Source organism: Photinus pyralis, unplaced genomic scaffold (assembly GCF_008802855.1).
Source record: "Photinus pyralis isolate 1611_PpyrPB1 unplaced genomic scaffold, Ppyr1.3 Ppyr1.4_LG6, whole genome shotgun sequence".
In the NCBI taxonomy this organism is placed as follows: Eukaryota; Metazoa; Arthropoda; class Insecta; order Coleoptera; family Lampyridae; genus Photinus; species Photinus pyralis.
The window spans coordinates 17,214,472-17,286,560 of NW_022170663.1; the positions used below are offsets into that span (position 1 = coordinate 17,214,472).

At 36.6% G+C, this 72,089-nt stretch overlaps 4 protein-coding genes across 5 annotated transcripts; all 4 read left to right on the top strand.

Annotated features, from left to right (window-relative positions):
- The first annotated feature begins 22,809 nt into the window (after window positions 1-22,809).
- Window positions 22,810-45,124, top strand: LOC116172934 (SUN domain-containing protein 2). Of its 2 annotated transcripts, XM_031490211.1 has the most exons (7): window positions 22,810-23,032; window positions 23,201-23,339; window positions 28,085-28,360; window positions 32,438-32,964; window positions 33,064-33,087; window positions 39,507-40,005; window positions 43,994-45,124. In XM_031490211.1, exons 2-7 carry the CDS (start codon window positions 23,215-23,217, stop codon window positions 44,886-44,888), a joined length of 2,346 nt encoding a protein of 781 aa, XP_031346071.1. In that variant the 5' UTR covers window positions 22,810-23,032; window positions 23,201-23,214; the 3' UTR covers window positions 44,889-45,124. The 2 variants fall into 2 exon arrangements, with proteins under 2 accessions (XP_031346071.1, XP_031346072.1); XM_031490212.1 differs by lacking the exon at window positions 33,064-33,087 and having other exon boundaries at window positions 22,811-23,032.
- Window positions 45,125-47,403: 2,279 nt separating this feature from the next.
- Window positions 47,404-48,919, top strand: LOC116172974. The gene is made up of 3 exons (XM_031490256.1): window positions 47,404-48,235; window positions 48,284-48,653; window positions 48,710-48,919. Exons 1-2 carry the CDS (start codon window positions 47,602-47,604, stop codon window positions 48,631-48,633), a joined length of 984 nt encoding a protein of 327 aa, XP_031346116.1. The 5' UTR covers window positions 47,404-47,601; the 3' UTR covers window positions 48,634-48,653; window positions 48,710-48,919.
- Window positions 48,920-49,648: 729 nt separating this feature from the next.
- On the top strand, window positions 49,649-51,761 carry LOC116174083 (signal recognition particle subunit SRP68). The gene is made up of 3 exons (XM_031491878.1): window positions 49,649-49,851; window positions 49,932-50,281; window positions 50,332-51,761. Exons 1-3 carry the CDS (start codon window positions 49,764-49,766, stop codon window positions 51,592-51,594), a joined length of 1,701 nt encoding a protein of 566 aa, XP_031347738.1. The 5' UTR covers window positions 49,649-49,763; the 3' UTR covers window positions 51,595-51,761.
- An 11,575-nt stretch (window positions 51,762-63,336) lies between these two features.
- On the top strand, window positions 63,337-71,065 carry LOC116173728 (glutaminyl-peptide cyclotransferase-like). Its single transcript, XM_031491398.1, has 6 exons — window positions 63,337-63,597; window positions 63,651-63,981; window positions 69,378-69,702; window positions 69,748-69,881; window positions 69,932-70,073; window positions 70,563-71,065. Exons 1-6 carry the CDS (start codon window positions 63,529-63,531, stop codon window positions 70,615-70,617), a joined length of 1,056 nt encoding a protein of 351 aa, XP_031347258.1. The 5' UTR covers window positions 63,337-63,528; the 3' UTR covers window positions 70,618-71,065.
- The last annotated feature ends 1,024 nt before the right edge of the window (window positions 71,066-72,089 follow it).

Sequence of the window (72,089 nt, forward strand, 5' to 3'; positions counted from 1 at the left end):
GGAAATATGCCCTTGAAGTGAAAACTCGAATGCCAGCCCGTGTGCCGCAGTTGAGTTGAAGCTCGACTGCGGTACTAAGGGCCGGTATTATAAAGCCCGCTTGAACGGAGATTGGCGTTCAATCGTAGTTTGAGTGCGACTGCGCGTATTATAAACGCCGTTTAAGTCGTAACCAGAGCTCAATCCCCGATTGTAGTCAACCCGCCAATTTTCTCGGGTTTTGGCGCCCAAACGGAGATTAAGCGCGCGCACGTGTAAAGAACTGTAACCAGTTTATTTTGTTTTGTCATTGTTTCTATTTATAACGAAATGGAAATAATTGAAATTGGACGTGCAAGAGATCGGTTACTGTGGGCAGTAAGCGACGATGACTCTTCATCAGAGGATGAGTTCATTAGAAGAAGAGCAGAAACTTTAGAGAACGTGTTGATCATTTCGGCAAGTGATATGAAGAGGAATTTCGGCAAGCGAGATGAAGAGGAATTTCGGCAGAGATTTCGGTTATCCAAGGATACTGTTAGATCCCCATAAAACAGGATTCGAGCACTAAATTGTCCCCCAAACAAACAAGTAGGTTTGTGCTTTTCTATGGAAATTCTATTATTTTTGCGAATTTACGCAACTGGGTATGTTCATTAATTAATAATTGCCCATCAATGGTGAGGCTGTCGTCACCAGCTCTAGCTTCATTACCAGTAAGGTTTTTCACTGTGCTAGATCATATTTTGTCTTCAGTTACTCAAATGTGGCTCAGTCAATGCAGCGTTATACAGCGTGTTTCAAAATGAATAGAGGGGTTTCAACATGTTATAATATTTGATAGATGAAACTTACAGCCACAAGTGATATATCAAATGAAAGAGAAACTCAAACAGTTTTTGTTTGTTGGCATCAGTGCGTATGTTTCCGCCGCAATCCGCTAGAAAGCGCTAATGACAGGGCTTGTTTCGCATGGCCTCCACGGTCACCCGACCTAACCCCGTGTGATTTTTATCTTTGGGGGTTTATTAAAGACCGTGTGTATGTGCCTCCACTGCCAGCCGACCTTCCCGATTTAAGAAACAGGATTGAAACAGCTGTTGCAGCAATTACTAATGAGACACTCATCAAAGTTTGGGAAGAACTAGCATACCGTCTTGACGTATGCCAAGTGACGAATGGTGCTCACATTGAACACTTGTAGGCTATAATGTAAAACTGTTTGAGTTTCTCTTTCATTTGATATAACAATTGTGGCTGTAAGTTTGATGTATTAAATATTATAACATGTTAAAACCCCTCTATTCATTTTGAAACATGCTGTACTTCTCTGCAATTTTCTTCCATGCGTGTGTGCAGTATAAACACAGAATGATATAGATGCAAACAAAAAACTCACAACTGATGACATCCTGATGCTTTACCTTGTTCTTGGTAGTAGAGGCGTCCGCCCGTTTATTTTCAATTATATGTAAATATGACTGAACGCAGTCCGCTTGCTGATGGGCGTACGCGTCCGTAAATTTCCCTTGTCTATCATTGGCACAGTGGCAGGCAAAACAGCGCTATGTAAAACGATTTAGCACGGGGATGAACAGATCAGCACAGTTACAGTGGCAGAGGCAAATGGCACAGAAGCGAAAAGAACGAACGGCGCGGGCGCGATGGGTGCTAAGAACGTAAACGTCATCAGCTGTCACTGTCAGCTGACGCATCGGCCACTGAAAATTCTGCGCCCTGATTGGTCCTCGGTTCGCTCGCAGTGTTACCATCCTAGGGATCGTAAGCTCAAACGGAGATTAACCAAACGCTCTTCCCAAGGTGTTTATAATACGCAACCGCTCTCAATCTTGGTTTGACGTTCAATCGCCGTTTGATTAATCTCCGCTTGAACTGTACTTTTATAATACCGGCCCTAAGGGTCTCTGGTTCGAATCCGGGTTTGAGCATGAATGTGTAGTGGGTTAGGTTGGTAGAGCTTTGACTTAAACCCCGGCCACTCAAAAATAAAGGTCGTTGGTGTTTTTTTTTTAGATTCGGGAGCAAAAAAATGGTCACATTGTGCTAAATCTAGACTATAAGGGGGATGTTCAATTTCTTCTTTCGTAGTCGTCCCCGGCGATTTCGTACCGCCTATTAGTCAATGTCGTGTGTAGTTATTTTTTCCCCTTTCCTCCCCCGGCTGTTATCATGCTAATTTCGGGAAGTGCTTCCGGAGTAGACCTTTACGCCTTAAAGGAAACCTACGTAGGTACGTTCTAAAACGTAAAATCCTGTTTTTTCGCATTCCCGTGGGAATTTCAGGAAGTGTGTAACTAAATCAGAAACCTTCCCGGCATATGTACTTACGTCCAAAATTTATTCGTGCTCCAATTTCGTTTTATTATTAGTTATTAATTAAAATAAAGAGAATCCCTCATTTCTTTCTCATTTTTTTGCAAGCTCGTGTCTTGAAAATCAGTTTTGTCCCAAAATTAAGCCCCCATTTTCCTTGTTCTTAACACGTCATGTTTCAGGTTCAAAAGTAATTATTGTAGCGTTTCTGGTTTCTTTAATTTTGTACCTTGTTTTTTTAAGTTAATTATAAAATTCCTATTACTTTCCCATGCAAAATATTCAATCCGGTCTATAATTTTGCATTCAGCTCTCGACCTATCGAAGCAGTAATAAAAATTAGAACATCAAAATCCAATCAGACAGTATATTAAACCGTTACATTCATTATTAAAGTTCCGAGAATCGGAACGTAATTAGAAATAAACAACGCAAGGGCAATTTGCGTACAACTTTATTGCGCCATAAATAGGAAGCTATATTTCAATTTTACAACACATTATAATTTTTTTATTCCTACTTCCCCGAAAGGAATAATGTGATTATCACTTATCTTTATTTGTAGAAGCATCTTTCGTTACGAAATATAAACACAAAAAACGTATGTTACGAGATTCCTAGTAAATTGGTTTATGCAATACCATAATATTATAGGTACTATGGCAATACCAATGGGCTAGTGAACAGCGCTAAAGTTTTAAAAACAAACGCTTTTAGACCAAAAAGTCCTACTCAAGTCTGCCAAGCCACTTGCGCACCGAAAACTGAACACTTGAAATTACAAACTGGACACGAGAAAATGGACTGGAAACCGAACACTTGTGTACAGAAAACTTGAAACTGTAAACTAAAAGCTTGGAATTCGATATTTGGCACTGAAAACTGGACATTGTAAAATGAAAACTGGGCACCTACTGGAAACTGCTCACTAATAATTGGAACTGAGAATTGAACATTGCACGATAGAAACTGGACAGTGGACACTGCATATCGAAATTTTGAAACCGTGTCTAAACCGGAAGCTTAAAACTGGAGACCAAACAGTGATCACTGGCAACTGTACGCATGGCACTAAAAACTTGACACTGTACAATGGAAAGTGGATGGATACTCGAAAACCAAAAAAGACATTGGAAAATTGAAAATGGATACTAGTAATTGATTTGCATTATGAAAAACTAGGTGGGGGGGGGGGTCGCTTTTCTGCATTTGCTTCCCCGTAGATACCACTAATTTGTGTTTTGCTGCTTTCGTTCCCGCTTAGGAAAATGTCTGTGCGCTTTAATTTTGTTTTAGCATTCACCAGTAGCCGCCTACCGCTTGCCCTTTCCAATTCCTGGAGTTGCCGTTGATTCCGATTGAGTTTGCCCGAGGCTTCCGGAACCGATCTGGCAAACCACTGCTGTCGCAGACCTTGAGCCGTTTATTAAAGTGGCACTCGCGTCCGCCTGTCCGTTCCTCCAGAACACCGAGGTTGTTTATATTTTTATGCGAGCAAAAATCAATTAATTAAGTTCAACAAAAACAAAAACGACTTATAAACGAGATCCAAAGATTTAAATTGTAACCAGTGTGATTATGCAGCAATACAACCAATGATAAATCCCGTTTGAGAAGATATCGGATTACACACAATGCTGCAAAGGATTTTAAATGTAGCCAGTGTGATTATGTAGCTAATTTCAAATCCAGTATAGATGCGCACCTGTTAAAACAAAATAAGTTCAAAAATTTTAATTGTGCTCAGTTTGATTGCAAAATTTACAAAAGATTCGCTTTAGAAAACCATCTGCAAGTACACAAACCTTCTAGGGACTTAAAATGTTAAAGTTACTACATAAATACTTCAGATGTGTGGTGGGAATGTGGACGAGTTGAAAATGTTACTTTGTTTAATTTTCAGTTTTTGAAGATTCTCCCATTTAGGTTTATAAGAAGATACTAAAAGTAGGTTGTGACAGGATTCTAAGAGAAGACGATTCCAAGGAGAAGATTCTGAAGGTCCACGCATTCTAAGAAGGTTCTGCAGACATTCTAAAAATATGGCAAATGGTTTAGTGATTCTGGGAGGATTATAAGAAGATTGCAAGACGGAGATTCTTAAAAGATTTGGTCAAAACGAATATCTCCAAAAAGAGGTGTCAGAAAAGGGTATTCATAAAAGGTTGCGATGAACTTCGGTAAACCGCGCAAATCGGTTGCCTTATATTAAAATTTGAGCGAAGTATCTCAAAAACTGCAAGAGATTAAAGAAAAACAACAAAATCTTGAAATTTTAACCCCTGTAGACCGGTAACGAAGCGTTTGCGGACCTATGCTAGCCTATGCTTATATGAACTTTTAGCCATAAAATAAGCCAACAAATTAGATCCTTCCTTATTTATATCATATTTAGGAACACTCTGTATAATTAGTGAACTTTATATTTGAGAAACAGTTAATATATTTATTTGTACAGTTCGCGTAGAAAAACTTCCAAATTTTTTGCATAATCCGCCACCATATTGGATCCGCCATTTATATTTGCAATTTTGACAGCAGATTCGTAATCAGCAGACCCTAAAACCTACTAGTACAAAATTACAAATGATTTCTATAAAAAGTCAAATATTTCACAAAGGACGACGCCATATTGAGTCCGCTATTTTGAATTTCGTAATTCTGACATCGAATTCGTAATCAGCGACCCCAAAAACCCCATGGTACAATATTACAAATCATTTCTTTAAAGTTTCGAAAGTTTGACCGCACTGTGGGGCGGTGTGGTAGTCTCGATGGAACGGTACGGTTTATCTCGAGCGCCACCAAGAGATTACTTCCTTCCTCCTAGAGAAGGTCCACTGGAGAGTCGCGGATTTCCGGAAGCCACAGGCAGTCAAATGGAGAAGCGGAAAACTCTAGGTGTCGTGTGGTCACTGGCGAAAAATCTAAAACAAAATCACGGCACGCCGAAATGGTACCGGTTCTCAAGTGAAAACGGAATCACAAGTTAACTTACGATATCTAGAGGGAATGAAAAATAATACACCTACCTTAAATTAGATTAAAAATTACTAAAGTTTAAATGCACAGTGTGCAAGACGACGAAATATCAAAAGATCCCCTCTAAACTACCTCTTATAAAGAAATTAAAATTGAAAATTGAGACTCAAACATTTTTTATTTCTAAAGGCTATCAATGTAAATCTCAGTTGGTGGAGATTTCCGGAGAGATCCGTATTTATAACTTTGTTGATGAAGTACTCCATTTTATGTTTGAGAGATATAGAGAAATTAAAATTTTGAGTCTCAATTTTCAATTTTAATTTCTCTATATCTAACTCAAACATAAAATGGAGTACTTCATCAACAAAATACCTTTTATACATTTTCCAAAATACGGAAAGGGAAGGCTGAAAAATCCGTATAGCCCAACTAACTAGTATCAAAGTGCTCGAAAATTAAAACTTCTTTAATTAATTGCTCGTCTTCTGGTCATCATACGAGTAATAATATGGGACTAGGCTTAAAATTCATGATTAATTAGCGCGCTTCCAATGATATGAAACACATCCAAATCAGACGAGGTTTGCTGCATCATATCTTATTAGCCACCGGTATTTATACTCATGCAAATGACCAGGCCGAAATTTCGAAATTAGGTAGTCCAGTGAACACCCATTTCTACTTGCAAGGACAGACATTGTGGAAATTACGCATTGTGCTTTATTATGATTAATTAAAATTTAACCCTTGTGAAATTAGACATGACAATTATTTGTAATTGAATTTAAGTTTGACAAACATGCAAGGAGCTAGTAAATTAGATCTGGACTGTATATAGGATTATATACTATGAACATAAATTGGAGGATTCTAAAGACAATTTCTACTGGTTTAGGCTAACAGTAAGGCCAGAATGCAGCCTCAAGCTTTAGTTCTGTAAGCCGCAGGCCACTAGATCCTCTAATACCAGCTCGCGTTTCCGCGGTCAATCGGTCCCGAGTATTGTCATTTATCCGTTCAATCGTGGTCAATAATAATCCCCTGGCCCCTGACTCACTACAGTACCTACAAAGGGAAAATGGAATATTGCGAAGAATACCTCTAGTAAGGGCTTGATTCTTCTTGCATAATATAGCATAGATTTGGGATGTGTGCCAGGCGGCCAAATGTTTATGTGTAAAGAGCCCCCTCCCCATTAATGAACGATCGATAAATAATATACCGTGCAGCTACTACCTCGAGGTTTTATAAGTTATAACCCAATTATTTACAAAGGTATTTTGGTTTATTTGCACAAGTTATGCACAATCTATATTTGTTCATTTTAAACCAAACCGTTGTTCTAACTATCTTTTTAATGTAACGATTTTTTTCAATTCTTATGTATGGGGGATCTCGGAAACCAAAAGAGATACGAAGATAGCCAAATTAGGCAAACATTGCTCAATTAAATAGTAAATATCATGCTGTAAAGAAAACCAGAAAATTCCGATTACTTCCGAAGATATACAAGAGAAACTTAAACTGGCCGATTTGGTTTTTATTTTTTTCTGGTGTTATTTGAACAGATACAAAAAAAATAAAAACACTTTCTGATTGCCACTATTTGAGATCTACAAAACAGTGTTGAGAGGTTTTCAGTACAACGTATCTTTTCCGAGAAACCATCATCAAACTTATCTTTTTATATGTCCTGTAAACAAAAGTACATACTGCATTGAGTAGCATTTTCTATTACGAATACAACAACGTACGGTTAAAAAAAACAACAAAAGATGGAAACTATTAGCACAGAGTTTCAACAGGATGGCGCATCCGCGCACAAAGCGATCCATTTTCCAGGAAATTTCCGTTTTGGACAATATTGCGGGTACGATAAATTAGAAAATAATTATAGTAGAATGATCGTTTGGAACCGAAACGGCAGAGCTACAAATGGAGACGAGTTCTGGTACACTGAATTCTGAAGAAGAAGGTCCGTTAATGGTATGAAGATTTATTCAAAACGTGAAGTTGGGCATGATTTTTCGAAACCGGATTTTTCGGAAAAAGTTCAAAGGAAACAAATTTTGGTACAATGTGAATGTGACATATTAAATTAACTTCCAAACTACTCTCTATCGGCAATTTTCTATTGTATAGATCCATAGCCATTGAGTTGAAGAGGCTTTCTTAGCGCCCTGGAAATCTGAATGGAACTGTACGAAATGTGAAGTATTTGTACCTACTGTTTGTTCACAGATGAACTTTAAGTTGTGCAAATAATACCAGAGCCAAAAATAGCATACCTAATTGTATGAAATGAATGAAAAAATGTCGACGATGCGTAGGTGTTACGTGAGTAAATTCAGTCATTCACATTTAAAAGGAACGAATATCATTCAAATTACGGATCATTTAAGTAAGCGATTCCAACGAAAATTAGCAATTCAAATAGAATTTAATTCTGGCATTAACCGCTACCGGTGTGTTACCATTCATTATTAAAAAAACACATGCTCTTGCGGCTTTTCCGGCAAACAATGCGAATAAAAACATGTTCAGCTCAGTCCGCTTGACGTCTAACTTCGGTTCCTGAAAATTCGCGTTTTCAACAGCTGTTGCAATACCGCTTCTTGGAATTGTCTTAAATTAAGTAATGTTACCGCCTTACCGGTCATGTGCATTCGCGTCGTCGCGCTCTTTCGCAATTAGACGCGATCATAATTGCGCGATTATTCAACGTTTGATTTCCTCTCTATTTTTCCACGAAATTCGTTTCTCCGAGATGTAATTAAAAATTGTCGGCTTCCTTTTGGTCTTTTTCAACTAAGATAATGAGATAACAGTGCGGTGTAAATTTACAAACCGTTTCCAGGAAATTAGAAAAATCTACCGTCTATCAGGCGCATTGAATTAGAACTTCCTCATCGGCCACCACCTTTTATGACACCGCAAACTTCCCCGCCATACTCTTGGTGTGGGAATAAACGAAGACTTGGTGCAACTTGGTATATCCAAAATTAGAATCTTGAGAGAGAATTTTAATTCGGTTAAGTAATTGAATGGGCCTTGATACGCGTACATCAACAATTACGTAACAGTTTGAAGTACCTCATTAGAATAATTTTGTTTGTCCCCAATGTGCAATTAAGAGTTGTATCAATAAAGATAAACCGTTAATTTGGGTCGGCGTAAATCTTAATATTGTTTGGAAGAGCACGTGTCAAATCAGCAATTCGTTCTCAGAAATTGTCGTTTTGCTTTCTCTGTGGCGTGTAGGCTTCCGGATACCTACTTAGTTAATATTATTTAGAACGACTTGAAAGCCTCCGTTTTCTGGGAATCTGCCGTAGTCAAGGAGATAGGTACTTACCGTTGCAAATGCAATTTTCGTTCCTCGTGTTAGACGTAATTTCATGCTAAGATGAACATGTAGTCATTACAAATGATGGAAATAAATTGAAAGATCTACTTATACGATTACAAACAGTTGTCATTTTCAGGACCTTAATTTTTTATACCTGTATATGGCAGTCCCGGTGAATTTCGTATCGCCTTTGGGCAATCTCGTTGTTGCCCGTACCTCGTTCCCGTTTTTCCCTGGCAACTTCGGGAAGTTCTTTCGGAGTGCACCTTAACGCCTTCAAAAAACCTATCCCCTCTAAATGTCTAGTCTCTTCCATTTTGTAAAACACATAATCGCGTTTTTCCTGTTCCCGTTCCCGTGGGAATTTCGGAAAGTGTTCTACTAACTCAGAAACGTACGTTCAACCATTCCCCAACATTTCATCTCAATCAGATGAATGGTTTAGAGTTTTAGACAGACCGAAAAACATTCATTTTTTGAATTCAAAGATGCCGTTTCAGGACATGGTGGTTGCAAAATCACACTGTGCACATTTTAAATCTTTTGAAGACTGTTTCGTTTCAGAATACATTGAAAATTTGTTGCAAAATTACAATGTGCACATTTTAAATATATTTAAAGTATTGCATATTTCCAAGCGGCGCACTGTGCACAAGTTAAATATTGTCAGTTAACATATGTCTACTTAAATTTGATTTCTCGTTCGTTGCGTAATCACACTATGCACATTTTAAATCCTTTGAAGACTTGTGTGTTAAGAGATGTCGTTTCAAAACAAGCTGAATATTTGTTGCGAAATTACAATGTGCACATAACCTTTGGAAATATGGCATATTTTAAAGCGCAATCGTTTATTGGTCATCATTACATCGAGAATAACCTATATCTAACACTTTTTAATTTGATAGTGTAACGTAAATTTAATGGTCACTTTATAACAATAGTTATTATTTATCACTCACAATTTATAACATAGAACACGAGCGAGAGCTTAATACTTCATTTCGCATCGATGTTAGAACTAAACAGAAATCGATTTGCTTATATAGCAAACAACAATATGTCTAAAATGTTCTTCGAGTGCTCCCGAACGCTTCCGAGTGTCCTAGAACATTCTAGAAGAGTAGTTAATTAGCTAACACTCCGTCCACTATAAAACAATTAAATAAAATACTTAAAAAACAAACATGTAATATGTCCGCCTTAGTTTTATTTTATCGCCGATGACTAATCTTTCAAGGCGCCTCGATCTCTATCGGGATTTCTGGAATATTTGCTGTAGTTTATTATTTGACGGTTGGTAAGATTGAAAACATTTCATTTGACGGTTGTTGTCATGAGTTCTTTTATTTACTTTTATAATGCTTAATATTTTTTCCGTGTTTTTATTCGATATTTTAATAGTTACTCTGCTACTCGGGTCGGAGACGAATTCAACAAATCAAAGATCGTGAAAATCGGTCCTGACATTCTTGAGGTATAAGTGGTATTAACACATACGACTTTATTAACGAGCTCCTAGCGAGTTTATAATTTTGCAGTGTCTGTCCGTCCGTCCGTCCGTTAGAACGATAACTCTTAAACGAATGGACCGATTACGATCAAATTTTGCACGTGGATTCTTTATCAAATTTGTAGATCGGAGTTCGTGAATTGGCAATGTAGGCCAAAAAATAAGGAAGGCCCTTTTGACACCTCCGTTAGTTCTGAACTGAATGGCATGAAATTCAATATGGGCATAGCTTTAGCCAAATAAAACACGATTCCAAAAGTTGAGCCTAATCGATCAGCATTCACAGTGCCCTTAGCGCATCTCGACCATTTACAGATCGAATTGCAACCTTTCTTATGAAGGTATTTAAATTAAATTTGATACATCGTCACTTGGAATAAAAGCAAATTTAACGCCAGTTTCAAAATTTGGTTTTGCGCATGCGCAGTTCCAACTTTCTTATTTATGGAGCCATTCAAATGAAATTTGATACATAGCCACTTGGAATAAAAGCAAATGTAGCGCCATTTTCCAAATTTGGTTTTGTTTGGATGTGCAATTAAATGAAAATAAAAAATAAAAATAAAAGCAAAATGCAAAACTAACATCAGGTTTAAAATTTGGTTTTGCACATGATATATCCATACCCAGGAGCTCGTTTGCTATATTTGTTTAATTTATTTTATATACATATACAGTCCAATACTCCTTAAGATATGCAACCAATCTTATCTACCTGTATCATTTTCAAATGTTTTTCAATAAATGGCAATATTTGATTTATTAATTAAATTAAGATTATATTCTTGCACGATTAGGGCGTTGTGCGCGGGTGCACCAACTTGTTGAAACCAACAGTTTCCAACTTTTGTTTTTTGTGTGTCGATCGTTGTATTCGTAATAAAAAATGCTACTCAATACAGCATGTACTTTTTTAGGAGCCATATAAAACAAGTATAAATTGCGCACAGGTCTTGTGCAGACAAAGCGCATTTTTTTAACTGAAATAGCTTTTGTTTTGACATCACCAATGGATATATTTCTTGCAGACGTTTCAATCGCCCTTTGTGAGTACCGTCTTCCGACAATCCGTTCTTGAGGTATAAGGGAATATACCCGATCACGATAAGAGGTCGAAGAGGAGGGCTATGGTTAGTAGAAATTAATTCCTTTCGTTGAGACCTTTCATTAAAGTACCATGAAGGATAAAACTAGTTCCACTCCCCCCATACTTTGATAAGAGGACAGAAAGAAGGGCAGTAGTTGGTAGAAAACGGTTCCTTTCGTTTTACTTTCAAAAACAGCATCTCAGGAAATAATTCGTGGGGAGGGGGGGGCCTTTTAGACAGCGAAATTTAATGGCCGTCTGGCACACCTTCAAGGTATAGGCTACCTACTGTCAATAATTCCAGTCCTCTAGGATATTCCCCTAGAAGTAGTTCAAAACGGCAGAAGTGGGTCCGGACGGACGGACAAAACGCAAACAATAGCACAGTTTTTTTAATTCTTAAAAAATGCGCTAAAAATAAAGTTGATGATTTCTCCGAAACGAAACGTTGTATTAAAAATGTCTCAATATAGAGCTCAAAACGTAGCAATGATAAAGTGTTTTTCTCGTATAATGTTACGTCATCGAAAGAGAAAAAATTATTGTAGTATTGGTGTTATACGGTTTCTATACCCATAAATTCTCATAAAGTTTATACAGGGTTGTACCTATTTTATAACGGATAACAGAAAATTCTGGGCTCCGAATCATGCTTAAAGGTTTGGAAAAGTCATAAAAACCTTTACTATGCTACGGCACTGATTTTTCAAAAGTGGTTTAAAGGCAACGATTTTTTTAAAGATATCATTTTAATATAGGTAGTCCCACATACTTAGGTAGGTCTCTAACTCAATTACACAATGTTGCGTGGGCTACATATACCTACGACTAAGAATTATTAACAAGGGCAATACCAAATTCTCTATTTATAAAGATGTTCTTGGAATTTGATTTAAACAGTAGATACCTATCTACTTTTTTCTAGTTAATAAAAATACACCGCTGGTCTTAATCACTTGTTGGAAACCTTCACTTGACATATTGTTTATTGATAGATTCTTACTGCTGCACCTGTGTTATTTCTTATTTGTTTTTCCAAAGATGTTAATTTTCTTATATGTATACAGCAAGCACTGTAAGGTAAGTTTCATTGAAATATGACTGGCAGTTATCGATCGATTGTGTTACGGCTTGCGAACAATAAAAAATGACATTCAGTCCAGGTTACCAAGAAACTGAATTAACTAGAAGTAGGTTCCATAAACGTTTCAAATTGCATTAAACAGTGATTCCTGTAACCAACAGCTCATTGAAACGTTGAAGGTTTGTTTATTAGATTGAAACGGTAAACAAAACAGCATTGAGAAAAATGAGCGGATGTAGGTTTAAAGCGTTGCTAAATTATGAATGAACGAAATTACTTGTATGACCCTGTGGACAAAAATGTACTTCATTTAATAATACGCGCGGTATACGTATACCGCAGCAATTTTTGCGAAAAATTTCTGCTGCGGAACGGAGGTACAAATACCTTATGTTAGGCAACCAATATTGCACTTATGATGCTCTGGTCTCAAACACGAAAGGAATAGGCGGAATTGTAGGATACCTTGACAATCTGTTGGTTGTCGTTTTCAATAATGTGCGTTTGAATCGTTGGGTGCGTTCACCAGAACCAAACGTGTTTGCGCTTTGATTACGTTTGCAAACACAAACTGTTTAGGCGCAGGTGAACGATAGGGTGCGTTTGCCAGAACCAACTGTTTGCAAACCGTTTGCGCTTTTTACATAAGTACGTTTACTGAACGCGTTGCTAGTTGTTAAACTGTTTGCAAGCGGACGCCATTTTTTGAATCGCAATTTAAACTCGCTGAAAATCACAAACATGTTTGTAATTTTGTAAGGCATGCATATTTGTTTAAACCATCGGAATATAGGTTTATGCGCGAAATTGGAGTAAATTACTAGTACCTATACATCACGACCAAAAATTGGATAATTGCACATTGCACACTAAAGTCACTAGATATAGAAAGTACCGCAATCATCCGCCATTTTTGGGCAAATTTGCTGCCAACTTAAAAAAATTGACAAATAAAATCTGAATAGCTGTCATTTTTTATAACCTAACTTCATAGTACTGTCATGTTTTATAAAAATATCATAGAACTGTATATGTAGTATACAGTTCTATGAAAAATATATACAAATATCTCCAAACAGGTGGAACAATCCCTAACATTAAAGTTACTAGAATCTGGTAACTTCTGCCATTTTTGGGCAAAAATCATGCGTTCTCTCTCTAACACACGAGCCCAATGGATTGCGGTACTTTCTATATTTAGTGACTTTAATTGCACACAATGCGCTTTAAAGTTGTAAGAGATAAATCGAATAATTTAATTATGAATGAAGAAGGGAGCATTCCATGTATGCAGGCTTATTCAAATTCGAGAGCCATCATGGGGATCTCGGGAACTGTAAGAAATAGAGGTTGGCAAAGTTGAGTGGTTTGATACTTTATAACGTGAGGTTAGTTCGGCGCTGTAAAACTCAAACCCCGCCGCATAAACGGCCAGCTAGCTCAGATTCTTAATTAAAAGAAGGGCTCGAGATGAGAATCTTCCACAGCGGTTTGTTCGTTTGGGCATATAACATAAGTTTTTGATCTTTGGTAGTTACTAGAAATGATTAGTTGAGCGCCACCCAATTTTGCACAAATTCTGACCTCTCCTGTATAGAAATTGGGAAAACACAAGAGAGCCAAATAATAAATTCACTACGAGCAATTCTGATTTATTAATCCTGACAAAACGGTGCAGGATCGGCAAATAAAATGTATCTTCAATACGACAATAACAAATACTTTAAATGACAAAAATAATCCCCAAATAAATTCCTGAACACTTCCCTAATAATTACGTTACCAGCCCCCTACAACAATGATCGAGCAAAAATGTAGTTAAGATTTCAATAGATTCAAAGATTGAATTAAGTTAACCCGAATAACAACTCATATAGGCAACACTGGGTACAAGTAAATTAAAAATCTTACCTTGAATAACACATACGCTGTCTTCTCCGAAAAAGAGCTCTCCTTCGAAGTTCCAGTTCTGTAACACAAAAACAAACCCCAAGCTACAACGCTCGGAACGATTATATGAGCCGGAAGGGCCAAAAATAGCTTACTCGTAGCCGGCTCGTTTACCCATACGTTAAATACAGGTGCGTTGCTCTTGAAGAGAGTCACGACCTCAAACACTTGATGCGAACAAAATACAAAGCTCCGATCATAAATCGTCGGAAGGTTACACTAGATTAACGGTATTGAAGCAAATAAAAAAAAAGGTTGTGTAAAAGATCGTATCTTCCGAAAATTCCACCATCAGCTGGTCGCTCCCGGTATCGTTTAGGTGTTAGCGCTTATCTACTCGGTGGTACGCCGGATAGCTGCCGGCAATCAACAGGTGTTCGTACTCCGGAATATTCGCAAGATGCAAATTCATTTACATACAAGGATTCGTCTGTACAAGGATTGACCTACTACATGGATTGACCGGTACAAGAATTCGTCTACTACATGGATTGACCGGTACATGAATTCATCTACTACATGGATTGATCGGTACAAGAATTCATCTACTACATGGACCCCCTGAAATCGTCAGGAGGGTAATGAAAAATACTTAAATCAATGAAATAGGTATGGAAATTATCCAAGAGGTTGTGAATATGTAGGTAGGGCGATGAACTTCCACCAGATATAGCCTCACAACGGAGAAAACGGCTTCTGAGTTACTCTACTCGACAACGCCAATAAACAGGTAAAATTGCCAGAGATTTTACGTGAATGATGGCAAATATTACCCACTGGTTTTAGAAGAATTCACAATGCCACGCTCTACAAGTACCACCTCGTTGGCTTTAAAACGGAAAATGAAGTGAAAAAATTACGCGATTCTGCGCGAGGAAAGAAGCACGCGTACAAGTGACGCCATCTCACCTATATCCTGCCTAACGTAGCAAGCGGTAATTTTGAAATTTGAATATAAATAAACTAAACTGTTACAACTTTACAAAATGTCGTTTTGAAACTGAAAAAATTCCGACTACTTTCGGAGATATCCAGAAAAAAAATTTTTATTTGTTACCTAAGTTATTTAAAACCAGTCGTGAATCGGTTTAGCACGAGGTCGCATGTGTTTTCCGTTCACAATCGTTCACATATATTTCTGTGTACAATTCCGAAGCGCTGATTTTGAGTACCCTGACCCTCAAGGATAGCTCGGATAAGTACCCATTTAATATTACTTTCATTGGTATTGTTCTTTAAACAAGGGAGTAGAAAGTAGGCGGAAAAAAGGGGTCGGGTTAGCTACCACCCCTGCCGAGGCAGTCTAGGCTGCCCGGTTGAATTTCAGTGGTTATTGCTTTCATACTAAGTTAGATAGATAGGTTTATTGTTTATTTTATAATTGCCATTGCGAATCTCGTGTACTTCTTTGGATATGGAGAATACATTAGTTCAAGAAAGGCATAATATAAACTCTACAGTCGAAACGAACCGTAATGGTAATACGGCCAAAAAAGGTAGTTTATCGTACTCTGCTGTGGTAGCATCACAGTCGTGTCCAGAACGTGATCAAGCGGTAGTTTTTCCAGCGATAGACGGTTTTACTAAAAACGAATATATTATGGCGGTTGGTAGCATTATTCAACCAAAAAATATTATTTTTGCGTCACGTATCTCAAATGGCAGGATATGTGTGTATTTTGCAAATAGAGAACTGGTTGATAACTTCATGATAAGAGAGAAAGGCATAATCATAAGAGACGAGTTTATACCCGCTCGCAGGTTAATAACACCAGCGAAACGGCTAGTTTTATCAAATGTGTCGCCAAATATCCCAAATGAAATCATCCTTTTCGAATTTGAAAAAATAGGCATCAAGGCAGTATCGCGCATATCTTACATAGGTGCGGGAATAGATGATCCCGCTTATAAACATGTGTTAAGCTTTAGACGCCAGCTATTCATTTCAAACGAAGATAACGTGGAAATTCCAAATTCTATCGTAATTAACGTTCAAGGCGAACATTTTCGGGTATTTTTGTCCTCTGATGAGTTAAGGTGTTTCACTTGTAGGGAGGTAGGTCACGTTGCAGGAAAATGTCCAAGAAAAGACAATCAATCCACGCAAAATTCATTAAGTTTTACAGTAGGAACAAATTTAGAGGAAACCGAGCAAATCCTTGCAAATAGCAAAGTCAGTGTAGAGGAAAGATGTGTTAAACAGCACAAGCCACATATCGAACAAGTGAATGAAAACAATGTTGTGCAACAGGCAGTTACAGGGGAAAAAAGAGCACGGCCGTCGTCTTCCCACACTTCGCAATTAAGCTCTACATCATGCGCTAGTTTTCTTAATAAACCTTTGTTTAAAAAACCAAAGACATTAAAAAAAAACACCACCGATAAACATGACGATGAACCATCCTATGAGGAATTTAAGTCGCTTTTTCAAAAACGCGATGAAGTTTTATCATATACCAAATTTTGTGAATATATCACTGAAATAAAAGGTCAAGGTAATGTAACTGAAATTACTAATAAATATTGCAATGATGGGAAAGCTATTATATCGCTTTTAGTCAAAGTTATTAAAGAAACAAAAACGTTAAAACTTAAAAATCGGTTAAAAAGGCTGGTCACCAATTTAAAAAATCATAGTGAGTACTTGAGCGATGCGGAATCTATAGACCTCTCACAAAGCGAAAACGCAGAGGGTTACTCATCGTCAGCAGAGTACCAAGATGAGGTGGATAGCGAAACTTTTTAATAATTATTAATTATAACCCTTTGTAATATTTCAAATCTAACATAATATGCTCACAAAAAAACTAAATATTGTACAATGGAACGCACAGTCTTTAGGTTCCAAAAGGGCGAACTTTGAGGTAATGCTTGCTCATTATAATATTGACATAGCCATAGTGTCAGAAACATGGTTCAAACCTGCACAAGTAATTCATTTTAAAGACTTTAACATCACTAGACACGACCGAGACGATGGATATGCAGGTGTGGCAATATTTACCAGAAAGCATATTCAGTTTACTTCATTGCACTTTAATAATCAACTGAAGAAGAAGGTAATGAATTGTGGTATTACACTGAAGTCGCTAAACCTTAGTATTATATCTATGTATAGAACAGTACGGGATGCAATAAGTGTCGAAGATTATGAACAAGTGTTCTCCCAAATACCTTCAGATTTCATCTTGGGTGGGGATTTTAACGCTCACAATAAATGGTTTGGTTCCGAAAAAAACGATACAGCTGGTAACATATTACTGAATGCGATAAATGATAATAACTGCATATTTTTAAATGATGGTTCTCCGACTCGAATCTCTCGGCCAAATCAAGGTTTGTCGGCAATAGATATCACTATAACATCTCCAGCTATGGGCCACAGATGCCAATGGAGTACATTGGCAGATACTTTTACTTGAGACCATTTTCCGATCCTTATAAAAGTAGACAACCAATATTCACAAGCTACCCTAATTTATCCAACCAGAAAATGGAAAATTATACCAGAGAAACTAATAGCGTACAAGAGAATTTTAGAAAAGGATGTCATTCCCAATCTCGCTTCGGCCGAAACGAAAATTGATTTTTTTATCGAGAGAGTTCACAGTGTGGCCAATTCGATATTTCAATGTAAAGCGCCTTTTCATGTGGGTAATAGACCTTCGCCGGTGTGGTGGGATGAGGAATGTGCAAGGGTAGTAGAAGAACGCAAGAAGTGTCTCAACACTTTTAAGAAAAATCGAACTCTAGAAAATTATATAATATGCCAAGAAAAGTTTGCCTATTCCAAGAGGTTTCTGAAACAGAAAAAGAAAAAAAGTTGGAGACAAATGTGCAACGAAATAAATAGGAATACCCCTATTAGTGAAGTGTGGAAAAAAATTAGGAAAATTAAAAGAATTTTTGTTCCTAGCTTCAGTAAACCAGATGACGCAATATTAACAAAGTTTCTTTCACATATCACGCCACCATGGGTCTGCGAAGAGAATAAAAGGAGACTTGACGAATATCATATTGCAGATAGCTACCTGTTAAACCCGTTTACTCAAATAGAATTAGAAGCTTGCCTCAAGTCACACAATAATACTGCTCCTGGTTTTGACGACATACCATATGCACTGTTATTCAATCTTCCAGAAAGTTACAAGATGCTTCTCTTAGAAGCATTTAACAACATTTATTTGAATGGGGAAGAAGTGCAGCAATTAAAGAAGATTGTAATAGTGCCGATACTAAAACCTCAAAAAGACCCGACTCAGTTGACCTCGTTCAGACCCATTTCACTACTTTCTTGTATAACCAAAACGTATGAACGTCTGATAAAGACACGTCTTGAATGGTGGTTATTAGAAAATAAAACATTGCCTCTCAATCAGTTTGGTTTCAGGAAAGGGTGCGGAACTATAGATGCCTTGGCACTCTTGGTAACAGATGCGCAATTAGCCTTTGGTAGCAACGAATATATGAGCTGTGTTTTCTTTGACTTAAAGGACGCATATAATTGTGTTGAACTATCTATATTAGAGAATAAGTTGATAACCTTAGGTTTACCAGCAAGAGTCTCTCGAAGTATTGTGTCACTTTATGAAAATAGGTATGTGTATATTAGAACGTGCAACAATAAGAAAATTGGTCCAAGAACGGTATCGAGGGGACTGGCACAAGGATCCATACTAAGCCCAATTCTTTTTAACATATACACGGCCGACATTCATTCTATTTTTAATAGGGGTACAACAATAATCCAATTCGCGGACGACTTCTGTGTATATAGCGTTGAAGGGAACCTAGATCGGTTGAAATCCGAATTAGATAGCATTGTCAGTGAGTCAAAACAATGGTTTAGGGAAAATGGTTTTGAACTCTCTACCGAGAAATCGGCTATAATGTTTCTTTCGCGGCATCGCAAACTCCCGATGGGTAGGATCTCTCTCGCGAATAATGAATTCCCTATAAAAACATCTTTTAAATATTTAGGGGTAGTTTTAGACAACAAACTAAAATGGACAGACCACATAAACGCTTTAGCTGCAAACTGTGAAAAGGCGCTGAATGTTGTACGAGCTGTTGTTCGAGTGAGATGGGGCATTGATCGAGACACAGCGCTCAGCTTGTTTAAAAGTTTGATAAGATCACGGATGGACTATGGATGTACTTTTTACGCGAACACTAACAAGACGAACTTGAAACGAATTGACGTCATACAGACTAAAGCCCTGAGATTGTGTATTGGCGCAATGATATCTACCCCAATCAAAGCCCTCCAGGTAGAAGCACAGGTGCCGCCTGCGGAGTTACGCAGAAAATATCTTGCCATAAAATACGTCATAAAACTCAAAGCACTTAAAGCCCGCTTGACATGGAGCAATAAAAATTGCAATTGCATGCAAGTTGCAAGAAAAATTGCGAAAGGCATGCGCAGTTCAAAGCCAGCTGATCAATTGCTGCAAGAGACTTGCATGCAATTTTTATAGGACCGGTGCTATTTTTCTTGCATGAATCGTGCAATTCTAGGGATAAATCTAGTTGTTTTTGTGTCACCAACCTAGTAAAATACAGCGGCGGCAACTATGATGCTGAGAGACGCACTCATTACTTGTTTTTATTAATCTTATTTATTCTTGTAATTTTCACGTTTCTTCAAGCAATCAAAATTTAATTTTCATTTGAGGTTAACTACTTTGTTGACAAATCCATATGTTTCTTCTGTTGGCAGACATGTGGCAATTGAAATAGAATTGCACCATGTCAAATACCATGCAATGCTTATTGCATGCAAGGATTTGACCTTGCAATTTCTTTCTGCAAGTTCTTGCGCGTTGTATTGCTCCATGTCAAGCGGCCTTAACTGCATACAAATGTACCAACGGTTAAATAGGTTGTCAATAGCTGACCTTACGGGAAGGTATTGGGCCAAAAAACCATCTCCATTATTAGCAGATGCATACAGAGATCTAGAAGACATGGCAGTAGCTATCTACACTCGGGAAATAATGACTTGTGACTTTCTTCAATCCTTTAGTTCTCCAGATGTCATATTCCCGAAATACAACGGTCAGGAAAACCATGATATTCAATTGTTTCAATCTATAAAAGAGGAATTGGGTAATGCCACCATTATTTTTACGGACGGTTCCAAAAATCAAACGGGAGTAGGTTGCGCTTTCTATAACCTCTCCAATAAAGAACACCAATTATTACAACTTCATAACCTAACATCTATATATTCAGCTGAAGCGATCGCCATATACGAAGCATTAAATTATTGTAGGGCGCGCCATATGACAAACGTTGTGTTGATGTCAGACTCCATGAGCGTTCTCAAAGGTTTTCAATCGAATTATTGCTCGTTCACAATGGATCCAATCTGTCAAAAAACTTTTAAGCTCATAGCAATGATGAGAACCGGAGGTTGTAAGATTAAATTTTATTGGGTGAAGTCTCATGTCAATATAAAAGCTAATGAACGAGCAGATGCGTTAGCAAAAAGGGCTATACAAGAGGGAACACCATATAATAAAATAATAACACCGAGTGATGCCGTAACCTATTTTAAGCACCAAATTTTGTTTACAAGATGGCAAAATCTTTGGGAAGACTCCAACTCGGAGAAAAGCACGCAATATACGACAATCCACCCTCAGTTGATTCGAACTCACTGGTCGAGGAACGTTACTGTGAGTAGGTGGTATGCGACCACAATAGCTCGACTAAAATTTGGTCACGGGCAATATCCATTGCATTTACATAAAATGGGATTGACAGATACTCCCAGTTGCGTATGTGGAGAACAAGGCGACCTTAATCATATTTTCCTTGGTTGTGTGAATAACGCTAATTTCACTGACAAATTACTTAAAGAAATACGCTGTCATAATATGGAATTACCAACCAATATGTTCACCCTATTAGCTTCAAATAACAAAAAAATCTACGACGCCTTGGTGCAATTTTTGATGGAAGCTAAAATTCAAATTTAAATAAATAAAATCATTCATTGAAGAATACCTCTGTCATAACATACTTCTGTTCGTCATCCTAAACCGTTCCGTGGTCTGTTGTCTGTCGGTTGTGTTTGTCTGATTAAAAGTCTCCATGAAAGACCGCATGGAGTGAAGAGTGTCATCCTTGTCATTTTGTTTCCATTCCTGTTAGCCACATGGGCATCGATCCCGATAGGGCTATTTAAAATTAAAAAAAAAAAAAAAAAAAAAAAGATATTTCAAAATAAACGGCACATAATTGTGACCACTTTTTTCCATATACAAGATGAGTTTTAAATTTTTAGTCTGACGTTTCTTCTCCGGTTAACCATCATCAGCTTTGTTTTTTCTTATGGAAGTCATTTTTACTTTTTGTGTCATTTGATAGAGCTTTTTCCTATCAATAAATGGTGCTGTTAATCCGTAAAAACGCAAGAAACTGCGAACTTACACTGCCCACGACAAAGTTGCCAGACAAAAAAAGAAGATATTTTAACAGTATTACTTCAGCCTCCCTTTGACGAATGTCAAATTTGAAATACTTGGCGAGTAATAACTTTGTAGTGAAATTGTTCCACACCAAACTTCTCTTCGAATCTAATTAGGGTACATTATTCGTATACTAATAATTAACACAAGTATCTCTATAACCTATAATTGATACTGGCTGAGTGCTCTCGATTTCATTTGGACTTGTACTGACCCCTTCATATGCGGTTTATGAAGGCTCCAAAACGGCACGAACGATTTGCTCGTCTCCTAGTAGATTGCTGGCCATCAAACCCTGCCTTGCAACACTATAACCACAGATATACGTCGTATACGACGTATATCTGTGCTATAACTATACGTTTTTCACCTATACAAATCTTAACTCTTTCCTTTTAAAATGACTATGCTTATGTGGTGGTCATAAAGCAAGTACAATTTATGGATAAAAAATATTTACTCAAGGATCCAGTGAATATGCATTTAATACTCCAATCTTGATTTTCTATAGGACAATTCAATTCATCTCGTATAGCACGATGTATTTAAACTGTAGAAAGGTTGCCATATTTTTATTGAAATGTACAAAAAGAATACAAAACAGTTTTCTCAAAATTCACTCAAATTAAATTTGACGTGTGGTTTCCAGGCAAATTGCGCGCTTATGACAAATGCGCATGCCCGATCAACATGTTTGTGATTTTCAGCGAGTTTGAATTATGATTAAAAAAATGGCGACCGCTTGCAAACACTTTGACAATTAGCAATGCGTTCAGTAAATATGCTTATATAAAAAGCGTAAACGGTTTGCAAACAGTTGGTTCTGGTGAACGCACCCATAGATACATGTGTATGTAGGCAACACACTATACATTTCAATTGTGATCCAGGTATACGGTACGGTAGTCAGATGTGCTGAATAATCCTCGTACATACATGAACTGTTGTTATTCTCTGCCCTCTATGGGTGAAATTCGTAAGTGTACTACAGATTGCTGCATCAGAAATTCAAAAATGTTACATAAATTAAGATTATACATTTTTCTCACCATTAAACTGGTGCAATCATCCTTTGTAGAAGATGACGTTTACCTAAATATACTAAAAATAGTAACAAATTTAAAATACAAATACCTTCGGGGTATGGGAACGAAAGTGTTACGAATGACGTCACCCGTTTATATTTATATTACCGTTTTTAACGTTTTACAAATTTTTACTTAGATAATTGCGGGAAAAGTTTTATCGAGTGACATTTTATTTTTACAATAAATAGGTAAATATTAATTTACTATATCGCTATATTATATAAGGCGCCTTTAACCCTATTCCATAATTACTTGTCTTAATAAAGTGCATCTGTGCTCAATGCTCTTCTAAAATTAAAATTTCGGAAGGGGGGTAAAATCTAAGAGACCAACACACATTTTCTTTGTATTTTTAGATTAGACTAAAGGCATGGAGTTACGTTCGAGCAGATCGAGATCGAGGACTCCCTTCGTTCAGGGCAGCGTCGAAAGGGAAATGGTCGGTGAAGATCTAGTTGGAAGTACGACATTTAGGACTACACGCAGCACGACAAGGTAAACGAATAATTTATTGTGCTTCTTTTTGAAGGTGTGCTTAATTCGGGAATTTAAATAAATTCAAGGTTCGTCCGAACAATTGTCCATCATTTGTAATGACTTGTAGTATTTAGCATTTTTATTCGAATTAGTTTAGGACAGTTCCTTTTTAGTTCCAAATCGGGTATCTAAGGGTAAGATTAAGGCAGATATATTCACGATTACTGCAGAAAAAACTAGAAGTCACCATGGTTCAAACGACCTGGTTATCAAAGTCATCTCACTGTTAAAATTATCTTTTGCGGATAATGTAGCAAACTGCAATGGTGTATTCTTGTTTACGTAGCTCTCATCTTAGATTAGGTGCATTAAGGAGTGCATTTATTTACAAAATTGTTCTAATGATATCTATTTTCTTTGCAGTTCGAGGCAAATTAGAGAGATAGATAAGTATTGGAAAGTATTAGCTAATGTTTATTCTTGATATAGGCTAATCAGTTGCACTGTCAATATTTCTTGTATTGTGTGTGGTAGTAATTCTCACCAAACTTTGGCACCTTTCATGTCAACAATTTTTAAACACCCTGTACCAGTAGAACTACAGTGTGAAGCATTTATTGGGTGTCCTCTTTCTAGTTAATTGGGTGTTTTGTAACCAATGGAATATTTGGCGTCTTCAATTTACTATTATCTTTATATGGCAGTTAGTTTCCATACAAACACATGTATTTCTAGAAATTTTCTATTGATGGTTATCTATCAGATAAATAAAATTGAGACGGGAAAGACTGGTCCAACCTGTGGCAGCTATTTTTGATAGTTTTCTTGTCGTTACAGCGAAATATTCTTAATATAAATAATAATAAAAATATAATGAATATTTCAAAAGCTTCAAAATTTTGTCTAGGTCAAGGCAGTATTGTTAGCTCCGTAGTGCTAGGTAGAAGTTATGTATTTCTCCGCCCTGTAGATACAAAAACCATAGAGGTAAACACTGTTATATTGATGGTCTTTCTCAAGCCATGTGTTTTTTTTAAATATTCTCTGTACTGATTATTTTTAACAGTTTTGTCAGTTTCGAAAATATTTCTGAAGTAGTACGCTTTTTGAAACATCCTGTATACTGATTATTTTTAATAGTTTTGCAAGCAGTTTTGTCAGTTTAAAAAATATTCCAAAAGCTTCACAGTTTTGGCTAGATCAAGACGGTCTTGTTAGCTTTGTAATAGTAGGTAGAACTTATTTATTTGTCCGCCCTGTAGATTCAAAAACCATAAAGGTGAGGTAAGCACTATTATATCTTCTCATTGTGTGTGTGTTTTTTTAATATCCTGTGTACTGATTATTTTTAGCTGTTTTGTCAGTTTCAAAAATATTTCCGAAGTACTATACTTTTTGAAACGTCCTGTATACTGAGTATTTTTAACATTTTTTTCACTTTCAAAAGCTTCAACATTTTTTCTAGATCAAGGGGTTCTTGTAGTTTTGTAGTGGTAAGTAGAATGTATTTATTTGTCCGCTCTCTTTGCCGCTCTGTAGATACAAAGGTGCTTTGGTCAGCCTCCTAATGTTCCAGGTATTTTCATAAGTAAAACATAACCTCATTAAAAAAAACGATAAGTTAATCAACTTGGTGCCGCATGTGTTTTTGAAGTACTCTGTATATTAAATTTGTGGTAATAGTTTTCTTGCCTGCATTCCAAAGAACTATTTCTCGTGTGCTTCAGGGATGAACACCTTGTATATTGGGCAAAAGTACTATCCAAACCCACATTTTAAAACGGCTTCATGAAATTTTTGTGAAAGATAGGATAAAAAAATGTGCATATTTTGATAAAGAAAAAAACAATTGACCCAAAAGTATCAGAATTTCGTAATTTACAATGGCAACCATTTATATTCTGCTGCTATGCCAACACTATGTGACATAGTTTTCGACATATGTCAATGTTTCTCTAAAAATTTGGAGATGCAAGAGTCCATTGAAAAAGGTTCTTAAACCGTTCAAGGTAGGTGAGTGGTCTTTTTTATAATCGAATCCTTAAAGTCCAAGGAATTTTGGGAGTGACCGTTGAAAGTTTTGAAAAGTTTCCAATTTGCAAGTTTCAAATTGCAACTACTATTTCTGATGCCAAAAATGAATGTAGATTTGAACCACTCTGTATATTATTGCATGTTCAAATTCTACGGAATTGTTTGTAGTTACTATAGCAACCACTATGCCATGGCTACTATGATCCTCAATAAAGTACAGGGTGTCCCATTTTCATTATCTAGTATCTCCGTAAGTAATTGTTATTGCAAAAAAGTAGTATAGACGTGGGATGCTCTTTTAGGGCCTAAGTGAAAAAGGCAAAAGTCAACATTTCAAAATATACGCTCAGAAATACAGGGGAAAATCATAAAATTGATTTTCTTAGTTAAACCGATACAGAAAAGTTTATTACAAAAGCTTCGCTATAATGATTATTGCATTTTTTTACGTTTTTAAAATATTTGTTTAAATTTTTTGAACCAATATTGAATTTTAATGTTATATTTTTGACAAAAGCATTTAATGTTAAAATAAAATATACAGTGTGTTCCATTTTAAAAAATGAGGTTAGATCCAATAACTTACCTGACCACGTATACTTATTTTGGAAATGGTAGATTATTCAACAATCATAAACACACTTTTGTTATAAACTTTTTTCTATATTTTTTTACCTAAGAAAATATAGGATCGCTCTGAAACGACGTTCCTTGATTTTCCCCTGTATGTTTTAATCCAGTGACCATTTTCAAATTTTAATTATACCATTTTGAATTTGAGCAAAAAAGAACGCATGGCGCTTAAATGACTTGTTTGATAGCATTAACAATTGCAGAGATACCCTATAAAAGTGCCGAAAATGGAACACTCTGTACATAATTGAATTTGTAGTGAAAAAATAGTACTCTTTATTAGCGCATTTTTTTTTCTTAAAAAAAGGGGGCTTTGCTTTTTGTCCGTCCGTCTATTCCTCTGGTTTTGAACACTGTAATTGACCTAATTGTCGTAAAGTCCTGGAATGTTTGCCAGACGGCCCAATTTATCTCTCATTGTATCTGTAGAGGTGCCCAATAAAACGCTGAAAATAGGGACGGGAGGTAAACACACGTTTTGCCAGCCATGGTATTTTAGTGAAAAGTTTCATCAAAAGGAATTCCTTCGCGCCTCCCGTTCGTAATCGGGGGGGGGGGGGGGGGGGGCTTCTTTCATGGTATTCTAATTAAAGGTGGACCTGTTTTCTACCAACCACCGCCATTCTCCTGAATTTGAACCATCATATAAGTCCAAAAGTGACATGGTGCATGAAAAACATCCTGTATACTACATTTTTGTTAATAGTTTTCTTGTCAATCTACTAAGTAAGTATTCCCAACCTATTGCAATTGTTTAAATAAGGAACATATTTGATTGATTTTTTTGAACACCCTATCGATGTAAATTATACGAATTAACATATTCTGATACTGGAAAAACTTTCAAAAAATGTAAATTTTGTAAACACCTGCCCGTGTGGCGCACTTCAGTTAAAACTGAACTGTGGTGCTAAGGGTTCCTGGTTTGAATCCGGGTTCGGGCATGGATATTTGTAAATGTATAGTGGGTTGGGCTGGTAGAGCAGCCTTGGCTGAAATCCCGCCCACTCAAAAATAAAGGCAGAATAAAATTGAAAAAAAAATAAATATCGATAATTTGCATCAGTGTTTTGAAACTCTCCACAATAGAATTTCTGATAGATATCAAATATACAGGAAAATCTCAAAATACTTGCAAAACTTAATTTAATTTTTGTAACTTATCTCAGATGGGTTTTGATCACGATACACTTACAACGGTATGCTCTTGCGCATCTAGGGTGACGTCACGTGCGAACAAAACCACAGAATGTAGAGCAAAATTACGATGCTTAGATCGACAAATCACAAGGTTAGTTGACAAATCATACTGATTTGTGTAGAGATCCTCGCGTAAGTTATTTCTGGGATTTCGTGATCGTATGAAATAAACTAACCAAAAACATTGGCCCTAAACATGAAATGCGGCTGTTTCAGTAAAAATTATATAAGTTCCACAGCGTTATCAAAAGATCTAATCTCTCCTCCGTGTCCCTTTTATTTTGATTTTCATTATTACGCGGTAGTTTTAAAATAGGTAAAGCATCAGGTTTCAAACATCCGCTGTTTTTAAAAGTAGGTCTAATTAAGAAGTCGTTCCCTTAGCGGTGCTTCAAAACGGCTGGCTTCAAAATGTTCATAACAAATACAGGATATAGGATTAAACAGCAATGGAAAGACTTAAACACACCACTTAATAATAATGTAACACCATTTTTCAAGTTAATTTTGTCCTTACGACGACTTGCAACAATCCATTTTAGAGAAAAGTCTTCAATTTTCGGAAATCGAAAGTACCTATTTTATTTCCACACACAACCTGGCATTTTGGAATTTTCACTAATGATTACTTAGCTATCAACAAATTAATGCTTAGCTATCAACAAATTAACGCTATAAAACTCGTAAATACAACTGAAAAGGTGCAAACTGTCACGCGTGACATCTGTACTGGATTTTTCCGTGCGTAAACATTTGAATTTTGGCGCCACACGTTCGCAGGTGACGTAATGCGCAGTAGAAAACGCGTTTAAGAAAAATAATGAGCATACCGTGTGTAAGTGTATCGTGGTTTTGATCTGTGCGGATCAGATAACTAATTGCTGTATTTGTTTCAGAGTAATAACATCAAATTACAACAATCTGACAAATAACATTAAGAGTTCCACGCCGGAAAGATCTATGAAAACCAGAAGTTCAAAGAGCGAAAAAGTGTCAAGAAAAGCTCGCTATAAAACGTCCGATTATTCTTCGGAAGAAGGAGAAGCGCTGGAATCGAGTAAGGACTCAACAGGTCGTTTCTTGGAGGAGTCGTCGAGGCGATCGGAAGAAAGTCATTCTACCGGTTCCGTGTCGGCCATCGATTTCTATAGGGCGGCTGGGGATTATTGGAAGTAAGTTGGTATGGTGCCCCATAGGTAGCAAATTATTTTATCAACGTTTGTGTCTGTGCCCTTTTTTATGGCCCAAATCTAAAAAAAAGCATGTTTATTCGTAATTCCATGATTGCCATGGAAATGTCACTTGACGTTGGCTTATAAAAATCACTGTCTTTGCAAATAAAATGACTTCGGTTGAAAGAGAGAATACAGCGTCCATTCAGTGACTTGTTGCAGAAGCAGAAGAAAAGTTGGTAGATACAAAATCCAAATCCAGTAAAACCTATTATAAAGAATATGAAAACAAACAAATGCATCGATAATGCTGGCATATATGAAGGAAATGCCAAATGAATTTAAAATTCTTATCCTTTGGTGCATTCATTCAAAGCTTCAAACGATGCTGCGATGAAGAAATTGAACAGATTTGGTAGCATCCCTATATTACAGGAAGATCATTCTAAAAATTTGCATAACGCCATAACTTTTCATTCTGAACAACTTTTCTTAGTAACACTTTGGCATCCGTGAAGGGAAAAGGTAGTTTACCTAGAACTAAAATAGTGATTGCTTAACGGTGAAGGCCTACTCGATTCTAAAAAATCGAAAGTAAACTAAAAATAAGTTTGACACCAAACAGGGCGGAATCCCAATATATGAAATTCCAATTCGAAAATTGTTTGCCAATCACATCTATTGTAAACTCAATCCGGGGACATACTGTATACTGATTTTGACATCTTTTGGATAAAAATATTTTGATCACTAAAAATCACACGTATCATTTTTTGGTCATCGATCAATCGAATTTGACCTTTTTCTCAAGAGAATTGATGCATAAATAACGATTTTGAGATCTTTTGGCTAAAAATATTTTCGTTACCAAAAATGCATATCGATCACTTATTTGGGAATCGCGCAATAGAGTTTAGTCTTTTTCCCAACAAAATTGGTGCATAAATAACGATTTTAACCGATTTTGGGCAACAACTTGGCGGTTGCCAAAGCTAATTTTTAATAGTTAAAAGGGCAATAAACCTCGTAAGCAGGACCTAAAAAAGCGGTAAGCGGTAGCCCTCTAAAGCTTACATCGCTTTGCTCTGCCGCTTAATGAACTGCACGGCATAGCTAAACTGCTCTTGTTATATTTTAGAGACTGTCATTCATGAATGTCATGGTACGTAGGTACTGTTATTTACATTTACTACGAAGAATTCAAATTGTAAACTCTGGCGCCATTCAGGCACCTTGCATACCATAATTATTGGTTCTTCCGCCAACCATTAACGCCATCTAAGTATAAATAGCCACACTAAACTGAACAGCAGAAAATAATAATGGCGACGTTTTTTCTAACATTTTTGTTTTGTGTATAGAAGAACACATTTTTGTTAAAAATTTGCTGTGGCTAGCACAGATACCAGCTGCGCATGCGCGATTCTGACCAACATCTTTTCACTTCCTTTTATGTCTAGGAATATGCGTACCAAATTTGGTTCCAATCTCTTCAGCCGTTTAGTCGGGAATGAGAGCTTGGCAGACCTGCGCATGCGCGATTCTGCCTAAAAGCTTTTCAGCTCTTCCTTTTGTGCCAAAGAATACATGTACAAAATTTGATAAATTCAAAAAAACTAAAATTTGTCTTATGTCATCGAAAGTATGAGATAAAAAAAAATTTTATATAAATGTTACTGTCTTTAATACGCCTAATTTAGAATTGATGTCAAAAAAAAATTCAAGATACCTACCCTCTTATCATATCATAAAATTAAAAATAAGATACCAGTTATATCAACGATTTTTTATTTTAATCAAGTAGTCTGTGATGAATTAAAAAAAACAAAATCTATTCGAGGCAACAAAAGAATGAAAATAATTACCTCAGATATTTAAAATATCAGGGGCGCACTCATGGGAGGGGGATTTGGGCGTTACAACTCCCTCCAAAATTTTATACAAGTAGGCCTAGAAAAATTTTGACTTTTATGACGGCACTTATGTTATTATCTATATTTACATACCTACAAAATGGTGGTATAACTACAAACTATCCCCTCGAAAAAAATCTCATGCCAATATCCAGTTAAACACATTTCTAGACACTTCTCTTGACTTTACACAATGTATTACCATTGGTGCATTGTCCCAGGTCACATTTTATAGGTCGTTTATCCGTAAGAATATCCAAACTAACTGCAGTTTTAGCAGTCCGAGTATATGGACAGATAAGTCTTATTTTTCTAACTGCGGAGTGTTCAAATCGACATAATGAACACTACTTGTCACGGGAAAACCTATATGTTGAAGTTTCACGCCGAAATCAAGTAAGGTTTTAAATTAATGTATTTTATGACATAATGGGAAGTCATGTAATTGGACCAGTAATCTCTTCGATGGAACTGTAACTGCTCACCATTATTTACAAATTCTCCAATAAACTTCCCTAAAGGATTTTCTAGACAACGTATGTTTCACAGGAAGGGTTGGTTTATGGTACCTACCAACAATTAAGCTGGCTGCCCAGGTCACAATTCACGAATTATGTACATTGTACATTAAAGAATAAAGTATATGGAAGTAGCTACAATTATAATAATAGTAATAATAACGTACACAACTACGCGAAGCCGTTCTAAAGGCGTGTTATAGCATCAATCCCAACATGTTGCCTAAAGTAAACTGCCTTGAAGTGTGTTTCACTAATAATAGCCAGTATTTTAAACATCTGATGTAATTATTTTCATTGTTTTGTTGCCTCGAATAGATTTTGTTTTGTTTTTTTTAATTCGTCACAGACTACTTGATTAAAATATAAAAACCGTTGATATAACTGGTATCTTATTTCAATCTTATGCTATGATAGCTCGTTGAAAAGAGAATTAAAAAATCTATCGAATAATCTAAAAATCCAATATGGCGCCTATTTAACTTTAGAAAGTTGGTAAATGTTCCTCAAAAGTAGCCATCTTGAATTTTTTTTAACATCTATTTAAATGAAGCACATCAAAGATAGGAACTTTTATATAAAACTTTTTTTTATATCTCTTATACTTTCGATGATATAGGTATAACAGATTAAAGTAAAAGACCAATTTTAGTTTTTTTGAATTTACGTGGAACCTATTCGACATTTTGAATTTCCACAAGGAAATTTTAAATAAGCATCTAAAACTGCAAAACATTGTCCATTTAACCAATTCTCTATCTTTAATAATAAGAAAGTTACCCATGCAATCCCACCCGATCTGGGACACACTGTATGTGAAAACATTTTGAGTTGTTTCTAAAATCTAACCGCTCCACAGCGGTGGACCTTCAGGTAAGTTTGTTTCAAATGTTATGTTATGTGATTCGCTGGTGCCATTTTTGTTACTTTAAATACACCCTGTATAAATGTATGTACGTGTTCTACGCTGAGAACTTTCATTTTGTAATCACAATTTCACTGAACTATTTTGATCATACAAAATACAGATGCAGGTGTGTTGGGTGACAGTCATTAGAATGTGTTTCTTGTTTCTATTTATAGGGTTTTTAATTGCTGCAGTTCTTATTTATAGGCATCTCTTCCCTTTTATAATTAAGCTCATTCCAAAAAAAACGGGCTCTTCCAACACATACCTATACACAGAGTGTAAGAAATAATTAAACAAAACAGGGAGAGAAGTAACCAAAGCAACTATTTATTCAAAGTTAATTGATGGGTTTGAAACTGAAATCTCAAAAGAGATGAATTTTGTATTTCCTTTTAATCTTTTCTGGAAAAAACGTGTTTTGGTTCTGTTTTTGAAAAATTGCTATATCAAGACAGCCCTTAAGCGCAAAAACAATTTTCATCTCAACTATGTTTTGCAACCAGAGAAGAACGCTTAGTACATCTGAAAACATTTTTTTAAAGCTTACACCCTGTATATTATGAATGTTTATTTATTGGTAAAGTTTTATTCACATTTAATTCTGATTTGCACTAAAATTTGAATGCAGGTGGTACAAACTTGTTTACAAATTTGATTTATCAATTCTTATCTACCTGACACAGTCTAAATGTGCCAGTGTCCTGCCTTGAGTAATAATAAAATCTTTTAATTTCAGCAAATATCCAAAAACGGATTATACCTATTCGCTACATTCAAAAGACAGAACGGAACTGGCGCCAGGCGTTCTGGCAATGCCAAATATGTCTCGTCGATCGTTGCACGGTTCAGACTACTCGAATGAATTCCTAAGATCTCACAAGGAAACTAACACCCATGAAGAACACATCGACTTCACTCCCTCGCACAACTACCGAACGGAGGAGGTGACAAGATTGAAGCAACGCAATCTGTTCTCGAACAATAATCACGACAAGATGTATCAGTATTCAGCGTACACAAAGCGCCAATCATTTCGTTCGAGAACTTGGAGCGCTCTTGTGACTGTCGTTACGTGGATCACATCAATTTTTTATTACACCTTTACAGTACAAAATTCTATATTCATATGGTTCGCGAAGATCTTACACAGAGTCGCGACACGTGTCATGCTATGGGACTCGTGGCTGCTAAGGTCCGTCAGGAAGAGCAATAAAGTAACCTCGCTCATCATGCTGTGCGTGATTCCGCTATTAGTTTTCGGAGGTAGGTGCGAATTTTTTTCCATTTCTCTTAACTTTCGCTCGCTTACGTCACGTTCACGTAACGGTGAAGGAGGATTTACATATTGTTATTCTATTTTAGGATTACACGTACTGCTGATCAGCGGTGTGTCCCTTACCCCACCCTGCCACCCAAACTGTGGACGCATTGCCTCTTCTTACGCAAATGCTATTGTTAAATCCGCTAATAACATCGTTAACGATACTTACAATTACTTTATGTTAGAATCGTAAAGCACTGCACTCATTGCATGACACATTTATATCGTATGCTTCCATAGTCGCCAGTGGTGCAATAAGTTTGATAGCGTGCCTAAGTTTTTCATCAGTGCGATTTGCTATTAAAGTACAGCACATATACTCGCATAAATCAATAATCAAATATGTAATCGATTTTTGTAATTTAATTCATTCAAATATTTATCTACGGCATAGCATGGAGTAAATAAACATTCAGAAAAGTGGAGTCCAAACGGTTAGGTACCTATTAAAATTAATTTCTGATTATAAGAACGGCAAAATACTCTTGAAACCCTCGAATTTGGCAAATTGTGGATTAAAAAATTCCTTTAAACAAAATTTAATTCTAAATTTCAACCAAATTAATAGGCTCAAGTTTACTACTATTAATATCGGAAATTTAAAAATTTAAGACTAATGAATCTAAGCTGGTTGTTAATGTTATTTAATATTGACTTAAATAAATAGAACTAACCTTGGCCTACAAGTCTTCTCGTTTATGGAATGGGTTGAACCCCTTAGCATCAAGGTAAAGCTGGATAGATGTGTTCTTTCAGGAGACGTGTCTATATTAAACTCTTCTGGTCTCAAGAACGTGATTTGTATACAGGGTAATTCAAATTCGTGGATCGCCATTGGGATCTCCGCAACGGTAAGAGGTACAGTGTAGGTAAATGGGGGCAAAGTTGCCCTTTTTTGGAAGTAACTGAGATATCATCGAAAAACTGAAAATGTCAAATTCCGTTGTCATTATCTCTAGCTCGGAAATAAACGCTTCCCTTCTATAGCACGCTAGATGTGAAAGCTACAGGCTACTACTTTCTTATTTTTTATGGGCGCCATATTGGATTTTTACGGAATGAGATGGAGACAAAAAAGAAAAATAACGATGTGTCACACTTTTACATACATTTACAAGAAAATTCAAAAGCTTTACATTCATGTGTCAACAGAACACAAAAAGGGTCAACTTTGCCCCCATTTAACCTACACTGTATCTCTCACTGTTATGTAGATCCCAATGGCCACGAATTTAAACTACCATGTACACTAAACAGTTTATTGAATTTTGTTACTGTTTAGTATAATTTGAGAAAATCCTCAGTAAGCAGTTGCACAAAATTATACGATTATATTATATATTATATGACGCCTCCAACAATGGGACCGATTTTTAGTTACAATTTCACCACTATTATGCGTTATTTAATTAAAGTTTTCCACGATTTATTCGCGACGCTACCAATCTGACGCACAGTTTTTCTTTAACGCGTGATAATGAGCTCGTTCTGTCAGCACCTTTACTTTCGTATTCTTAAAGAAGTCCCTATTTATTTAGGTTTGCAACTTTACACTTTTAAGTTTCCTGTTAGGTTTTTCAAAGCTGCATGACCCCCTTTTTAATTACGGAGTAATTTTTTCACACCGACAATGGCGAATTTCTTTACAAAATGGCGAGTTTATTGGTTAGTGTCTTTTGTACTACCAATCCTAAAGGGCTGTTAAAAATCCCACTCAATTCAAAACATTTAAGCTCTGCAAATTGACACATATTTTCTTGACATACAGGGTGATTCCTATAGTACCTGCCACCGTTTGGGAGCGTGTAGGTGGTGCGTAGGGGAGTATTTTGATATAGGACACTTGGGGTCGGAAAAGGGTGCCAGAGCCAAATTTACCTTCTGGAATTTCGCGCCTGTAGGTAGGCAACCCAACCGGCCGGCGGTGCACACGGGCGCTAGTGGGCTGCGAAATAGGAGGAGGTCGGTGTAAACAAACAAACTTTTCGAAATGGGTGCTTAAATGACCCAAGTATCGATGTGCATCACGAATCTGTGTGTAAAGTTAAGCCTCCGTCAGCTTACCTGCAATTGCTCTGTCTCGCACAGTCGGAAGTGAACTTCTTGAAAGACCTGTCTGCAGGGTAACTGACGGTTTGGATACCGCTCGTCGTGCAGCTCGTGCGTTACCATTTGCCAATCCGTACATGAAGTGCATGTCCGCGTATTCCGTGTTAGTAAAACGTGCCATAGTGTTTATTCACTTGATACGCGTCGTTGCAGACGGAATTTCGTGGGTTTAAACAAAATTCTGATCAAGTGTCAGCCACACATCGCCGCCTGAGATCGCTCCGTGTGCACCGCCGGCCGGTTGGGTTGCCTACCTACAGGCGCGAAATTCCAGAAGGTAAATTTGGCTCTGGCACCCTTATTTTAGATTTCCGACCCCAAGTGTCCTATATCAAAATACTCCCCTACGCACCACCTACACGCTCCCAAACGGTGGCAGGTACTATAGGAATCACCCTGTATACACTCAGAATGTAATTTTTTTTTTCAGAAACCTCAAACGAAATCATAAATTAGAATTGATTACTTTTGAACCTAAATCTACTTTTATGTATGGAGTTGTCCATTTATCACGTACTGCTCGAAGGGCGGGGGGGGGGGGCCTTAAACCTCGCTACCTATTAATAAGAAGTTGCTGCTAAAAAACATCACGTGAATAATCGGCGGCCCCTATACTTTCTTTTATTTATGGGAACAGGAGCTTTGAGCTACGTTCAAGATTATTTATACATATGTATAGGATGTTGCAACAAGCTGTGCATTTTTTGTATTTGAAATTTTTTTGGGTTTTGTTTTTCCACACTTGGCGGTTCGGTAATTCGAATATTTTTTCAGAATGCAAACGAGTCGAATTAAATACAGTGTGTTCAAGATAGTAGGGTCACCTCAATATAATTTTGTATGCGACATCACGATGGTTTCCGGTGTCACTACCGGAATTAGAGGCAACTTTTGTTTTTCAAATGTAATACCTATGTTTTTTTAAGATATTTGAAAAGAGTAATCAATTTGCTGTATGACAACATAAAATATGCATATGGTTAATATCAGAGACTTGCTATAACTAGACTGCGCTTAACGTATCTAAGGTGTTGTCGACACAGTATGCAACACACAGTGCACCGCGGGGCAAAAATCGCTGAGATGATATGCAATACATTATATTGCAATAAGCTGTTATTTTAGATGTTCCGTTCATTAATCATTCTCGTGATTAGCTCGAATTAGTGAACAGATAAATTTCTGTTGAGAATAAACCAATAAACTTAGGTTAACTTGTGCCTATCAACATGTACTCTGTTGATAAATTTTTAAATAATATGCTGATTTTCAACGGATAAAGGTTTAAAGGGCCAATGGATCAGAGCCATTCGAAGCGAAAAATTTACTCCCACCATAGTGCATTTGCGGGGAATGAAGCCGATTTTAGAAAGGTACCTACAAAGGTGTTAAACAATAATGCAATACCGAGCGTTTTCGACTTTCCCATTCACTTAAAATAACGTAGAACTATTATTCGACATCCTTTACCAGAAAGACAACGGCAATACCTATTTGCCTATTAGGTATAGACGTAACTAAGTACTTAATGGTACTAAGTATATTTCAGGTTTTGTTACAAGAAAAATAGCTTAGTCTGTTAAATGTTCCATATGTACAGATGCGACATTCGCATCAGAGAATCATTCAAAGCTTTTAACTAGAAAAAATCGTGGAGGATTGTTGCACGTATCAAGCGATGCATTAAAAATTGCCAAATTGCTGAAAATGTGTTCAGGTTTTTCATTCAATCCACACCACACCGCGTTGTAAACAAAATGGTTATGAGCAGTCTAAGAAAAATAAATAACAGTTACAGCCCATTTGGGTTTTTGGATAACCATATATTGAATCAAAATCCGCTAAATAATCATATCTTACTACTTACATCTTTAGTTTTAAGAGTATATTTTCCCATGCGTGTTCACCACCAAAATACACATATAAATCAAATTAGGACTAGAGTAAGGCAGTTATATACCAATTTAGTTCAAATAAAATACCAATAAATTCGATTAAAACAGTTAACAGCTATATGTTATGTTTTTTTGCTACTAAAATTTAGAATAAATGGCTAAAGCAAGCTGCAGAACGTACGTCTGCCCCGCGATGAACAGTTGGTTGCCTATCCTATCTTGACAACAGGCGTTTATAGTAAAATCTACGTTACGCGCGGTCTAGTTATAACAAGTCTCTGGTTAATATACAAAAAAAATTCAATATTAAAAAAACTTAATGAAATCTAGCATGCCGTGTCATGCTGTGCGCTGTGTGTGTTGTGTTACACAAAAAATCAACTTGTTCAATGTCCCGTTTTGAAGATTTACTTTTGCATGACGCAATCTACCCGTGTCGCGCAACAGACACATCCTGACAGCACACAGCATGCTAGATTTCATAAATTTTCTAAGTAATAAATTGAATCACAAATTTATTTGTATATCAACCATACGCATATTTTATGTTGTCATACAGTAAATTGATTGCTCTTTTCAAATATCTTAAAAAACGTACAGGGTTCATTCTGTAATGCTTATTTTCTGGGAAAAATAGATTTAGTGATCTGATTGCTACAAATTCTTCTCCTGCATCAATAAACTCGCGAAGACGATTCTGCCACGCCTGAAAGACACCCTGCAACTCGTCGGCTGTTGGAGGAGCAAAAAAAGTCGCACGAAGTCTGGTCAGGGCTGTTAAGCATCAAAATACGTAACTTTGCCAAATTTAAACTACCTACCTATCTGTTACAGTTTCCGAGATCCCCATGGTGGCCCTAGAATTTGAATCAGCCTGTATACAGGGTATCCAATTAGTGCGATATCGGGCGCTATCATGCTACAAAAGAATATAAAATTGTGTGCTGGTCTAGCGTGAACAACAAAAATATTTTTGTAAGTACAGGGTGGTCCAAATTGAACACTTTCTTATTGAATCGCTCTTTATTTTGCGAGATAAAAAAATGTCCCTAGGTGTCTGGAGCTCAATTTTAAAGAGAAAATCACTGGTGCCAACAGAATTCTTTAATCGTTTGGCCGCTAGGGGGCGTTTCTCGAATTTAGTCGATTTCTTGAATTACTCATAACTTTCTTATTATTAAAAATAATTGATTTTGGCAACATTTTTCTTATAACACTTGTTTTATACAGAGTCAATCGCGTAACGCAGTTTTTATACCGGGCGTTTTCTTTTTTTATACGACCGTAAACTACCTTTTTTGATACGGACCACCCTATCTATTTTGGAGTTTTTAAAAATAAAATTTCGTAAATTTTGATGTATCTCGTGTTATACTTATATTAAATATTATTTACAATATTCCATTTTATACATTAAACTATTTGTATAACCGACATCTAGGTCTCCATAGCGAACAAACAATATCAGGATTGTTTAAAACCAAAACGACAATTTCTTCTATATAATCTTAATCTGTATTATTTATTTATAATATATTATTTATGTGTTTTATTGACATAGGATTCCACGTTCTTTGTTTATTGTGGTTATTTAAAATTAAAAATATTTGGAAAATCAAGAAATTGTCGTTTTAAACAATCCAACCATGTTTTGTTCGCCAAGGAGAGCTAGATGTCTTCAATATAAATATTTAAATGAATAAAATGCAATATTGCAAACGATATTTAATATACATCTAACTGAGACATCCAAAGTTAGTAAATTTTAACCTTTCTTCAAAAACTCTCAAATATATAGGGTGATCCATATGAAAAAATGTAGTTCAGGATCGCATAAGAAAATCCCAACATCCTGTATAAAAACTATCTACCGTGATGAACTAATCCAAATGTAAAAATTTTCGCTTGAAATTGATTCGTGTTACGATTGTAAAGAAATGGGGTTGGATTCGTAAGCACTAGGTAGTTTTGATTACATATATCTCCTTCCTATAGAAACCAAGAAAAGTAGATTTGAGATTATTGAACTGACTCAACACTTAACATTAAACTCAATTTACACATTAGAAAAAAACGCACTGATTTAAAAACAATAACATTTTACCGCACTGCGCACGTGCAACATCAGCTGGTGTTATATTTTCAGTTGCTTACTGGTACTGTTGTCAAAAATGTGGCATGCCTTATACTATCATTATCAGGTGGCGTGGTTTTTATATTTATTCATAATATATTAATATTTATATGCCTTTTTTTATTTATTAGTATGTACGCAATGATTTTACATAACACGTTACTAATTAAAGCTTTATATAAACAAAACTTAACGCTTTTGATTTAGAACTTCAATTATATTAAAAATTAGGAGGGTGGTAAGGTGAGGCAAGGTTATTTACTTAAAGACAGTTCATTTCAAAACCACTCATAATTTGGTAAACAATTCGTCTTTAAGTATATGATTACATACAGGCTCGTTGCAGGGTGGTGGTTACTTTCACAATTCGGTCCGCTACTTTACGATAAATACCGGAGCAACGATACCGTCCCAAGTTCAGTTGAAAAGCTGTCAGTTGTTAGTTCGTTCGACGACAACATAATCAGGAAAGACACGGTTTCCGAATCGCTAAGGGCAGATAAGCTGTCCTCCGCTCAAATCCAAGAAATCGCAAACACAGTTAGATTAAGTTTAAATATGGACGATTTTTATAATGTCGATAGTCTTGTTCATAAAATAGTTTCCAGTCCCAATATGCAAAATGTTATTAACAACTGCAAGACGATCGACGACGGCAAGCACAGTGCGCACATTGTAAGGCAACAGCAGGAAATAATCGACACCTTGAGAATTGAAATTGACAAGATCCGTCTCGAGCAGTTGCAGTTGGAGAAAATATATCATAAGGACATTTTGGATGATATAACTCGGTTGCGGGTCCAACATGATCGAGATATGGCGAGTTTAAATTTGAAACTAAATCGGTAAGTTCGCATTTCGTTTTTAAATAGGTGGAAAAATTGCAGACCTCAGATCATAGATGCAGCACCTACCCTAGGCGCTTTGCGTTCAGGGATATTGATTGTAAATTACCTAATGGATTTTTTGAAATTGTCACAGACAGAGGTATACCATGTAAAAGTTGTAGGAGTAACAGTGAATCGTCTTAATTTATCACTATAGTAGGATTTTCCTTAGATTGCGCGCACGTCATCGGTGTATAATGACGTCATCACTAAGTATGTTTACATAGCATCGTGCAATCAATGAAAGAGATTATGTATCTAGGCATCCATACAAACAGTGCTGCATTGTTGGTAGGATACCCATTACATTAATAACTTCTATTGACCAATTACAAAAAAGTAGTTATTTGTAACTGGTTGTCTATGTCGCGATCTTTTACTAACAAGGTGGACATTATTATTTGAACCTTAAGGAAAAATTTAAAAAAAAGTAATTTTAATTGTTTTTTGTAAGAACAACGCCCGCAGTACTTAGCAACAGAAATCGAGAGGCGACTGCAATCTTGACTTACCTCATACTCACGAGCAGATGGACTTTTCGCGGCATTTTCGAATCTGGATAGCATGGTCGTTCTTTTCGCGCGTAATTCTAACTTAGTATTACTCCCGTTTATACTTAAATTCATCCTTTTACTTGATATTGTTATCCCATCTAGGTGTTTCGTTTCTAATCCACTAGTTTTAGATTCCTTCTGCAGAGGCACCTCTAAAAAGCATTATGCGGGTCACTCTGTAATTGGGCGCAAGCCTGTTGAGGGCCCAGAACAAGAGAGGGATAATAAATAAATAAATAAATTCCTGTAGTAAATTTGTTATTATCTTAATATGTTCTTACGATGTTCTTTGTGTCGCCGACGGTGGTCATGCATAGTTCTTTTTAATTTCTTTCGGCGCACGCACTTCAATGTACAAAGACGAGATTCGATCATTACTTGTAGAACATACACGCCATTACGGTTACTTGACCATTTCAGTCAGCCTTTTGCGATTTTTGGTGGTGCTGTATGAGTTTAGTGAAGTTTTCTCTTGTTATTTTGCTTTCGTTTTGACACTTGGCTGGCGCATTTGCGGATATATTTTACAAGTTTTAAGGCTGGTTTCGGTATGTTAACAAAAGTTACGTATTTACCTTCTGACTTTGAATAATCAATTTTATGCTTCTTGTTTAGTCTTTTCTTCATTACCGGATTGTGCTTTCTGCATCGATATTCCTAAGTGGAAACAAATTTGAATTTTCTCAATGATGCGCAAGAAAAATTCATTTGCAGAGGTCCACCGCCATCTTATGAAGTCAAGCACGCCATAGATGAGTTTCTACATTACCGGCTGGGAAAATTACCTATTACTATTACCTGTGACCTACTTGCACACAAACCAACACCTTCATAATTGTTCCTGAATTCACAAGTATTAACGAACCGTTTGGAGAATCTTACTTCGCTATTTCTGATTTTACTTACACTACAAAAGTCGATGCTGAATGGAGACCCGATTTGAGGTATATTACCTACGATTACTTTTGTGTGACTCATTTGCATTAGTTTAACTATGTTCCATATTCTTTACATTAATTGGTTTACCGATATTAGCTATTGTACTTCCGGACAGGTCATACAACGGACTGTTTGTGTGTACAAAGGAAAATAAGTTATGGCATAAATATTCTTATAAATAAGAAACTTAAGATTGCGTAGTCTGCGCATGCACATACCTGATGTTTAAAGTATGCGATATGTTTGCCTTTACTAGAAAAATCTCTGATTAAAATTTAAAAAAAACTATAAATAAGAAAGCTGACATTGCGTAGTTCGCGCATGCGCCTATATGATTTTTACAATATGCGATATGCTTGTCTTTACTAGAAGCATTTGTGGTTAAAATTTTAAAGAAATATCTCCATAAATAAGAAAATTGACATCGCGCATTTTGCGCATGCGCACATTAATCATCAAGATTTTTCTTGGTTGAGGTGCCAGACCTATTAGCTACCGAATGCAAAAAGAACGAACTTAATATCTTGAAAACTGTAGGAGTAGTTAAGGCCTCGGACGGACAGACGGACAGAGAAAGTGGCCATAATAGTGCCTTCCAGCATGAGTTGGAAACTGCGCTAAAAATACAGGTTGTTGATTAATGTGATAATTGGTTCAAATTTGATAGATCAATTATTTTTTAGAATCTCTACAATAAAGTATCAAAATAGTTGGTCGCAATATATAGTGTTGCATTTTCTTTGTCACCCAGTATAACGAAAACGACGGCTTTTAGGCCATGCATATATTTGCATTGTTTCTTATTTTGATGAGTATCACCGCCTGAAATATGTGCATGAAATTAATTAACACCCTGTATAGAGGTTCATTTATTACTAGCAAACTACGTACCGCCTATCAGGTAATCGCTAATTCCAATTCAGCGGAATTGAACATTAGTTTACCTATTTGTGTTCTCACATTTTTTTGAAAAACAAAGTTGTACAAAAATGCGAAGCGAAAACGCGTCTGCTATTTATGAATATGCTTCCCGTGTACGGATTTTTACGTCTGTGTCAGTCACTAAACATGAGTAATTTTTGCGCCCCTTCTTGTCTGCGACGTAAGCGACGGGTTACATCGCTTACGCCTAAAGCCGGCCCTGCCTCGACAATTGTAAGGATAATCCGTGTTTTTGCTTTTGCTAGTGTAAAGTCCTTTGAATTATTGATTCCTGTTGAGTATTGATTACAGTTTTTATATCCGATTGCCTCCGTGTCAGACGTTAGTATTGCTATGGAGTTCTGTATTGCTCCTTGTGTGAAACCATCAACATCGCTAACGAGTTTGTTACATTGTCACTGTTCACAAGCTGGCAATATCTGCAACTCTCTGTGAAATGAAACTTGCTACGTATATGAATTTCTATGTTACTAAAGTAACCACTTACCTCTCTTACTGCTGTTAACTGGTAAAAGTGGACCACCATTATCTCTTTTTCGTTCAAAATAAGAATAAGATTAAAAATACGTTGCTTACTTTTTCTTTGTAAACCCGATGGTATTTTTTGGGTTATACAACTTTTGGCGCAGAATATCGCAGTGAAACTTACTGAAGTTATGCTTCTATAATTGTTCGTTATGAAATTAACGGATTTTTTATCGGCTAATGTAACAAAATGGGATAAAATAATGACAACGGTAGCAAACAGTTGTCAAATTTGACGTATCGCAATGTAAACGTAGACTACCGCAATTTCAATTGACAAAAAAACATTTTCACCAAAGGTTTTTGGCCTTCTCTTTTAAATAACGCACAACTCTGTTACAAGAACCGGTATTTTGTGAAATGCATTGATCAATCTAACATAAACAGGTAATTCCCAGGTTTAAAATGATTTTGTTTATATGATTGCATTACAATATTCCCTAAAAACAGAATTAATAACGTGCGTGCAAACTAAGGATCCTACTTTAAAAAAACAGTGGCGTACCACAGCTAAGGGGTGCAAACAATAATATTTTTTTTAATAGAACACCCTATATTTTATTTTATCTTCGTAATGCCCATATTTTTCTGAATTCGAAAATATATCACATGATACCTCTAGCTTAAACCATTTTTGAGGTATTAAACAATGAAAATAGTGGGGTTATGTTACTTGCCTTTTGGAAAATTATTATCATCAAAGTCAGCCATGCTATTTTCCTCAAATTTCTACTGTAGGTACTGCTAATGAAGCTAACAACGCGACCTGAAAAAGTTGGGTATACGCATGCGCGGAACGAATTTTATTTACCAGTTTTCTCCTGTTGCGGATTTTTTTCCTAAAAGCTGGCGTCATGGTCCTCATAATATTACATTAGGGTCCCTGGTTAAGCTACAAGAATTTCTGATGGTCTGAGAGCTGCAATTTTTGTGCAGACTATGAAATTATTTTCTATCAGATTTTGCTATTCCCGTGGTATTTTTAGGTGTTGCCGTAATTCCGCAATTTCAATAGAAGGCCACATTACGCGAATTCTGAAAGAGTTTTTCAACGCCCCACGCGAACTTCACAACTACAAAGATATTTCGCGATGGTTACATTCGACGTTCGTCGCCAAACAAGATCTAGAGACGCATTTGGCAAACATAACCCACAATTTGCATTCCGATTTCGACGCCCTTATCAAAAATAACGGCGAGGTGATCATGAACGACGTAATGGCGAAACTGACGTACGAGTTAAGTCGTCGTATAGATAGAGGCGTACCGAACGCGAACGTCGCAGTGGATTCGATAACCGACGAATATGTCAAGGGAATCGTGCGCGATTCGTTAGCAGTTTACGATGCTGATAAAACGGGCCTTGTGGATTACGCACTGGAATCGGCCGGTGGCGAAGTAGTAAACATAAGGTGCACAGAAGGCTATAACGTCCGAACGGCCGTATATTCCATATTTGGAATTCCAATTTGGTACCCGACCAACAATCCACGCACTGCCATAACCCCAGGCGCCGTTCCCGGCGAGTGTTGGGCGTTTCAGAATTTCCCCGGATTTTTGCTCATAAAACTCAGTGCGAGAGTGAAGATCGAGGCGTTTTCAATGGAACATATCAGTAAAATGCTCTCTCCGAATGGGAAGATCGATTCCGCCCCGAAGGAGTTTCACGTCTTCGGACTACAAAATGCAACCGACCCGGGCGTTTTGATAGGCGAATATTTTTATGATGAAAACGGACCGCCGCTGCAATACTTTGCCGCCGCCAGGAACGGTTTGAGTTTTCCCATCGTCGAATTAAAGATCATGTCAAATCACGGCAACCTGAAGTACACCTGCTTGTATAGATTTAGAGTTCATGGCAAACTAGATTTAGAAACTTGATCTTTTTTATTGTTATATTAGTCGTCGTAATGAAACTATGTCATGCTAGTCATTTTAATTAGGTTGTCGCAAACGGTCCCGGTTATAATGTAGTACAAAAGTTTTTTGAACTGTGTTGTCATCTTGGTTAAGTAAACCTCACAATACCTCAAATACTGGAATTTTATAATTTTTGAATATATACACATTTTATAACTTCATCGTGCTGTTCGCTCACTTTTAACTTCGAATATAAATTTAATAAGAAGACACAGTAACCAAGTATCTTGTTGTGGTTCACAGTTTGCCTTCTTGTACAATTTATATTTATCAATAGGTCTAGCGCGTTCTCCTCAAATTGCAGTGAATTTAATGTTGGCGAAAGTTTTTTAATCCATCTAGTTTTGGACACATTCAATTCACCACAGTTAATCGGGAAGCGTCTGTGATATGATCTCGATAAGTTACATTTGTATCAAACGTGGTACTTAGTTAAACCGACACAGATTCAAGGGCTAATTAAATCCTGTGATGTGTAAAAAAATGGTTAAAAACATGCCTTCAAATTTTAGGGTACTTTACGAATATTGTAGAAACTAAAGATCTATTTATGGAATTTAAAGATTTTTAACTTAATCAAAGTAGCATTTAAGTTTGAATTTAGATTGTAAGTATACTAACAAACACTTAATCATTTTCTCGGAGGTATAATGTTTTTTTATTTGATTATTTAATGATTATGATCAGAGTTTTGTAAAATTGTAAGTTACCATTTTTATAGCGATCGATGATTTTGAATAAACATTTTTTGAGTTTATTACATTTTATTTTAAAACAGAAATATGGGTTGCGCGCACAGACATTTTTTAAGAGGTCTGTGGTTGCGCGATACCATATAACGACGAGACCTCTGGTGGCAGCACATTGTAATAATTACAGTTAGGAGAATACCCCCATTTTTGTTGGGTTTCTTTATTTGCAATGGCCAAAAGTAACAAATATCGTAGTATTTGTGGCTGTGAAAGTAAATAGGTACTCTTGCAAAAATTTCATTTATAATCAGGGTTTATAATCGCGATCCATGTCCGATTGCAGCGTCAAGCGGATCATGGTGGATTGGCTTCGGTTAAGGTGACTTGCAATTTTTGTGAATGAAAAACCACCTCCACCCAAACCAATGATACGACAGACTTCTCTTAATTCGCGGTAATTTCTACGTTGGCGTAAATTCTAGGCATGATCCTCAAAAGAAACGATTAAAAGCGAAAACAATAAGAACTGAACAAAATCTCGCAAACCGTACACGATAAATTACTAAGAAAATTAATAGTTTATTATCCGGGGGTAACACCAATTTCAACCAAATTTCACAGGGGTCAAGGAGGGGTCCCACGATACTAAAAAACCATACCACACCCACCGCAATTGTTTATAACAAACAATAGCTAATAACAAATTTTACACAAGTTCCGTTACAAAAATGAAGGTGGCGCTGTGCGTAAATAAATCATAAAATCCCTAGATTGGTAGGGACTTTAATAAATCAATCTGATTATATTCATGTGCGCAGGTGCAATTCTACCCAACGGCCACCACGTTACGGCATATTATAAGCGTTACGGACGGAAGGTTTCTCGCTTTCCGGTATCTCGCGCCGATAGGAGCAGGTTTCTCGCGCTGTGACTGCACACAATAAAAGCGAGAAAAAGCGAAGCCGGTGGCGCAGGGGTTGCGTTCCAGCCTGCTATTCGGGAGGTTGTTTTTTACCTAGCGAGCCTACTGCCACTGTGCCGTAATTAGGAAATTTTGCTCAATGGTATGGTTTTTTAAATCTTCTGCTGTGCATTTTTTTTTTATTCCACTCTCTCATATTCAGATTTCGGTTAAAAAGTACAATTAAAAATCAGGTTTCAAAATCTCTTTTGGTTGGGCCCCCAGAATATGACCGGGCCCCGGGGCAAATGCCCCGGCTGACCCCCCTTATCACGCCGCCACTGGAATATCACTTGCTTACTGTAATCGAGAAATTATCAATGAAAAGAAGTATAAAGCAGTATTTTATTGATGCACAAAAATATAGGACAATTGTAAGATTATGAAAATGAAGACCTTAAAAGTGTTTTATTAACTACCATGAAGATTTAATTAAATTTAGCCAAACCAGACAACGTGCCGTTTTTTATCTTGCCTATGAAATGATATTCCTGCTGGACAACGACCACTGCAACTTTTACAGTTGTACGCAGAACAATTCACCACGTTTATATCACACAGTTTTGCACACACAAACTTTATCAATAATGAAGAAATGTCAATAAATTCACACTGGCACTGCGCTTTGTCTGCCACCGAAAATATGGCGGTCGTCTCGAAATTCGCGTCAAATTCACGCATGCCATGGATGCGGTATTACGGGTCCCCTCTCTTTCCTTGTCTAAGGTAATAATGCAATGAAAGTAGGGTTAGGTGTTTAATAATTTTTATTGCCTAATTGTAGATTATGTGATATGTGGCAACACTGGACTTTATTGCACGCCAAACAGGCGTAGTCTTTTACCCCAAGAGGCGGGGCACAAGCGCTGCGCGCGTAGATTGGCGCAAACCGCTCCCGCCAAGAGAGTTGTGCACTGTGCAGATAGTAAGCTGTGCCATTTCACTTTGCACCTGCTGAAGGAAACGGACGCTATACTTTCGCTTAGTTTATCGTTTGTATTCTGCTTTTTTCAAAGCAATCATGGCGTGTCAGAGCTGCTTTAATACACTTCTTTCTTTTTCAGATTTGTGTCACCGCGAACGGGACCTTATTTCTTTTTTGCAGGATCATCTGGTGCTTCCCGGAACCGTCGCCTGCCCCAAGTGCAAGAAGGATTGCTACCTTGCACGAGAAGACACCCGACTACGTTTTAGATGCCAGCGTCAGGTGAAAGTACCGAAAACTAGGAAGACTAAAAAGTGCCCCTTCTCTGTTACAGCAAAGAAGGGGACCTTCTTCGAAGGATCTCATCTGGACGTCCCAACCGTGTGTCGATTCGTTGCGTGCTGGCTCATGGTTCACTATCCGAAGAAGAGGTTTATCATGGAAGAGCTGCAAGTTTCGTCCAGGACCTTCGTCGACTGGAGCAGTTTATGTCGAGAGGTATGTATGGATTATTTAACACGTCGTTCTGTTCTTTTAGGTGGAGAAGGAGTCACCGTTGAGATCGACGAAGCGAAGATCGGCAAGAGGAAGTGCAACCGTGGGAGAAGAATCGAGGGCCAGTGGATCTTCGGAGGGTACGAGCGAGGTTCGGGCAACGTTTTCATCGTTCCAGTTCCAGATCGAACCACGGATACCTTGCTTGAGCTTATACGAGAGCACATACGACCCGGTACGTAGCAGACTAGTGCGATGCTTATTTTAACCTTTACATTTTTAGGCACCACAATCATTTCCGATTGTTTGCGCTTTTACCAGTGTTTAGGTACCGAAGGATTCCGTCACCTCACCGTTAACCACAACTTGACCTTCGTGGATCCCGACACAGGCGCTCACACCCAAAACATCGAGAGGCTGTGGAGAGACGTGCGAGGAGGAATTCCACGATATGGTCGCAAGGAGGCGCATATGTCAGGGTATCTTGCGGAATTCTTGTTTAAGCGTGCAGTTCCTCGGACTCACCTTATTCATGAATTCATGCGAGCTGCTGCCGACCTCTATCCACCTTCCCCTGTGCCTATCGGAGAAGATCCCGAGGAACCAGTGGCAGGACCGAGCAGTGCGCCGTGATTTCATGTTATCGTCAAATTGTAAAGTTAATACTCTTCAGTTTAATCGCCTATTAATTAACACTCATTCTTTACAGGTGCCTTTTTCCGTTTTCACTTGCCACATTGTTGTAAACCCATTTTACCAATCCTTATTTTACCGAAATTTCCACATCCTTCCCGACAAGGACGGGTTGACACCTCCTCGTGGTCCTTGTTGGACGGCTGTTCAGTCGACAAAGGAAACCCATTTCCTTAATGACATGTATGTTTATCATGTATTGTTATTTAATAAAATAATTGTGGTTACTTAAATGTATATTTATTACACACCTTACTTAGCCAAATTAGCATAGATATTAGATAGTATATAAATTTGAAAAATGAACGCATACGCCACCTATTGCACAATAGCCAAAGTTTTTTACTGCTACCACGATATTTCCAATCTTATTTTTTTTTTAAATGGGCCATTTCCCACTTTTACTTTTACACTTTCTGACAATTTTTTTCGAAAAAACCGCTCCCCCACCAGATTATAACAAGTCTCTGTACCTCACGGATACGAAATCGGTACATACAAACATGGATGGAGCGATGCAGTTCTGATTCAAGACTACGTACTTTTGTACTGAATCTCTCTTGTCGACATATATATGTCGTAGTCTTTTAGTGAAATCCGTCATTTCACGAAACGCCTAGTCCGAGGCCTAGTCATTTAGTGAAACGCTGAAAATTTGTACGTGTGGGATAATTTCCCTTCCCCTTCTAGATCGATAAGGATACCATTTATCGATTTCCAATGGGAACGGAATCCAATCGCTTGGCCCTGGAAAGTACACTGTGCCACAGTTTCATATAAATGACTAGGCGTTTCGTGAAATGACGGATTTCACTAAAAGACTACGTATCGTATTTATATGTTGTCCTTACAATCGCCAAGCTTGCGCACATGATCTTTGGTAGGTACAGCTTGGAGCTACTGTTTCACTCAAATGGAAAGCAGTAACTGAGTGCCACCAATGGTGCAAGGTTGGTAACATTTGTGTTGGCAACCACGGTGACTAAATCAACTAACCAACCAGAACCACAGTCTGTTTCTGTTGTAAAATCAGCAAATCTTGATTTTACCCTCAAAATTATTTTTCCAAAATGGTTTTGGAAGAAATTAATGAAAACATTCCGGACGAAACTCCAAAAGAAGCAAAAAAAGATGTCACCAAACCGTTCACCCTAGAATGTATCCTTAAATTTAATCTAACCTAACTTCTTACATTTACAGCTGTTAACGAGAAAGAGCAATTTCCTTAACGTAATCAGTAATTAACGTAATTAGAAACGTACAGCAGCAACATGGCCTGCGACACGGTGATTTCCAACGATACAGAGGATATTGTACGAGGCGTATTAGCAGATTACGCAAGGTATTAAAAATTCCTCAGGGCGATCGGAGGCATTACAAGAAGAGGCCAGTAACAGACGAGCATGTGAGCAATCCTGTATTAGACGAAAGGCTTCTACATATTCCGCTGATGTTGGCGGAAAGAAGTTGGGCGTATGCAATGCAATTACGTCAAGAATCTAATACTGAGCAACGTAAAAAGTTTCATATGATCAGAAAGTTGCGGAAAGCCTGTTTTTATGCTTCACAACTGGAAGAGCTGTGCAAGGTAACTATCGTGTAATTGTACTCGCTGATGATTAAGTAAACGGTTTTTAGTCCGACCGCTGTGATGCCAGATCGAAATTAGAAGCACAAGCGTATGTCGCTTGGATACAGGGGAACTTATACTTTGAATTGCAAGTGTGGTCAACTGCTGCGGAAAACCTGAAGAAGGCTCAGTTGGTGTATGAGAAACTCGCTTCGGCTTTACCAGAGGAGCACCAGGTGCCATACAGACAGCGCATCGACGAACTGACGCCTAGCCTGCGTTATTGCGCTTATAACGTAGGAGAGCAACAGGGGATCAATTTACCAGAGTTGCGAACTTTAGGTATCTTGGACAATTTTGACAAGTTTTTGCTGCAATCGACGGAAAAAACCGCGACAATCTTACACGAGGTCGATTGGTACGATATTAAAGTGCCGGTTCGCATAGAAAAGGTGCAGTTATTCTTGCAGACCTTGACCGGTTTTGATAGTTCGCTGCTTAAGGCGGACAGTGACGCGAAAAGAATTGAAATTTTAGAAAATATGTTCATCGACTTGCGCGATGTTATCGCCGCCACTCGCGAGGCTCCTGAAGATAAGGATGTACAATTACTATTGGCGTATTTAATTTCGATTCGTATAGAACGTACGATCCAACGAAATATGTACTTGATAAAGCAAAGTCGGAAACCGCAAGATATCGTTCGTCTGCTGGATATTACAAATCAGCAGTTAAATGAACTTGCGCAATTGGAACCGTTGCAGAATAAGCAGGATGTGCAGGCGAACTTTTCCCAGCAGCTACTGGCTCTACGGGCGATTAGATGTTTTTATCTGGGAAAGTCGCATTTTGCTTTGCATCGTTGGGTCGAGGCTATGAGTTGCTATGAACGTTCTTTAAGTTATGCACAAGAAGCGAGTCAAAATAAATTACCGAGTGATTTGTCGGAAATGGTCGCAACGGTGATTGAAGAGGTCCCATCTGAAATTGTGTACGTGCAAGCCCAATCCATTATGGAAGAAGAACAGTCGGAACCGACCGCTCTGCAGAGTAAGAGTAAGATTAACAAGGTTCCACTAATCGAGCGTTTGGACGAATTCCACGAGAATCCGCAGTATCTAACGAAGAATCCGAATATTGTCACAATGCCACCTGCTATGGAACCGGTACCGGCTAAGCCTCTGTTTTACGATCTTGCACTTAACTTTGTCCACTTTCCCGCGCTTCCTGAGAAGACAGACGAAGGGAGCGCAGGAAAACACAAGGGTACTGGCATATCCGGTTTTGTTAAAGGATTTTGGGGCGGTTGGGGGGGTTCTGGAAAAAAGTAAATTTTGCCAATATGGGGAACTTTTGGATTGCAAATATTTGTGTTTAATATAAAAGTTTTGTTCAAATCTGCCCAGCATTGTTTAGAAACAACATTTTTTTTCTACTGTTTTATATTACACAGATTGATTTTAATTATTGAAGAATTATAGTTTATTCTGTTTTGTAATTTGTTTCTCTGTATTCCCAGAACATTCATTTGTTAGTGGACACCTAAATGGGTGGGTCCTAGCATTGTGTGTGAGCTCAATGATAACAAGTTAAAAAGTAATCTGTAAACGATTTACAGAAAGTGCATTTCCACTTGCATTCATTTCCCATTTGTAAGTTGCAACTTCTGTTAAAATCGTAAAAATCCGGCCACAAATATGAAAGATGGCGTTGCACATGTGCAATCCATTTTTGACATCCTACTTCAATTTCTGTGTATAAAGGCCAATTCAGAGTTCCGTAACTGTAAGCGGTAAGAGGTAACGATAAGAAATAAGAAAAATAAACATTTAAATTATAATGGTGACATTCAGAGTTTTTCCGTAAGATGTAAGACGTAAGTAGTAAGAGGTAAGAAATGGATTATTTCATTTCATACCTTATCTCTTACGGAATCATGTTTTGTTTATTAATATGAGAATGTATTCGACCGTTAAACATTTGTGTTGAAGGTGTATTAACACTAGAAGCGCTATGATTATGATGTCACTATCCATATTCGTTTACCTACGTCTATGAAAAGCAAAATAACCTTTGGTACTACAATCTCATACGTCAGTTTGGCAACATATGACGCAAACGGTCTTTCCTTACCTCTTACGGATTTACGTTACCGCTTATTTCGTACCTCATACCGTTACGGAACTCTGAATCGGCCTTAAGAAGAATTTCATTTCAATGCTTTTCTAAATAAGAAAGTTGGAACTGCGCATGCGCAAATCTAAATTTTGAAACTAACGAGGTCTTATTCTGTGGTTAGATTTTCCTTTGTTCCATGCGCCTATGTATCAGATTTCATTTAAATGCTTCCATAGATTAAAAAAAGTTGGCACTGCGCATGCGCAAAATAAAATTTTGAAACTGGCGTTACATTTTCCTTTATTCCAAGCGCCTATGCATCAAATTTCGTTTAAATTCTTCCATAAATAAAAAAGTTGGCGTTAGATTTTCATTTATTCCAAGTGCCTATGTATCAAATTTCATTCAAATACTTTTATAAATAAAAAAGTTTGCAATTCTGTTTATAAATGGTCGAGATGCGAAAAGGGCACTGTGAATTTTGAATGGATTCGACTCAACTTTTGGCATTGCGTATTATATGGCTAAAGCTATGCCCATTTTTATTGAATTTCTTGCAATTCAGTTCATACTAACGGAGATGTCAAAGCAATCGGACATTTCTAACCAAAGTTATCGTTCACACGGACAGATAGAGGGACAGACAGACAAAGGAACAGACGGACAGACCCAAGGTTAGTAGAGAGAGTAGGTTGCCTCGTAACTTTAGAGAGACGCGTCATCGAGAATCCGGAAGTCCCATTTGATTGGTGTTTAAATTTTCGTTGACTTTGACAGTTATATTTGAACTGTGTAAGTACTTAATTGTCAGACAGTGCTGAAGAATCTATTACGAATACTTATTATAATTCAATTGAATACTTACTGTTACTTAGGTTAGGATACTAGATGCCGGATGGAAATCTTTGTGACGTTGTTATATGCAATAGCAGCTCCAACAAATCGAAAGCAAATGGATCGCAGATTCAGTTTTTTGCTTTTCCAAAAGGTGTATTACAAAAATAATGGGTTAAAAAGTGCAATGGAAAGGGGAACCTGAACCCCGTATGCAATAGACTGTGCAGTCTGCATTCCCGGCCGAAGACTATGAAGATGAAATGTAAACTGTTTTGAATAAAGTGCGTTTAATATTTCGCTTTCATATTTCTTTCTATGCAATGCACATGCATGTAAAGTACCATTTCGATCCATTTTGCATTTTGCTCTTTCTCTGTTGTAATTAATTTTTATGAGTGGATAAAATGCTTAGACCATATAGTACATGGACTGCTAATTGTAACTAAAAGATGGTCAAGGACATCGCCTGGGTATGTGAGTTTCAGGGTAAACGAGTCTGTCCGAAGTTGTCCGATGAGACACGATTTGAGACTGTCAACCTATAAATTAACAAACGTCAATTAATTAATCGCCTAGATATCCCAAAAAAAGCAAACTTATTCTTTTTGTGGACGTATAGCAAATAATGAAGAGCACTTAAAGCTTCCCGTACTACGCGGTTACTATAAAGCTGCTCTTTAAGCGATCCTAGTGGTGTTTACACGACTTTAGTTTACCCTGAGATTCACATACCCACGACTACAGTGCCCTCTATCCGTGACCATCCATTTTGTATTGAAAGCATAGGGCGAATAGCAGTCCATGTACTATATGGTCTAAGATAAAATGGGATTCCGGGTGACGTCATTCGCGTATTTTAATACTGAACGTTTATTGGCTGAAAGTTACGAGGCAACCTACTTTCTCTATTAACCTTGGGACAGACCAACAACAGCAATACAAAATTATAAACGATCTCTAGGATCGTTAATATAAACGGCAAAAATGTAAAAGTATGGAACATGTAAAAAACGGTTTTTTGTTTTTTTTACAATAACTTTTAGCAATAAACGCAGAAAAAATTCCTTCTTTGGTGCAAGCCTCGACACCATAACGAACCAAATAGCGAAAAAAGTAGAACAATAGCTCTGAAGATAAAAGACTAGTAAGAGTAGCGTCTCAACGAACGAGCGGACGGACGAACGGGCAAAGTTGTGTAAAAATGATATTGTGTATTATCATATTTGTTTTTCTTTCGTATGAATGTATTGGCCACAGATAAAACACCCAATTATCTGTGGTATTGCTGTAGCTATGGTACGATTTGGTTTCGTTCTCGTTAATTTTTTTTCCTATGTTGCCCTCTATCTATCCATACTCCTAGTATTTAAATGTTTCTATTTGTTCTGCATGTTCTTGGTTTAACTTTATTTTCTTGATTTCTTGTCCTACTTGCCTTATTCTTTGATAATAATGATAATATATATACCGGGTGATCGAAAAATAGTGCGGACAGTTCGAATTTGGCGCTTTAATTTTTTAGGGTTTTTTACTTAAGGAATTGGCGAACATGTTTAGAAAGTGGTTTATTTATGCATTAATTGCTATCCATTGGCGTCCTTTCTTTATGTGAATTTTATATTCTTATCATTGAATTTATAACTATCAAATTCAATGTTCTTATCTTCGTACTGCGATCCCACGCGGTCCGTATACTAAACGGTTGCCTCAGGCACTGCAGTTTGCGGGTGCGGAGAGAGAGGGGAACTTCCCACGTGTGCCGTACTCTCGCCTGCCGTAGAATTTTCTGACGTTTTTGTATGCTTGACGTATGCTTGACGTTTGTACCACGGCCATCGTGCAAAGGTGTATTGTATGCGTCTCTCGCCCTCATATGCTGCATTTCTTATTAATATGTTAATTTTCTTTCAAGGTATTGAATTATTGGTTACCTATAAGTCTAAATTAAACTGGAACCGTGCCGTGTGTGCCCGCGAAACTTATGCTTCATTAAGACTGGAATGGATCAACAAATGCTTCAGGAAATACAAGTTCAATCCTCCGCGTATTTGCACTTTTTACCAATGAATGACACTCCATTGGAAATTAGATACCTACATCTGGTAAAAAAGAGTTAGGACAAGGGAACGCAAGCGATTAGTAGAAGAAGAGAGAAGATTTCTTCAGGATCCAAATGACGTAACCAGTAACCACTCCATGAACACCTGAATTTTCAACACCAGAGCTATGTGTTTAAGATGTAAGGTGTACTTGTATAGGTACAGGGACAAGCAAGACATTAGAGCTAAATAATTTAATAATTTTATATATCAAGATAATTATGCATGTAATACTAAATTATAAACCTTTCCGGTTTTACAATTACACTTTTACGCAGAATAAGATCTCCCTGGAATAACTGCCATAGCAACATGTACGTCATTGGTTGACATAATTGTAACCAAACGCAACCGTCGACATTTTATTCTATTTTAGGTAGGTATAGCTTATTCTCGGTATATACCTACATTGTAGAATCGGCCCTATAAACGTATAGCAAATGCCGACGATCGTACGTAATACGTATATGTATACCGGCCACTGTGGAAATGCCAAAAAAATAAACTACCTACTCATGATTGTTTCTTAAAATATCATTACAATAACAAACACAAATATGCAAAAATTAACTCTTTTTGCTATTAGAATTATCACCAAATGCATATACTTAGTACATGAGAATTGTGTGGTGGGCGGTGCTCACTGCGGACTGAAGTACGTCACAAGTGGCAGCGCGTTTTATTGGTTGTTTGGAAGCGAGGCAACCGTTTAGTATAAATATCGTGTTGCGATCCATGCGTTTTAAAGCAAACAGTTCTTTTTAAAGGTCTTTGCACGTGCAACATTTCGTAAAAGTACGTACATTAAGAGAAAATAAGGATCATGTAACCTTACTTTTTAGGTTTAAAGGGGCCTCGTACTTCAATATTTCCTCGCCAGTATAATGTGTCATTTTCCTGACCTTTATGTAAATGGCTATTAGGTTATGATGAAGAGATATTCAATTCGGTCGCTATTTCCCTTAAGTTTCTTATGGGATTCTCTTCCACAAAAATCAAAACATCAAATAGGCTGCTCTATGCATATGCGAGAGACTAGGACAGAGATCCCCTTGTGGCCTTCTCTCTCGCGTTCCAGTATAATTATAGTTCAGTGGTTTCATATTCTCCGTTACAATTGAAGGTTGTTTACAGTGTCTTATCTGGATCGCATTTAAATAACCACTAATTTTAAAGTGATCAACACATAAAATAAGTCTCCTACGCTTCTTAAAATACCAATGGACAGTAGGTATATCAACATTTTCTTCAGTTGAATTTTACACACGAACGAAAATAAAAATATGGAAGCCACAGCAATAATATTCCAATTAATTAATATGACTGCAAAAACTTCATTTGTTTTAAGAAGTTATTTTAGTTGCATAAGATTAGGCGTCCTTCAGAAGAGTTTTTGTCATTTAAAACTAGACATAGGACATCCCTAGTCCCTACCGTCTACTTCTAAATGCGTTGTGCGCGACTGCACCATCCTCTTTAAACCAACAGTTTCCAATTTTTGATTTTTTTGTATGTGTGCCGTATATGTGTTGTATTCGTAATTAAAAATGCTACTCAATACAGTGAGTACTTTTTATACGGGCCATATGCAAAAATAAAGTTGATGACTACGGGTTACAGTAACAAGTTATCCGAACCCGGATTCGTGAGTGGTCTCATTAGAAGCTTACTCAATAGTGAGCTACATTTTAAGACCAATTACAGATTTTTATGTTTATCGCAGGCCGCACAATTAATTAAAGTAGTCTAAATTTTTTAACTTTATTAGTCGAATACGCTGTACTGGCTGGAAAAACCGTCAATCCCTCCATTAAATGACCCCGCTGGACCTAGCCCCCCCCCCCCCCATTGTGAATTAATTTAAGAATGGTATCCAATTTATGAGCTATTTAGGAGCTTTTCATATCGCAAGCTTAAAATTTTAGAGCTCGCTTTAATCACTAGGAATCGAACATTTCTTATGGGGTGGCCGAGTCTACTTGGACTCAGCCCCCCCACTGATCAGAATTACTTTTTTCAAATTAAATTTTGTACTGGAATTACGAGCTATTTAAGAGCTTTCATTTACAATCAATTTCGATTTTTGAGCGCCACTCCTAAAAGAACAAATAGATATAATCGATGGGGCGGCCAGCTCCAGTTGGACGTAGCCCCTCCTGTGTTATGGTTTACTTATTTCAAATTAATTTTTATGCATGAATTACGAGTTATTTAAGAGCTTTCATTTACAAGTAAGTGCAATTTTTGAGCGTCACTCTTAAAAAGAGCAAATAGATGTCATCCTGGGAGCGGCCAGGGGTGTAGTACCATGTATTCTATAATAATTTTATCAATATCTTCCCAATACGTGTTGTATAAACTACGTTAACGTCATGTGGATGTTTCGTTTGGTTTCAGCACCTATAGTATTGTCGAGTCGCCCTCTACGGGCGGTTACGTCCAGGGAAGCATCAAATCAACGAAAAGCGAAACAATAAGCCCCCTTTAAATGAATTGAAGAGAAAGTATCAAACGCTTAGGTAGGTACCTTTAAAATTAATGGTACGGTGACGGATGAGTACATAGCGAAAAATTGACAAAAAGTGATCTTACGTTTAAATCGGTTAAAACGCTAAACAACATCTTCCCTAAACAATGGCTTTACCTTTTATAAAATTCGGTCATTTCATGACCCCGCTGGACCTAGCCCCCCCACCATTGTGAATCAATTTAAGAATGGTATCCAATTTATGAGCTATTTAGGAGCTTTTCATATCGCAAGCTTAAAATTTTAGAGCTCGCTTTAATCACTAGGAATCGAACATTTCTTATGGGGTGGCCGAGTCTACTTGGACTCAGCCCCCCCACTGATCAGAATTACTTTTTTCAAATTAAATTTTGTACTGGAATTACGAGCTATTTAAGAGCTTTCATTTACAACCAATTTCGATTTTTGAGCGCCACTCCTAAAAGAGCAAATAGATATAATCGATGGGGCGGCCAGTTCCACTTGTGACTGTGTTAGAGCTTCCTAGTGCGTTTAGTACCTCTGTGTGCATCCAAGGAAAAGTCCTGAATCGACTACATATGAGTCTAATTCTGCACTCGGTGCTTTAATTGTTGTCTGTTACTCTAAAGATTTTCCTTTTAGTAAGGTTTTCTGTTAATATAATTGAGCAACTGCAGTCAGGATTGCGTATACCTCGGCTTGGAGCACGGTTGCTTTTTGTCCTAGATTCTGAAGCCCTGTCAATTCCTTCCGTACACTCCACAGCCGGTGCCCTCCGTAGTTTTTGAGCCATTTGTGTAATGCACGATTCCATTCAGCTTTACCATACTGGTATAACCCTCCCATTCGTATCGAGCGGGGATTATCATCTTAAACAGGTTTTTTTATCACAAACTGTTTTGGTTATCCTCTCAGTTATCCTACCCTTGACGATTCCTCCTCTCCATTGACTCTCAGCCAGTATGCCTGTCTGAATGCCTCTGCTATAATTACCAGGTGTAGTGACGGTCAGTTCATATAGTCTCTATAGCTACTGTCAGGGACGTTATCATTGTCCTCATAATTCTAAGGCAAGCTTTGCGCTGCAGCTTGATCAGTATCTGTATGTTCTTCTGGGCGAAGGTCTGATTCTACCACACACATACGTAATAACTGGTATTATATTAGTGTATATCCAGGGACCTTGTGACGTTGTTCGCTATTTTTTCCATTTGTGATTTGAAGTTAGGTGCTTGGCCAAACGCAATGCCCAGGTATTTACCTTCTCTCACTACCTGTAGCTTGGTGCCCTACATTGCAACGTCCTTTAGCTTTGTCGGCCCTTATGCACGTGAGAAAAGCTAATGAAGTTTTTTTTCTGTTGAATTAACAGACAAGCCCTCTTCTTCGCACTATGTTCCCACTAGATTTAAAGCTCCTTGCCTCTTAACTGATACGGTCTCCTCAAATCCCCTACGTACTACAATCACTATGTCATCGGCGATTCTGGCGTAGCCCCTAATCTGTTTTTCTTTATTTATTACAAATTAATCTTTGTCCATGAATGACGAGTATAATTATATAAGTAAGTTTAATTTTGGAGCTCAACCCTCAATAGGTCAAATAGTCAATCTTTGAGGGCGGCCAGGTCCATTTCACAGTAGCCTTACCTCTGAGCTACCGGTTAGTTGCATCAGCACGTACTCCCTGTGAGTTTTGAGTGCATTTGTTTGTGTTAAAAGTGAAAACTTGGGGTGGTTTTGAATGTTTTCTCATCAGTGTTAGCAGCTAATCGGACCGATCTATGTCTTCTTTTGAACTATTGCGGAATCCAGAAGCGTTTCTTTTGGATCGCAAAAACCTAAATTCCAAGAGTCAGAGGGCCGAAGTAGATGCGTCGCTGAATAGATGATCACCAACTACTGGCTCCAACTTCGGAGCACCGGGCGCCACACCGTTGTATTAAGTCGCCTTAGACGTGTGCAGGGGGCTCGACGCGTGTGGACATTTCTTTCCCCCATACTCGTGGCACTCTTATGGCCCAAGAAAAACAGAAAACACAACAAACTACTCCGAGAGCACCGGCATTAAAGAGCCTAAAAAACTCTCCGGGGCGGCGCACCGAAAGCTAATAAGAGGAGGCTCTCGGTAAGATCAAAGCCTGGATCCTTGACAGAGTCGACGCTTTTCCCCAATTTACGGAATGTCGGCACGAGGGAGAGCGCTGTTGATCACATGCGCAAACCAGGTTTCGGTGGACAGCTTGAGGTCAGAGCTAGCGAGCTCCAGGGGGGGGGGGCGAGATTTGTGATTCTTCGAAACGAAGACCGTAAGGACACACGCCTGGATCCTCAAGTGGAACCTGAGAAGATCCCGAAAAGGATCGAAAGCCAAAATGCTGGAGATTAAATGATGCGGGCTACACCACAGTGTTTGCCTTTAGCGATGACCAGGGCCGTAGTCAGAGGCTCCGAGTAAGGGGGGTGTATGCAATAAAAAATGCCGACTTCAATAAAAATTCAAAATAATACACCGTACGGCGTACAACATTAAACGACGGCATTTTAACGCTGCCCATTGTGACCCTATTTTTTCCAAATGTATACTGTCTGCTATATCTTTTTCTGATTACTTAGAACCAATAAGGCAGTTAGCCAATTATCCGCCATAGAGGAACGCAAATGATTTTTAATTAAACTATATAATAAATACCAAAGTAATAATAATTATTATTATTTTATTATTTGTCATTATACAGAGTGCTCTTTTTTCGCGGCTGTCATGGATATGGATTCTATTTTATTTCTATTTGCACGAAAACCGAGTCGAAGTGGGACGTTTAGAAGACCTTTACAGAGGAATTTGATAAATATGGCCAGAATGGCATAGAACTTTTTTTTTGCGTTAGAGTCGCTAAATTTCATCTTATGAACTTTCATCAGAGTTATTTTTCTCTGACGTGCCATAGCTTTTAATTTACTACTTTGATTTTACCAAAATACCTTATTATTCAATTTTCACGACAGTGCTTTAGAAATTGCAGCAAACTCATTTGCGGATTTGCTTTGGTAGTTTACATTTATAATCAAGATAATTAATAAAAATGTCGTTTTAAATGTAGTAAAGCGTTCTTTTGGCAAGATTTTATTATATATTATTATTAACTTAAAAGTAGTAATCTATCCAAAACCGATTTTTGTCTAAAAGACACTCTTGTGACAATTGAATAATTAAGTGTTATATTTAAAATGTAATATAGAAATCCATAGTAAATTCTTTATTAAAAAAATCTAAAAATTCAATGTGACCCCTACGTTCAAAACAAATTCAAAAAATAATGTCATACTCTAAACCGCCCATTTCTGAAGTATAATAAATAAATAAATAAATAAATAGGTATACTCGTTTTTTTTAAATACAGAATTATTAAAACGTACAATTCAGTTCTTTTTAATTATTGAAACTAAAAGAGGTATCCCACAAGTGGTTTCAATGATTGATTCGCATTTTAAATTTAACTTTACACCAATTTGACCATTAGTTTTCAACATAAGAGATCCCATCGTCAGGCGCTAAAAATGACCACCCTGTATACTTATCTACCATCTATTCCTATCGCAACTTTTAAACCCATGCAAACATAACGGCTAGAAAAATTTGCGGAACATTTTTAAGCGACCTTTAACCATGAAAGGTAATGGATCTACATCCTCGTAATATCAATGAGAGTAACAACCAATATTTCTTCATTTTGCTACAAAACGGTTTTCCGGCTTACCGGCGTATTTTACGCAATTTTTTTCCAATATTAATTTAATTAATTTCATTTGAATAGCGATTTGCCGAGTGCCGACTAACTGAAGTTTTGCCGACGATGGTCACGCGTTAGGGGGGGTGTGACACCCCCCCATACCCCCCCGTCAATCCGGCCCTGACTACACCCATTGGGATGAACCCTTAAAACAATTGGGAACGAATTCATATTGATTACGCTAATCTAATGGACACTATAATGGGTAGCCAATTTTTAATATGTATTCGATTTATGAGAGAAGTACCGTCATCATTCTCTAGCATTAATCTTCTGTCGAAGGTATTTTTAGCGCATTTTCCAACTCATCTTGGAATGCGCTATTTATAACACTTCATGCGTCCGAGATCTTAACTACTCCCTCAGTTTTCAAGATATTTAGATTGTTCTGTTTGCATTCGGTAGCTTGTGGCTCTGGCACTTCAATCAAGAAAAATCTTGACGGTTAGTTTGCGCATGCGCAATGTCACCTTTCATATCTATATGGAGAGACTTTTTTTTCAAATTCTAACAAGAGATTCTTCTAGTAAAGACAAGCATATCGTATATTGTAAAAGTCCGATGTGCGCATGCGCAAATTGCGAAATGTCAACTTTCTTATTTGTAGAGATATTTTTGAAAATTTTAACAAATATTCTAATAAAGGCAAACATATTGCATATTTTAACCATAAGGTGTCCGAAATACTATTGATTATAGTGTGCATATCAATGGCTAAGTACTAAGTTTCTAATATTATAATATTCTTATACCTATCAGAATATTTATGACATAAGTAGGTAATTTATTTTCCTTTGTAGGTACATATAAATAGATCATTTTCGATATTTCTCACTCTAAAATATTTTATATCTGTTTCTATTTAAAATTTCTAATTAAGCATTAAAAAGCAAAAGAAACATAATAAACAGACGTAGTAGTGACAAATTGAAAGCAAAGATCATACTACACTTGAAAGCAAATTACTTGTACCGCATGCGGGTTAGAGGGTACCACACTTGCAGATGTGTTCCACACTGACTCCCTGTACTGCGCAAACGCAAGCGCGCTAAAATTTGAATTTGCTTTAACGTGCCACCATTTGTTTTGTTTATAATACCAGTTCCAGCTGACTTCCATATTACAAACCAAATGTCGCTGTATTTTCGGAAAGAATATATGTTCTTCTTCTCGAATTAAAGCCTTCGGTCACTACTGTGAATTCCAATTAAATACATTATAGCGCCAACTTGAAAGCAAACCTCTACTTTAGCTATCAGTCATGATCCTTGTCGTCTGGTTTTTTGTGATTCGTTCAGCACCGGACTCTCTCTTTACCATAGATCAATGTTGGTCTGTCTGTAACGTTATTGCTGTAAGTAAATGTCATTAACTCTTTCTAATTAACTATTACAGTACTTACCGAAGCAGTTTCCTAATATCGCCTTTGGCATATTCTATGACCATGCACTCCAAATGTAGATAACAACAAAATTCATCTTGATAACATGGCATTTTCATATACCTACCTACTACATAATATAATAGGTAAGCAGGTAAGCTAAATTATCTTCAATTATAACGTTTGCAGGTTATGTGTATATTATTTACCCGTTACACTTGACAGCTGTACACAAATTCAAATTTTAGCGCGCTTGCGTTTACGCAGTACAGGGAGAGGGAGTCAGTGTGGAACACATCTGCAAGTAGGGTACCACTACAACTAGTTCGTAAAGAACAGCCTGTAGATAATGTGCTGACGTCTCCACAAACAATTGCCATGGTTACTGTCAACACAAGAAAACTATACGTGGGATTTGGGAGGTGGTTATCACTGTAATCCCCCTTTAATATGTTCTTTATTTATAGCATATTAATTTAACAGAAAGTGGCAAGCACCTTATGTTCATTGTACCGACCTACCTTGTTTACTTCTAACATTCCGCGCGTCAACATGAATATAATTAATGTCCTAACCTTGAATATTTTGGTTTTTGTTTTTAAATTCTCAGCAGCGGCGAAAGTGAGTGTATTTTCAAATCAACATAGCCGTAAGTAACTCCTTTTTGTTTTTAGGGCACTTCATCCCGACAGACGCTAAATGATAGACAAGTGCACTACCTTTCCGATCTAACCGACACGCAGTACACAAAGGAAACATTTAAACATTTATTAGTACCGAGAGTCGTTGGAACCGAAGGGCACAAAAATGTAGCGAAATACATTATAAATGAATTAGACAAGCTCGGGTACGAAATTGAAGTCGACGAATTTCAGGAGAGAACCCCCATTTTCGGTACGCTTACTTTCAAGAATATCGTTGCGAGGTTAAACCCGAACGCTGCCAAATTTATAAGTTTGGCGTGCCATTATGATAGCAAGTACTTCGAGGAGTTTGATTTCATAGGTAGGTCTGAGCGATGTTAACATATGTTTAGCTTCTCAAGGTTGGCATGTTTAAAACAAAAGGTATAATAAGCTAATGTGATATTTATGTCTAAAACATGATACATTTTTGTTTTAGTCATGCTGAAGAACATAATTTAAAAAGTGTAGCATTTGAGAATGAAATATATCTTCTAGGGCTCTCACAGAATAATTGAATACTCAAGTAGTATTTCAAACTGCTAAAAAATTCTTAGATACTTTTGAAATGCATTAGGAATTTGTTTCGGGTATCATCACAACCTCAATGCACAGTTATGTCCAGTATTCGAACATTCAGATGTCTTCAGTACCAGCATTGAATAAAGAATCTGAATATTATTCAATGGTATACGAGTTAAAGCAATTTGAATAATAATTCCAATTTAATTATTAGTATTTTGTATAATTTAAATATCGATTTAAATTAAAAGCATAGGAAATCGTGATATCGGTGTTATTTAGACTGATAACAAAACCATTATAACATTTTATCTTTTTGCGGAATAGATACTCGAGTGGACATTTAAAACAACATGTATGGATGGCCAAAAATGTGTAAATGTCACACATAATTTTAGGGCTACTACCAATCAAAATAAATGAAACTGTCACCTCATTATTCGTTATTGAAAATCACTTCAATGAAGTCAACAGAATTTTTAGTTCAGTCAATCTATCCCATTTAGGAAAAGTTCAAATTAATTTTCTGTCAATGAAAAAATCTGTGGTAGAGAAATTAATTGTCTTTAAATTTGATGTGTGAACCCATGTCCTACAATCCCTATTTTTTATGTTTAAAATTGTTGAAATTTTATCCAACGTCGATTAGCACATGCCGCGATTTGAGCGCGCGCTACGGAATAAATTTAAATGAGCCAATGAGCGTCCAGTTACCTTTGGATTAACACAATCAGCTGACGTAATCAATCGTTTTAAATAAATTTCGCGGTCATTTTCGGAGATGAATTTTTTGATATGTTACTCAGTAGATTTTGTAAGCTATTTTTATTTTTTCGTCGACATCAATTTAATTTCAATCTCTATCTAAATGACTGTACCATTCAACCGAGCATTCGACACAAAATGGTTTTACTTTAGTATTTTTATTTTACTAACTACCACTCGGCTTGCCTAAACTTAACATGAAACTCAAAATTCACTGGACTAGTATAAGCACATGTGACCAAATTTTTTTCAAACCTCGACAAAAACTGTAAATCGAAAATGAAACCCTTAACTTACTTTGAAATTACTACTCGAAATCAAATAAGAATAGGTACTTACACTTTTTTTTGTTTACATGACGATCTTGGTCGACCTTAAATTTTCCGTTGAGTTAACTGTCAGGCGCATAGATTGCGTTTAGAACTTTACGGGTTTGTTCGTATTTACTGTGTGGTAGGTAAACCGGAAACTACCCCTTCCAAGTGAAAGTCATTTTCTCCGCGTTTGATTTATCTTCATCTGAATTCTTCACCAATTATAAAACCACTCCGCGCAAATTCACGAGCGATTGACTTAATCCTTTCTTACCCGCTTGACGTGAACGCTATCGTGACTTAACGCACATTGTCCCCAGCTGCTCAACCAACAACAAAATTCCGACTACTTTCATTTTTTGTAATACGGTCATCGATCATGCAAATACGTTCCACCAATCAAGTAAGTTCTTCTCAACGTATTAGGTCAATACCAACGGAGCAATAGCTTTTTAAAGGTTGGTCAAACGCCACAACGTGAAATAACAAAAAAAATGCATTTTTTCTGGGAAAACTCATGGAACCTTTTTGGAAATGTTTGAAAAAACCTTTATTTTTGTTTCTTATATGAATTACATTTCTTTACCCCCTGATTTTTGAAAGGATTTGTCCATTTTACTATGTAGGACTACCACCATAAGTATGCACTTAATTTTTATCCTACCGAAAAAAAACGAAAATTTTCAAAAAAGCAAAAACTACAATTTTGGTTCCCCATAAAATGTTATGTACCATTAATAGTCTTTTTAGTTATTTTGAAGAAAAGGAAATTTTTCCAAAATTACAAAAATGCTCTTTCACTTCAAGCTCAAATTTAAATCTATTAAACTTCTAAGAACACACTAGAAGTACTTACAGGGTATCTCAGTATTTGTTAGTGCTATCAAAAAAAGTAATATTTGTCGTGTTCTTGTTAAAGGGTCAAACTTAAAATCGTAAAATCAAAATTTGCACATTTTCGCTCGCTTAAAAGATTCGGGGGAAAATCAAAAATTATCAATTTCAAAATGGCATTATATTTTCATGTTAAAAGAGATACTCGAAAATGTTTATTACAAAAGTTTTTTTATGGTGATTGTTAAATATACGTGGTCAGATAAAAAGTTATCGGACCTCATTTTTTACTGGAACATCCTGTATATAATATCTTAAAAAGGTAGTATATTACATTCTGAAAACACAAAAAAATTCTATATTGGTTCAAAAAGATACAAAAAAGATTTCAAAAAGTTCAAAATTGTTTTGTATTTTTTTAAATTATTCGAACCTTTTTTTAATCTTTTTTTGAATTGAATTTTTCGAATTTTTTCAAATGCTATCTTTTAGATTAAAATATACAAGGTATTCCATTTGAAAAACGAAATTCTTTCTCAAATTTTTTGAATCACTTGATTTAGTGGGTCATATTTTTGAGAAGAGAACTTTATATTCTATCTTTTTAGATTAAAATATACAAGCTGTTACATTTAAAAAATGACATTCTTTATTAAATTTTTTAAATATTTGAATTCGATTTTTTTTGGATCATTTGAATTTTTTATCATCCCTAGTGTGTCATATTCTTTGTAAAGAGTTATATTTTTTTACTAAAATATACAAGATGCTCTATTTAAAAAATGACATTTTTAATATTTTTCGAATTTTTTTAATTACCTGATTTTTTTAGTAACATCATCTCTAGGTTCATATTTTTGAAAAGAAAATATACAAGGTTACATTTCAAAACTGAAATTCATTTTTTAATTTTAAAATAACTTCTCTAGTGTATTATATTTTTGAAAGGAGAATTTGCCATGATACCTTTTAGGCTAAAATATACAATGTGTTCCATTAAAAAATGTTTTTTAAAAAATATTTTTCGAATTTTTTTGAATCACTTGATTTTTTAAATTAATATTTAAAAAAATCAAGTGATTCAAAAAATCTTTAGTGTGTTCTATGTCATCCCCAGTTTGCCATATTTTTGAAAAGAGAATTTTTTGTTATGTTTTTAGATCAAAATATACAAGGTGTACAAAAAAATTATTTTATTTTTTATTTTTTAATATTTTTCGAATTCGATTCCCAGTCCCTCCATCTTTGGTGGTTTTTTCGTCCATCAGCTCCACTCATCTTCTAAAATTGAGTAAGTACCTGGAGTTTATCTCCGGGGTAGTAATAGGTGGATAGTGTTTCTTCCAGATATGGTGGGGGTAAATTAAAGTGACCCCTAGCACACTTAGATTGGTATACCATCTCAGATGTTCATAAAAGTGGGATTGTTAATATTATCAAATTTCCTTACTTTTCATCTTTCCTAAATTACCAATTTCAACAAAACTTGTAGGACCTTGCATTTTCCTACTTTCTATATAACACAATAACAGCATTTTTTCAAAAATCGGTATAATTTCCACAAACCCTTCATATTTTCTAAAAAATGTCATGTCGATAGCTTCGAGTTTCCTAGAAATTTCCTCAAAATCTTGCCTTTACATTAATTTTCCATAAGCAAATCGAATTGTGTTTCGGTTCAGTTCCAATTTCAACGCCGAAGTAATAAATAGTTAGCGTTGTCATAAATTGTCTATGCGTGTGTAATAAATAATATTTTAACTGATATAGGTCAATTCATTTCAAGACAATAGATAAATTTATTGTTAATAAATAAACTATGTAATTAAATTTCTCCAATTTCTATGCGAATGTGAATATCATATTGTAACGGAAATGCTCCAGACATGACGTCGCCTTTGGCGCTCTGGAATTTTCTACGCGCGCGATAGCGTGATTGTGTAGGAGTATTCGAGAATGTACTGGACTTACATTGCTTGCGTGTATAAATGGTTGCGGACCGAACATCGCGGCAGTCTACTACCGAACGAGTACGTAAACATCGAGCGCGGAAACATAAATTGCGAAGTGTGAGTGATATAAATAATCGATATAAATTGTACGGATTTTATAGTGTTTTAGTTCTGTTTAATAAATATTTATATAAATCGAACCCGAATTTATAAATAACGTTACAATATTTTCCTTTTGCTCTCCAACAGTTACCTTTTTAGTTCTAGAGAATTTCTTCAGTTCATGTCCTTCAAATCTCCGTATATTCCTCGAGAATCTTCTTGTTCTTCAAAGTGTCTTTTATTTTTCTATAACATCGGCCCTATTTTGCAATAATTTTCTCGATTCATCTCGGGTTTCCTTTTGTTTTCCATAAAATATCATTATACAGAGTGCGCCTTAAGTCCCGGAACGGTCGAATATATTGATCATAATAGTGATTTTGTGCACTTCCAGTTTGACTGGGAATATCCCCGGACATTTTATATACAACACTGTGTATATTTTTTTTGACTTTGTTGATGAAGAGCTCCATGTTGTGTTTGAGTATTCAGATGTAGACATAGAGAAATTAATTTTTGAGTCTCAATTTTCAATTTTAATTTCTCTATGTTTACCTATATTTTTTTTAAATTTGGGGTTATTTTCCGCCAAACCGGAAGTGGACAAAATCATTATGACCAATGAATTCTTTGCATTTTACTCTAATTTGAAAAAAATCCATTCGTGAATAACGACGTTTCGCACATTCTGGGCGCACTGTATATTTATTTTGTTACATCAAATTCATTTTCTCTCACATTGACCATAATCCCATATTCTGTAATAGTATGAAATATTTTTCAAAGTGTGTTATTTTCCAAAGTTTATTCCTTATCTTTCCTCAAGAAGTACTGCAAACATTTACTTTTTTTAGATAGGTAACATATCTTTCATATATTCATACTGGAATCTTTAAATTGTTTACTTTACTAATATTACTTTTTTGCTGTACTGCAAAAAAATATTTACGGGTATTTACCTTTTATTCTTCGTGTATATCACAAAACTGAAATAATGAATTTAAATAAGACGTCAAAAATAGTTGTGAACTTTATTTTGTTTCGTGCTCGGCGGCCCTTTTTTAATAAGAATGACAGATGCCATTAGAGTGCACAATCATTTGTTTTACTCGTACTGTTAAAGAGAGTTAGCCTACTGAGTCAAACCTATTAGAATGTCAATTTATTATCTGCTATAAAATGGTTAAGGGCTCTTTTTTTCAACCCTGTAACCTTCCTATATATTCGAGGTGCGACCGATTCCGCCGTTCCATGCGCGATGATGTTAAACCTGGCGAAGGTGCTACGAAAGGAACTAGACAACGCCAAGAATCGCACCGATATCAGTCTGAAATTGGTATTCTTCGACGGCGAGGAGGCGTTCGAGCAGTGGGGTCCCAACGATTCGATCTACGGTGCTAAACACTTGGCGGAGAAGTGGGATCAGACACTTCGTAACACGGCGGACGGCGCTTCTGTATCCCACATCGAGTCCATCGAGCTTTTGGTGCTGCTCGATCTGCTTGGCGCGAGGAATCCGAGATTTTACTCGTTTTTCGAAAACACCCGCTCTTGGTAGTATAAGTTGGGTGCCTTCGCGATTGTAATCCATCTGTTTAGGTACAACGTGCTGTCGAATGCTGAGAAACAGCTGGCCAGTTTGGGATTACTTACCGGGTATAAGCAGCCGTATTTTGTAGACCGTTCGCAGTATTCTTTTATCGAAGACGATCACATTCCATTTTATCATCGAGGTAATTGTGATGGGTAAATTAACTTGCTCAGTCTAATGTTTGTTTCGAAGGTGTGAAAATATTGCACATAATCCCGACACCGTTTCCGTTTGTATGGCACCGGCGCGAGGATGATGCAAGCGCTATTGACTTGAATGTCGTCGAAAATCTAAACAAGATCTTCAGAATTTTCGTTGCCAGAAGTCTACATCTGTCAGTAACACAAATTTAAACATGGTGCTTCATTAATAAAGGAACTGGTGGTATTAATACTCATTTATATACAGGGTGTTGCGGCATCTAATATATTCAGAAGAGACTAAGCACCCTGTATGCATAATAGGTTGGTGCAACGTGTTTTTGATACTTTTTATTCATCCACTGCTCTTGCATATTTACGCACACCGAATGTGTAATCAGTCTTACCTACTTACAGTTTGATACACTCGTAACCCAGTTTTTCACTTTCCTACATTTCAAACTTTGCTTTGCACCAACTTATACTCAATCTGAAAATGCCGCCACTTCTTTCTTCCCTCAAAGTACGATCTGATTTACCTCTAGTAATTTTTTTTTGTGTGCACAATAATGACGATCTGGTCTAAGTTTTAGACATTGGTAATTGTATCTCAGTTCTACTTTACAAAATAAATTACTCGAGTTTTGCATTACAATTTCTAACGGTCCTTTTCTTTCGATCAGCTTTGGAGACGATTTAAAACAGGAAACGGTCCAGGAAAAAAAAGAAGAATTGTAAAGCATGGTGTATGGTAATTATTGTTTGTCTTCCTAGTGCAGGGTGTAATAGTGCTCATGTGGCAATATCAAAAACAATTGCAAAATAGTCTGAATCAACTGTGGGCGTGTTAAATGCAACAAATTCATGTAGTGTGTCCTCCCACATGTGCACTATTAGATAAGCATTCCTTTGTACTTTCTATTGTTGATTAATTTACCTATAAAATGACGTAATACTTTTAGGCGTGTTACATTAACTTCCAAGTTTTTGCTAGGGAAATTCTCTGTGTCATGTTGGCAACAGGTTTAGTGCAAGGAAATTAGTACATCATTTTATAGTAGAAGTCTAAGAATAAGTTACTTATGGCCGTTTGCACCAATAAACTTGAATTAATTAATTACGGTACAAATGGCCGTCGACTGAAACCAGTGAGAGTGTAATAAATTGTTGAAGTGATAAGTGTTTATTAATGTGTGATTAATATATCATATAATGATTAAGACAGTTATCATTAAGAACAAGATTTACCGTAACAGGTTTCCATAAAAAGTAATCATCTTTTTGTGAAAATGACCTCGACTGAGAATGTCTTCCGTAGAATGTACACTAATAACATTGGTACAAAAATCTCTATTTTTCTAAACGTTTTCATTCACTAAACATGTACTTAAAGATACAAATTCGAGTGTAAGTTGCACAGCAACAATAAAATGGCATTAAAGTTAAGACATGATTTTATATTCAAACCGCAATGGTATTTTTGTTTGTTTTTTACTTTTAAGTGTTACCTACAATAAAGAAGTAAAAATGTTTTTCTATTTTTCGTTTACCAACTTCTATAGGCGCAGAATCATGGGGTGCTCAAAAAGTACAGCCACCGTGTCACAGCCAGTTTGTTATCTTGTCCCGGTCAGCAATGAATAAGGCAAAAAACTTCAATCAAATTGTTTTGTGTGAAATTTGCTAAATAAAAAAGCATAAACATCGTTTCTATCTTTACTATTGCATCTCTTTTTTATTAATTATAAAAAGTGAAACAAAAATATCAAAAAACGACTACAATATATTAAATAAAGAGCTAATCGTGGTTTATTGGTATTAATAGCCAACACTGGTTCCAGTGTTTCCATCTATGATTGTGATTTAAATATGAACATAAAATCTGATGTGCTGGAAAAACAATGGAATCCTGGTGGCCGGTGAATGTTGCTATTATCGCAGAACTAAAGATTATCATTAGACAGACACAACTTGTTCCTTTCTTTCAGTCATTGCAAATTTTTAATGACCCGTAATCTTACTTAGGTTTCACAAGAACAGGGTCCTGATGCTATACCTAATCAAATTATTTTTCAAAGACAATCGGAGGAAGTTACCTTTGGTTTTGTGATATAACACATCTGTCAGAGTTTTTGAATTTAAACGCATGAAAAGTTTGTTTAATAATGATCACAATTATTATTGATTGTAAAAGCTCGGAAATTTAAGTC

Excerpts from the sequence above, each read along its gene's own strand:
- LOC116172934 (XM_031490211.1), top strand. The coding sequence starts at position 23,215 with ATGGAGTTACGTTCGAGCAGATCGAGATCGAGGACTCCCTTCGTTCAG. Across the intron at positions 23,340-28,084 it reads ACTACACGCAGCACGACAAG|AGTAATAACATCAAATTACA; the intron begins GTAAACGAATAA and ends TATTTGTTTCAG. Across the intron at positions 33,088-39,506 it reads ACACGTACTGCTGATCAGCG|GGTGGTGGTTACTTTCACAA; the intron begins GTGTGTCCCTTA and ends GGCTCGTTGCAG.
- LOC116172974 (XM_031490256.1), top strand. The coding sequence starts at position 47,602 with ATGGCGTGTCAGAGCTGCTTTAATACACTTCTTTCTTTTTCAGATTTG. Across the intron at positions 48,236-48,283 it reads ACGAGAGCACATACGACCCG|GCACCACAATCATTTCCGAT; the intron begins GTACGTAGCAGA and ends TTACATTTTTAG.
- LOC116174083 (XM_031491878.1), top strand. The coding sequence starts at position 49,764 with ATGGTTTTGGAAGAAATTAATGAAAACATTCCGGACGAAACTCCAAAA. Across the intron at positions 49,852-49,931 it reads CAAACCGTTCACCCTAGAAT|TAATTAACGTAATTAGAAAC; the intron begins GTATCCTTAAAT and ends TAACGTAATCAG. Across the intron at positions 50,282-50,331 it reads AACTGGAAGAGCTGTGCAAG|TCCGACCGCTGTGATGCCAG; the intron begins GTAACTATCGTG and ends AACGGTTTTTAG.
- LOC116173728 (XM_031491398.1), top strand. The coding sequence starts at position 63,529 with ATGAATATAATTAATGTCCTAACCTTGAATATTTTGGTTTTTGTTTTT. Across the intron at positions 69,882-69,931 it reads CATTCCATTTTATCATCGAG|GTGTGAAAATATTGCACATA; the intron begins GTAATTGTGATG and ends TTTGTTTCGAAG. Across the intron at positions 70,074-70,562 it reads GTTGCCAGAAGTCTACATCT|CTTTGGAGACGATTTAAAAC; the intron begins GTCAGTAACACA and ends TCTTTCGATCAG.